The sequence below is a fragment of the Hemibagrus wyckioides genome, unplaced genomic scaffold (assembly GCF_019097595.1).
Source record: "Hemibagrus wyckioides isolate EC202008001 unplaced genomic scaffold, SWU_Hwy_1.0 Contig29, whole genome shotgun sequence".
Lineage (NCBI taxonomy): Eukaryota > Metazoa > Chordata > Actinopteri > Siluriformes > Bagridae > Hemibagrus > Hemibagrus wyckioides.
Window position 1 is genome coordinate 151,541 of NW_026690790.1, and position 72,089 is coordinate 223,629.

Here is a 72,089-nt window from a genome sequence, read left to right on the forward strand (position 1 = left end):
AACATTATTACAGACTTTTGCATAACAGCTGGATAGACTTTTATTTGATAATTATGTGCAGTATTCACATTAAAATTTATACTTGATTTGGATTGGTCAGAAGGTGTTCAGCATGGCCCTGATAGCAGTTCAGGTTTCAAATCAAATCTCTCTTTTTTAAGAATGTCCTCTTTCTGATTATTGTTTCTCTAAAAACAGTTAAATCAAAGTATTTGGCAAACTCCAATCATTTAACCCTCCTGTTATCTTCAGGTCAATTTGACCCGTTGTAAAAAGTACTCAAAAATGAGGTATAATTTTATATAAATGAGATTTATAATACCAAATATTTAAAAAAAGTGCAAAATATATGTTAATGTGTTAGAAACAACCTTTATCTGAAAGTACTTCAAGAATTTGATCTAGATGGGATTTTTGTGGAAGATTCGAAAAGTTGGGAAATGAGTTTTTAACAAAGTTTTGGAACTGAAAATATCTAAAAACATGAACGGAAGGGGGAATTTTTGTGTTAGAAAAGCTAGGAAAAATAATATCAATGTAGATATCATTGACAATTGTACAAATAATTGCCGGACAATGGAATTACTGTTAGGAAAACGTGAGATGGCAGTAAGAGGACCACACAGTAGTGCAGCTGGTCAGGATGGTGAGACTGGGGAGCAAGAACCCTCTTCAACACTGACTCAATCTGGGACCCAATCACAGAGTCTGAAATGACTCTGAAACCAGAACAGTGTAGATTGTATATTTGTCGCCCAGTTGTAAAATAAGAAATTTTGAAGGGCAGTTTGGTTTTTAAAGTATTTCCCTGGGGATTCTGGCTGGTCATTTGTTCCAAATAAAAGATGAGATGTGTTGGTTTGAAGTCTTAGATAGAAAGTTTTAGATATAAAAATTGGAACACACTGAAATAAATACAGAAATCTAGGCAAAATGTTCATCTTTACTGAGTTTAAACGACCAGCCAGAGAAATGGGGAGAGCTGACCAGCGAGCAAAATCATTCTGAGATTTTGTGAACTGTACCAGCTCTCCCAATTGTTCAGTATGAATGGCAATTGCTAAGGGTTCAATTACCAATGCAAAAAGCAAAGGTGAAAGCTGGGGGCAGTACGGTGGCCTAGTGGTTAGCACTGTTACCTCACAACAAGAAGATCCTGGATTCACATCCTGGGTTTAAACAGGCAGGGGTCATTCTGTGTGGAGTTTGCATGTTCTCCCTGTGCTAGTGTGGGTTTACTCTGGTTTCCTCCCTACTCTTGGTATTACTTCTGTGTTTTCTTTTGTTTGTGGAGATGTTTGTGTCTTCTGTCTAGGAAGAAGCCTAATTGGTTCCCCCAGTCTACTTGGTGCCATGCCCTGCCTGGTCAGCTGACTCCATGCAACCTATAAGAAGACTCCTTCATCACTTCCTGCCTTCAGCCTTGTGCTCACTTGCTTCACCCTTTTGCTCACTTGAAAGCCCTTTACCCCTTAACTGCTCAGCTGTGTAAATGTGAGTTGCTCTGGATAAAAGTATCTGATAAATCTTGTAAATGTAAATGCTACTGTTTGTTTGCAGTCAAATAAATCTGTAGATGCCCTAGTTAACACGATACTTATGTAGCAGTTCCAATCAGTACAATGAAGTACATCTTGCTTTCTGCTGGACAGGACCTTCTGTCTATGCCCTTAAGGAAAAAGCTCTACCGCTTTCTGAAGAAGTTTGCCTCGCCGGTCTGGACGTGGTGCGCAGTCGTGCCGACAAAAACCTGATCACTCACACATACGGGAGAGGCCTGGTAGAGGTGCCGAAATAGCTCAGTTGGGAGAGCGTTAGACTGAAGATCTAAAGGTCCCTGGTTCAATCCCGGGTTTCGGCAGCTGGAGGCAGTGTAGTCAACCTGCGCAGTTCTGCAACTTATGCCTCAGACTTGAAAACAGCAAAACGTGGAAATGGTGCAGGATAAAGGTCTGAAAGCCCCCTGGTCTGAGACGAGAGCAAAAAAACTAGGATGCTACAGAACTCTTAGGTTCTCGTTGAATGCTTAGCCTGCACCCTTCAGTTTACGTGACCGCATGCCTCAGTACCTGCCTACAAATCATTGAAAGGTAGCCTCCTAGCCTGCACGCCATTAGAAAACCCCTGCTTTTGACAAGGCTCCTTGGAAGCGTTGCCCCCTGACGAGGTGGCCGAGAGGTTAAGGCGATGGACTGCTAATCCTGTAAGCTGTAAGTTCATATGAACAAGCCACCTCAACAGGAGGTGGAGGATATGGACAGCCAATCCACATTTCAACTCTTTGGAGGCGTGGGTTCAAATCCCACCGCTGCCAGGGTGGCCTTTTGTTCTAAATATTCTCCTAGTGCATGTTCCCGCTCAGTGCTTAATTAGTAAATGAATAATTTCCGGAACAAAACTAGCAGTCTCTCGCCGCTGTGACAAAACGGTGGTAGCGCAATTATAAAGATTATAAAGATTCGTTGCTGAATGGTCTCATGTATTATATTATTCTGTTCCATATCCATGCCAATCATGAATTTAAAAAAATAAATTCTCTCTCTCTCTCTCTCTCTCTCTCTCTCTATATATATATATATATATATATATATATATATATATATATATAATGAGTAAAACCATCATGGCTTCTCTATTGTTAGCAAAACATCTTGAGGCACCTCATCCTCCGCAACACACCATTCTCATACGCCGCAACCATTTAAGGGCAGTTGTGGTAAAGAGAACTTTAAATATCTCTTATGAATTTAATATTAATTTCAAATTTCCTAAATGTTGATATTTTGCTTTATGATTTGTTTCATTGTAGACAATCAGCAAGTGTGAAAAAAAGCTTTAGCAAAGGTTAGGGTGACAAATTTCAGGGAAAAATTCTACAGAAACCCAGAACTGCTGGAGGAGTACAGAAGAGGGAGGTTAGGAGAGAGAGAGAGAGGTTAGGTTTGGAGATGTTACAGCAGGTGTAATTAGCAATAAACACCCTACAGTGTTAGGAAATGTACATGAGAGTATACACACACACACACACACACACACACAACCCTTTAGCCACTACTATAACAGGACTTTGGTGCTGGACTGAGTGGACTGTTCATACTGGGGGAAATTCCCGCCACACTAAGGCATGGAGGTCGTGTGATTCTTAAAGTGACAGCAGCCTAATAAATTTGCTGCACAATTTTGTTATAATTTAGTAATTTAATTACATAATAAATAAACAGTTATTTGTTCTTCTGTTAGTAATTTGTTTGTTTTTTTTATTTTCTTTTTTACTTTACTTTTCAATTCATTTCAAAGACTAAAATTAAGCTCTACCCCACCCCACAACTTCAGGCCCAGTATAGAACACACACACACACACACACACACTCACACACACACACACACACACACACACACAGAGTAAGCATCAATTCTATACTATATGATGATGTATACATAAAATGTTTTTCCCCCATGTTATGAGACTAATTTAATGTAATGCTTTCTTTCCGCTTCCAGGAATCAAAAACGAAAACAAACTGGAAAAATAAAGAAAACTGAAGAGCTGACTAAGAAGCAACATGAAAAGAAAAAAAGACAGTGGTCAGTTATTTTTTAGTGCCATGGTAAAATGCTTCATGTTTTTTAGGTAAACGTTGAAATGTTGTCCTGTTTATTCCTGTTTTAATGTTTTTCTTATACAAGGTATAAGAAAAAGTATACAAGGCTCAGTATAAATCTCAGACTAGTATACTTATTATCATTACCCAAATAATTAACCTCATTACTGAAACCTATATATCATTACTGAAACTCATGATTATTAGATGTTAATTTAATTAATAGAGATATAGTACTTTGATGTTAAATGCATGTGCAGAATCTTAAAATGATGTTCTCTCAGGTTTGTCACGTCATTCTGAAAAAATGTCAGGTTTCTTCAAAATATAAAGAAAAAATGTTTGTAAATTGTGGACGGTGTTGCAGTAATGAGAGAAATCAGTCAAAATTTAAAAAACTGTTAAATTAAAAATAAATATTATTTCAGAACTTGAAGTAACTGTGCATGACTATTAATAATCCATTTTTAAAACTGTGAAAATGTATTTGCTTTTCTATCAGTGTTAATGTTTTCACAGTGTTGCAGTAATGAGATTTTTTAGGACTTTTGGAAATTATGTTCAAAAAGGTGTTAAATGGTAAGTAAAAGTTTTTAAATTAATGTTCACAAACACTCCAGACTTTGTTGCTAATGTCTAAAAAAAAAAAGTTAATTTAAGCATTTTTAAAATTTTCATGTTTGAAATTTTTAAAACCAAGATTTCGTGAGAATCACCCAGATATGTGTGTAAATGTTTGTAGAGGAAGTGCTGGAGTATGCTGTAAAAACATCGATTTTAAAGTACTATCCGCTGTCGTCTGCACTCTGCATGCTAATCTTTGTTTTAAAATTGTTCTTCTGATGTCTGAAGGTCCAGAGAGTGCTGAGGGTAAACCCATGGGCTTGGAATCGAAGTACAAGTGGGTTTTTAGAACAGAATGCACTCTTTATATGAGGTGTCTGCTAAGACCTATATTTTGTAAAGGTGTATGATGTATTCTGTGTGTGTGTGTGTGTGTGTGTGTGTGTGTGTGTGTGTGTGCATGATGTATTCTGTGTGTGTGTGTGTGTTAGGCACCTGTTGGAGCTGTTAAGGAGGACAGCGGTTCATGAGTGAGAGTAACTCTTTGCATATCATCGGTCCATGTGGATCTGTTAAAACCATGGTACGAAGATGTCTGTGTGCTACTTCTGTTAGGTTAGGATACACACATGTACTTTACACTAAGCTGTTGTGTGTGTGTGTGTGTGTGTGTGTGTGTAGCTGCTACGTTGTGCTCTGAGAGAGCTGCTGGACTTGCAGGAGGTGAAGATGAATGTCCTGCAGGTTCACCTGAGCAGTGAGTGTTGTGTAAAAGAGCGTGTGTTTAAAAGAGGCTGCTGGTTTAAGTCACGGCTCCGTTCATGGCCGCGTGTCTCGTGCAGGTCTGCTGCAGATGGACGACCGGATCGCTCTGAGAGAGATCACACGCCAGCTTCAACTGGAGAACGTCGTAGGAGACAAAGTGTTGGTGAGTGTGTTCCAGTATTCCTGGAATTCTCGAGTCGTGTATACAGCTGGGACGTTACAGGAGCGGCAACATCACATGATTCAAAAGAAGTGAATGTGAGAGAAACTTGGGAGTGATATTACTGTAACTGATAACCCAGTCTGTCTGTCTGTCAGCCTGCCTGCCTACCTACCTGTCTGTCTGTCTTCTTGCCTGCCTGTCTGTCTGTGCACCTGTCTGTCTGTCTGTCTGTCTGCCTACCTACCTACCTACCTGTCTTTCTTCCTGTCTGTCTTCCTGCCTGCCTACCTGTTTGTCTGTCTGTCTTCCTGTCTGCCTGTCTGTGCACCTGCCTGTCTGTCTTTCTGTCTGTCTTCCTGCCTGCCTTCCTGTCTGTCTGCCTGCCTGTCTTCTTGTCTGTCTGCCTGTCTGCCTACCTGTCTGTCTTTCTGTCTGTCTGCCCACCTGTCTGTCTGCCTGTCTGCCTACCTGTCTGTCTTTCTGTCTGTCTGCCCACCTGTCTGTCTATCTTCCTGCCTGTCTGTCTGTCTGCCATTACCTGTTTGCCTGTCTTCCTGCCTGTCTTCCTTCCTTTCTTTCTTCCTGCCTGTCTGCCTTCTTGCCTGCCTGTCTTCCTGCCTGCCTACCTGCCTGTCTGCCTTCTTGCCTGCCTGTCTTCCTGCCTGCCTACCTGCCTGTCTGTCTTCTTCCCTGCCTGCCTGTCTGTGCACCTGTCTGTCTGCCTGCCTACCTACCTACCTGTTTGTCTGTCTTCTTGCCTGCCTGCCTGTCTGTGCACCTGTCTGTCTGCCTGCCTGCCTGCCTACCTGTCTGTCTGTCTTCCTTCTTGGCTGTCTTCCTTTCTGTCTGTCTTCCTGCCTGCCTACCTGTTTGTCTGTCTGTCTTCCTGTCTGCCTGTCTGTGCACCTGCCTGTCTAACTGTTTTTCTGTCTGTCTTCCTGCCTGCCTGCCTGTCTGTCTGCCCACCTGTCTGTCTATCTTCCCTCCTGTCTGCCTTCTTGCCTGCCTGTCTTCCTGTTTGCCTACCTGTCTGTCTGTCTGTCTTCCTACCTGTCTGCCTGTCTGTCTGACTACCTGGCTGTCTGTATGCCTACCTATCTGTCTGTTTCTCTGTTTGTCTGCCTGCCTCCCTCTCTGCCTACCTGCCTGCCCACATGCCTGCCTATCTGACTGCCCGTCTATCTGCCTGTCTACATGTCTGTCTTCCTCCCTGTCTGTCTGTCTGCAGGTGATAAAAGCAGCAGTCAGCCAGTGTTCTTCATCCTGGAAGAGTTTGATCTGTTTGCTCATCATAAGAACCAGACGCTGCTGTACAACCTGCTGGATGTTTCTCAGTCTGCTCAGGCTCCTGTAGCTGTGGTGGGACTCACCTGCAGACTAGTATGTACACACACACACACACACACACACACTTAATATACCTGTCACCAAAAAACGCCGCATGTTTATAAAATCTCTGTATTTTTTTCCTGTTTGTTTATTCCAGGACGTTCTTGAGCTCTTGGAAAAGTGTGTGAAGTCTCGTTTTTCCCACAGACAGAGTCACCTGTTGAGTTCTCTGACTTTCCGTCAGTATCGAGACGCCTTTCGGTCTGAGCTCACGCTGCAGGATGACTTCCCCGACAGCAAGTTCTCTCAAGAGTGGAACCTCTGCGTCTCGGTACGACACACCGCATCACGAACCTGAACTGAAGTGTTACACTGCTCACATGTGAACATACACACTGCTGGAGGAAGCTCACGTGTTTTCCTCGATTGTACATAGCACGTGTTCTCTCTCCTCGTCTTCCTCACCACTGATGATGATGATGATGATGAGGGAGTAATTATAATGATCCAATTCTAACCATGACAACCATGATTTGACCAAGCATGACCAATTAGAGTAAAATAAAAATATCTAATGGCTTAATATATATATATATATATATATATATATATATATATATATATATATATATATATATATATATATATATATATATATATACAGGTGCAAAGTTGATTTATTTCAGTAATTCAATTCAACAAGTGAAACTGCTGTATTATATAGAGCCATTACACACAGACTGATATATCTCAAGTGTTTATTTCTTTTAATTTGGACGATTATGGCTTACAGCTAATGAAAACCCAAACTTCAGTATCTCAGAAAATTTAAATATTGTGAAAAAGTTCAATATTGGAGACTCATGGTGTCGCACTCTAATCAGCTAATTAACTTAAAATACCTGCAAAGGTTTCCTGAGCCTTTAAATGTCTCTCAGTCTGGTCCAGTAGGCTACACAGTCATGGGGAAGACTGCTGACTTGACAGACATCCAGAAGACGGTCATTGAGACCCTGCACATGGAGGGTAAGACACAAAAGGTCATTGCTGAAGAAGCTGGATGTTCACAGAGTGCTGTGTCCAAGCACGTTAATGAAATTTTAATGGAAAGAAAGTGTGATAGAAAAGGTGCAGAAACAACAGGGATAACCGCAGCCTTGAGAGGATTGTGAAACGAAGCCCCTTCAAGAATCTGGGGGAGATTCACAAGGAGTGGACTGCAGCTGGAGTCAGTCGCATTCCTTGTGTCAAGCCAGTCCTGAACCAGAGACGATATCAGAGGTGTCTTACCTGGGCTAAGGACAAAAAGGACTGGACTGTTGCTCTGTGGGCCAAAGTCCTCTTTTCAGATGAAAAATAAATTTTCCATTTCATTTGGAAATCAAGATCCCAGAGTTTGAAGGAAGAGAGGAGGGGCAAAAAATCCAAAGTTGCTTGAGGTCCAGTGTAAAGTTTGGGGAGTGGTTTGGGGAGCCGTATCATCTGCTGGTGTTGGTCCACTGTGTTTTATCAGGTCCACAGTCATCTACCAGGAGGTTTTAGAGCACTTCATGCTTCATTCTGCTGACCAGCTTTATGGAGATGCTGATTTCATTTTCCAGCAGGACTTGGCACCTGCCCACACTGCCAAAAGTACTAATATCTGGTTTAAGGACCATGGTGTCCATGTGCTTGATTGGCCAGCAAACCCTGTGAAATCCCATAGAAATCCCATAGAGAATCAGTGGGATACTGTGAAGAGGAAGATGCGAGACACCAGACCCAACAACGCAGAAGAGCTGAAGGACGCTATCAGAGTAACCTGGGCTTCCATAACACCTCAGCAGTGCCACAGACTGACCGTCTCCATGCCACGCCGCATTGCTGCAGTAATTCATGCAAAGGGAACTCCGACCAAGTATTGAGTGCTGTACATGTTCATACTTTTCAGTAGTCCAACATTTCTGTGTTGAAAATCATTTTTTTAATTAGCTTTTTATTGGTGTAATATTCTAGTTTTCTGAATTTTGGGTTTTCATTAGATGCAAGCCATAATCATCAAAATTAAAAAAAATTAAACACTTAAAATATATAAAAAATATATCAGTCTGTGTGTAATGAATCTATATACTATAGAGTTTCACTTGTTGAATTGAATTACTGAAATAAAGCAACTTTTCGATGATAGTCTAATTTATTCAGATACACCTGTGTATATATGGTGGGGGGGGGGAACAAAATCTCTGCTGCCCTCTAGTGGACAACTCTGAACATAACCATGACGACCACGATTTGACCAAGCAGGAGTAAAATAAAAATATATAAAGGCTAAAAATATACATTATAGAAATATAACATACATATAATAATAAAAATGCTTTTTATTACAAAAGTACAGCTTTTGTATAAATATATAATGACTGCCCGATGCCTGTGGGTCATTATACACAGAATCGAACTGAGCAATTATTTTCTTTACCCGTGTCATGAAAACTGAAGGACATTATAGTATGGGTTTTTAAACTGTGGTCAGCCCTGAATAGGGGACAATGTCATTTATTTGTTGCTGCTGTTTCTTCTTCTTCTGGTGTCCTTATCCATGAGAGACAGAGAGAGAGAAAGAGAGAGACTTTGACTTTTACAATCCTTTTATTTACACATAAGTCACATAATATGTGGTAAAATCAGGGTGACTCAGTAATTCAATAAATACATTTTAAAATATTTCAATAAATTAAGTTAAGACACATCAGTGAATGGTGGATTTAGTTTAGCTCTGGTGCAAAGCAGGGTTTCTCTTCTGCTACAGAGCACAGAGCATTAGCATGACACCACACTGTCTCAAACATCTTCACATCATTCATCTTTCTGTAGAAATTAAAATCAATTAAAATTCTTGATTTAACAAGTCTGAGGAAAATTCTCTTTGCATCAGTCTGTGTTTTTTGCAAACACGGGTATATCGCCATTTTTGCCTGACCAAATATAAAATTGATCATTTGAAACTGTTCCTCCTGACGTACTTAAAACATACTGAGAGAGAGACAGAGAAAAAGATCTTTATGTGGTGGGTATGAGAACCCTGATTTGGCTGATGTGATAATTATAGCATCATTACAAATAATACAGTCTATCTGTGTAAACTGTGTGTGACGGATAAAAAGTGCAGCTTTGTTCCAGAGCTACAGTATCCTATAGTAATGTTGTAAATGCTTGATTCTGATTGGTCAGATTCATTCGTTAATAAAAAGGGTGTGGCTGGTGATATGTTGAAGCTTTTCATGAGGAAATGTGTAATATATTTGGAAGGAGTCTCCAGTTTTAGTGTTTTTCTAATAAGGTTTGTTTGTGTTATTTTCAGTAACAGGATACGTTTTAGATTTTGGTCTAAAACTTTAAGAGCAAAAAATCAAGAGTTTGGTGAGATCATGATCCTTTATAACTGGAATAATGTGGATAATTTGCTTCGGTGATGTTCCACGATATTGGATGCAACTCAACAACAAAAGATGTTCATTAATTAGTAAAACATTCTACACCAATTACCCATAACATCATGACCACCTGCCTAATATTGTTTTGGTCATCCTTTTGCTGCCAAAACAGCCCTGACCCGTCAAGGCATGGACTCTACTAGATCCCTGAAGGTGTGCTGTGGTATCTGGCACCAAGATGTTAGCAGCAGATCCTTTAAAGGAGAAGTTCACTTCCAGAACAAAAATCTACTGATAATTTCCTCACCCCCTGGTCATCCAAGATGTTCATGTCTTTCTTTCTTCATTAAAGAAATGATGTTTTTTTAAGAAAACATTTCAGATTTTTCTCCATATAGTGACCTTCAATGGTGTCCTGGAGTTTGACCTTCCAAAATGCAGTTTAAATGCAGCTTGAAAGAGTAGTGTTTACGTTAGGTTAATATCTATGCATTGAAAATATAGTCAGTGAATGTTTTTTGGGGATTAATTGCAGCTCAGCCTCTTTCCTGTAAAGGCCTTTACAGTGTTTCTATATTAATATTAAAAGCCATTTTGAATTGGATTCATTATTGGGGTTTGGAACTTAACTGTTTAATGTTAACTGCTTACATGATGTCATGAGGTCATGTGACCAATTGGCATCATGTAGAATTCTGAATTCTGTTCTGAACATCACCTGACGACGTACATAGCAACCGTCCTCAGACCACCTTTAGCTATCGACAGAGAAACAGTGCCCCTTGTGTAACAGCGATTTTACACCATTTAGCAGCGGTTTCACTGAGTTTAGCAGCATTTTACAGCGTTTAGCAGCATTTCACCACTTTTAACTGTTTTATACAATGGCTGCACTGTTTGTGAAAGATCTTCACCCTGAAGTATCAGAGGTGATACTTTCTAATAGATTTAGACCTGCAGGACATGTCCACATTTGCAGGGACAGGAAGACCGGCTCTCTTCTCGGATACGCGTACGTCAACTTTCGCTATCGAGATGACGGTAAAACAAACCTTTTCTTTTTTCTACACTGTTTCTTACCTGTTTTTGCAGCAGATTTAAGGCTACATGTGTAACTTCTGTAGTATTTTATAGTTTTACTATATGGATATGGTCATGTTTTAAATGGTACTAAAAAGATATGAAAAGATATTTGGATGAGTTATATATAGACTATAATAGACTTTAATTAAAAATGAATGGTTTATTTCTGTTCCCTCAGCTGAGAGAGCCATTGACATGTTCAATTTTGAACTCCTCCTGGGGAGACCCATGCGTGTCATGTGGTCTAACTGGGAACCCACCGCCAAGCCCATCAAGGGAGGGAACATATTCATCAGGAACCTTGATTGGTCCATTGACTGCACCTCCCTGTTTGACACTTTCTCTGTGTTCGGGAGGATCGTGTCATGCAAGGTTCGAGCTTTGAGCTGTTATATATGAATATATATATATATGAATAGCTGAATATCTGAGTTTCATGATTAGTGTGTTGTTGTGTGTTGACACGCTGTGTTTCTCCTGCAGGTTGTGGAATCAAAAGGTTATGGGTACGTTCAGTACGAGTCAGCGGAGGCGGCGGAACGGCTGAACGGAAAACTCCTGAACGACCGCCAAGTGTAAGTCACATGTAAATTAGTGTCTTTTTACCAGCCAGGGTTCAAATGTCAGGATTTTTTACATTCCTTTTTAAACTAATTGCATTGAACTCTTTATATTGTCGAAACAGAGATTTGTTTGGTCTTATGAGGGTATTTCAGTCAACATCTGGTGGTAATTTTGCTGTCGAGGACATAACTTTTAACAGCAGGGTTTAGATTCTAAGTGCAGCTTCTCTGTTGTGTTACAGCACCATCGAGTACTTCAGGTCTTGGGAGGAGCCCAAGGTGGAGGTGTGCAGGGCCGAGGAGCCCAAGGTGGAGGCGCGCAGGGCCGAGGAGCCCAAGGTGGAGGCACACAAGGCTGAGGAGCCCAAGGTCGAGGCACACAAATTTATCAAGAAGATTGACCACACCATCCACAGAAAGTGCCTGCGTAGAGCCCCACCATTACTGTACAATGTACCACCAAAACTGCGCCAACCAGTGCTGCCTCCCTGGTTCGAAAGGAGCACCCTTGAGACACCTTGCACAAAGGACACTGTCCAAAGCACCAAGGCATCTGCCTCAGAGGACATCAGCCAGATTGTCTACACTGCTGCCTCACAGATGGTCCAAGCCGCTGGATCCCCTGCCCCAGTAAACAATGTGGAAGCTGTTGAAACTGCTGGCCCAGAGAACTCTGAGGAATCTGTTGAGACAGCTGCCTCAGAGGGATCTGTGGAAGCAGTGAAGACAGTGGCCTCAGATGACAGGGTGGAAGCAGTAGAAGCAACTGCACCAGTGGAAGCTACTGAGACAGCTGCCCCAGAGGAAACTCTGGAAGCTGTCTCAGAAATCAGAGTTCCGGCTCCACTTCAGGTCCAAAACACAACAAAAAGCACACACACACAACAATAACAATATTCTGCATGCTTAATATTACATGCTAAAGATGTATGAAGGATTATGGTACTAATCTAATTGTGTGATTATTATATTGTGTAGTATTATTATTATTATTATTATTATTATTATTATTATTATTATTAATTATTATTATTTTAATAATAATAATAATAATAATAATATCCTGTGATCCCAGGATGTACCTAAATTTCCACCACCCCAGCAGAGGCTGACGATCTATATGTTAGAGTCAGCAGATTTAGATGGCCAGATCACGATGGCCTGTGAAGTTCACACACACACACACATCCGGCTAGTATACACTCCTGCTCTCCAGCTTAGCATTTTATTCCACTTTTATCATCACATGTCCACTGAAAACATCTACAAACTCCTGCTTTCAACTGCATTTGTTTTTAGTACTTGATATCAGTTCATAGAGAGTCTGAGCCCCACCACCCATGCTACCTGATCAGATGCCTCTGTTTCTGTTCTCTCTCGCTCTTTCACACACCTCACACACTTTCTCTCTCTCTTTGCAGATGATTACTTGCTTCCACTGGTAGCAGAAATCCATTTCTAGATTTCTAAAATTTCAAGATCATGAACATGATTAGTGATCCCGAGCATTTGCAAGCCAAGGTAAGTGTACACACACACACACACACACACACACAGTCAAGAAATATACATTCAAGCAACATGGCAAGTGTTTCATATCAGATTCGTAAATATCTTTAACATGTTAGCTTTGGTCATTTGGAAAACAAAGCCCCACCTATCAGGAACAGCTGGACAGTTCCCTGCCAGGCCCAGAGAGGGCGCTGGCAGGTGAACCTTGGAAGCCTGCTTCTTTTGTGTGTCTTTTGTTACGCCCTTCCTATTGTTCCTATCCTGATTGTGTCACCTGTATCCCATTAGCCCTAATGTCTACCCCTATAAATAGGGATCCTTGTGTTTGTGTCCTTGTCCATGATTGTTATCTGTACCGTGGTTTCTGTTGGGGTTTTGTTGAGGTTCCATGTCCAAGCTAAGGTCCAGGTTTTGTTTTTGTTTTGTTTAGTTAACCATGCCATGTCTAGTATTAATATTATCTAATATTAATACCTTTATTGTAATTCACTTCATTATTCACTAACATTGTTGTGTCGCTTACACTGTCATTAGTGTAAATATTAGAGGTGATTGTCATTTTTTTTCATTAAATTTTCAAAATCAACTTTGTGTATATTTATTTATTTCCAAGAACATTTAAATCTACTACTATAATCTAATAAATCTTATAATCTAATAAAAATAAAATAAAAATATACTAGTGGGGATAGATGGAAAGGGGGACAGACAGACAGATACTAGTGAGTATAGATGGTGACATAATGAAGTTAGTGCCTCCACAGGAGCAGTCTGACACTTTCACGGTTGGCAAAAGGCAAGCTGTCAAGAACAAAGACAACAAATCACCTAAATTTATTGTAACTGCAGGTATAAATGAACTGCAACACTCAGGGTTTCATAAGATCATACCTTGTTCATGGGTACTATAGCCATCCTCACTTCTGATGCTGTGAGTGGATGGAGAAATGGCTTTGAAAAACCCATCAATCTCACTATTCCTATTGTGGAGAGGCTGTTTTTTGTGATGCAGGACATCACAGTATCCACAGAACCACTCATCAGGAAGACACTCTCTGCACCTACGGAGGAAATCCAAAATTAAGTAATGAATTTGTTGTTAACTGAAAGACTTTAAGTTTTTGTTTTATCGGCATCATAGTCAACAACAAATCCGAAATGTCCCCACACCACAGATTTGACTAATATCTCCTGCCATTAGCACTTCTTAAGCCAGCATTTTCAGAAGCTCTACACAAAGTATTATTTACAGTCATGACATACCGAGTCTTTCCATTGTATTTACTATTAATTCACAAGTATGACCCTTGCTGAGTTTGTTCTCGATTCTGCTCTGTGGTTTTGTGTCCTTGTACCGTTTCTGCACTGACTGTCTTTGCTAAATTTTTTGATTACTCTGCCTGTTTATTTTGACTCAGATTTTTGCCTACTGATGTGGATTTAATAAACTACCACTTATGGATTCTACACCTTCTGCCTGTAGGAGTTCATCACAATTAGATAGATAGACACAGTTTTCCACACGTTCAGACAAAGCTTTCATGTCGAAACATGGGTGCAGATTCCATAGAAAGAAATTACATATTTTTGTGTCTTCATTGGTAGGAGTTTAAAATTCAATTCAACTTTTTTCTGCAAAAAAGCAGAAAAACATCACAAATTTTGACATTTGACATTTTTGGCCACAACAATCACAAAAAAACTTTGTGAAGGCCTGAAAGAACTGAATATTTAAGTGACATGTAAGTTGACATCTGTAAACAGGATGCATTTGACCATAGGGTCAGATTTTGGACAAGCCTGACCTCAGTAGACGTGTTATTTAATAAAGTAACAATAATGACCAATATTTCATTTCAAATTGTTTATTTCATTTATTCAGCAAATGAGTTTATGCTAAGATTTAAAGCTGAAGATGATCGAGTTTTTGTTATTAAGATTGTTTTAGATTTCTGACAAAACTAGCATGCTACTGGTCAATTAGAGAAATTATTCTCAGATTTTTAAAGACATCATTTGAAGAATATTTCCTGAAGCCTTAGCAATCCTGAGCAGCAGGTAAGTAAAACATTGCCAGTGAGATTGTGTCTGGATGAAGCAGAGCAGTTAATGCTAGAATCCCTGCAACAGCAGGAGCTTTGTTCTTTATGTAACTTACATTTACATCTTGATCCTCTTAATAGAAAGAAGTTTTCACTCTGTGGTGTTAATTTGTTGTTGTCTTTTTGAAAATTTTCCTCACAGACTTTCTTTCATGAATATAAACCCCCATTAATTCCTATTATTACTATTCTATATTTAAGGTATAATTAATACCTTAAATATTTTTATTTAGATTTTTTTCTAATCTAACTTTTTAGAATGTTAGATTTATTAGATTATAAGATTCAAACACTCTTAAGTCATAAATAAATAAATGTACACAAAAGGTTCTTTTTAAATTTTAATTAAAATGCCAATCATAATATGAAATTATTATTGGAGGGTGTGGGGCTTATTCATTCCTTTTTCCTGATCGTTTTTATTGTTTTTTTTCTTAATCTTGCTGATGTTTTTGCATGATTGCAAAATATCATCTTCAGGGTTTCCTAAAAGAGAAGTGCAGGAGAAAATGACGTCTGTCCACAGCTGGATGTTGCACTTCCACATCAGATCCGGATGGGGCTCCAACTTCTGGCTTGGTGTCTGTATCACAGACGTTATTTCATCTGTTCTCCCTGATCACAGGTGGTGTTGCTGTCTATCTAGCAATAGCCTCTTGTGGAAATTTGGGGCAGAAGTGTAATGCCTACCTCAGGAACGAAGTTCTTCATTAGGCAGGGAGGCAACATGGGCTGGCAGAGTTTCTGAGGAATATAAAACTGCATCCTCTGCATTCTCTGACAAGCAAGGAAACCATGACCTCATTCACGGAGCCGAACCCCCTAGAGCGGCCGTTCTCTATCATCACCTTTGTTTTTGATTATTCCAAACTGCACAAAGAACAAGCGCGGACCCTCATAACCCAGGTTCTCATCCACGTTCTTAACGTAGAGATTCAGACCCTGGAGCAGAAGAGGCAGAGTTAGCATTCCTTTTGTGTGTGTGTGTACACATGTGTTTACCTGCTCAGTCTTCTGACTGAGCCCAGTCTGCCTCTCTACACTTGTCTGCCCTTATCCCACATCCAGCTTCTTGTGCACCTCTGCCTCACGATGCTTAAAGGATTTGAAGTGCTCTATGGTGCTGTAACACAACAAATGTTGCTCTTAGAGTCTTTATCTAAACCCTGCTGTTAGAATGACATCTTTGCCAGCAAAATTACACCAGGAATTTGACTGAAACGCTCTCATAAAATCAAACAGAACCCTCTGTTTCAACAGTATATGGAGTTCAATAAACATCAAATGCAATTAGTTAAAGCACAAAAAAACCTGACACTTTAACCCTGGCTGGTAAAAACATACAATTTTACACATGGCTTACACTTTGCAGTTGTTTAACAGTTTTTCATTTAGCTGCTTGATGGCCATCTCCGCTGCCTCCATCTACTCATCCTGGGTGTCGTCCAGCACAGTGCCATGCGTGTGTCCATCTAGTGAGATAAAAATCACTGAAAAGAAGTTGGACTACTGGTCGGAAGGTTGTGAGTTCAAATCCCAGGTCCATGAAGCTGCTACTCATGAACCCCTGAGCAAGGCCCTTAACCCTCAATTTCTCAGTTGTCTAAAATGAGATAAAATGTTGCTCTGGATAAGGGCATCTGCCAAATGCCAGAAATGTAAATGAAAATATCTGAAACCTCCCTCTTCTCTCCTCACAATAATCTCGTGTCACAATATTCAAAACTCATGTCACTAAGACCTATCGTAAACATCCATCCATCCATTTTCTAAACCTGCTTTATTATTAATTGGGGTCACGGGGATCTGCTGGAGCCTATCTTAGCACACATTGAAAGGCAGGGGTAGACCCTGGACAGGTCACCAGTCCATCACAGGGCCACATATAGACAGACAACCACACACACTCACACCTACTGTATGAGGATTTAAGAATTACCTAATTACTCCTATTTAGAATTACCAGTCAGCCTATTGTACATGTGATTAGACTGTCATTGGTCTAGGAGTATGATTCTCGCTTCATTGCGAGAGGTCCCAGGCTCAGATCCCAGATGAGCCCCCAATTTCATGTTACACCCCATCTAGGGAAAAGGCGAAACAAGAAAGAGTCGATGACACAGGACAGTGTGGAAAAAAGGCATTAAAGTGGCATTTTAATGAAAACCTAGGGGTTTAGAGTACTACGGGGGAGTGTAGCTTCGGAAGCCGGCAAGGCCAAAATAACAAACAAAAACCCACAACCGTCCAGGATCTAAATACCCTGCTTCACAAAACAAAAATAAATATAAAAGACAAGTTCCTTCCCTAACTCCCTATCCAAAACAATCAATGAAGGATCCAATAAAGAAAATGGCATAAGTCTCCCTACATCCCCAAAATCCCTTGTAGAACTATGTACAGTATTAAGAACAATTTTACAACAGGGAAATCCAGAGTCAAGGCCTGAAAACAGGCAGCAGGCCGTACTATAAAGAGTTGAGCTAAGTACATTAGCAAACAGTCGGTTCCTTACCCTCAAACATTCAAACAAACACACGCTGTCTTAGCATATACCTAGATAGCTATTAGACAAGGCAGGGCAAATACAGAAAGGCAGCACAGGACAGAGCAAACACAGCAAGTGAGCACAAGGCTGAAGAGAGGAAGTGATGAAGGAGACTTCTTATAGGTTGCATGGACACTGGGGGAACCAATTAGGCTTCTTCCTAGACAGAAGACACAAACAACTTCCCAAACAAAAGAAAACACAGAAGTAATACCAAACAGGACATTATTGGGAGGAAACCAGAGTAAACCCACACAAGCACAGGGAGAACATACAAACTCCACACAGAATGACCCCTGGATCTTCTTGTAGTGAGAAAACAGTGCTAACCACTAGGCCACCGTACTGCCCCCAGTGTAATTTTAAAAACTTTTTTTAGTGTTTTTTTTACTTTAATTTGAGACTTGAGTACATTTTGGATGGATTCCTCTTTTAGTAAAGATTTTCACATTGACTATAATTTTTAAAGTCTACTTTAAATTATAGTTTTTTAAACTTTTTTTTTTAACTATACTTTTTTTTAAAAAAATACGTTCTGACCACATCCTACATATTCCTCAGACTTTACCACTGTATCTGCTGATGCTGATTGGACACTGCAAGGCTCCCAGGCTGAGACCCGCCCAAAGTGACATCATCACCCAGGGTCACGTTTGGCACATGTGTCTGCTGTTGAGACACGGTGCCATTATGCAGGTGCAGCCTGTAGATCTCCCAGTGCTACTGTAAATACACAAAGAACATCAACTGTCAAAATACACTCGTTGTGTGTAGTACCCTATACTACAAATGGGTAGGGTTTCTCTTTGCTCTCAAAACAGCCTTCCATGGTAGATTCTGTTCCATGTTGATGTGACTGCATCATGTAATTCCTGCAGGTCCTTCAGGTGCATGCTGTGAATCTCCTGTTCTACTACATCCAAGTCCACATTCTACTGGATTCAGATCTGGTGACTAAAGACCAATAAAGAACCCTGAACTCATTGCCATGCTCATGAAACCAGTTTGAGACAACTTTAACTTTCTGAGGCTGTGGCATTTAAGCAGCCCAGCAGGCCCAATGTGCCATAAAAACATTTCCCACACCGTTGCACCACCTCCACCAGCCTGGACTGTTTTAAATAGTAGATTATAGAAATGATTTTAAACCTCTCTTTTCTCTCTCTTGAAGTGAACATGATTGCATGTAGCCAGTTCACCTGATTGCATGTTTTGGGGAGCAGGGAGGAGGAAGAAACTGAAACAAACATGATCATGTAGATCATGTAGAATGGGATTACATTTTTTTATGTGCTACAGAAATTTGGTTTTGGCAACACATTCATTTCCTGGATTAAAATTTTATATTCCTTCCCAGTCTCCTCAGTTTGGACAAATGGAGTATCTTCCTCTTATTTCCCCTTGAAACGCGGCACAAGACAGGGCTGCCCACTTTCACCTTTGCTTTTTGCATTGGTAATTGAACCCTTAGCAATTGCCATTCATACTGAACAATTGGGAGAGCTGGTACAGTTCACAAAATCTCAGAATGATTTTGCTCGCTGGTCAGCTCTCCCCATTTCTCTGGCTGGTCGTTTAAACTCAGTAAAGATGAACATTTTGCCTAGATTTCTGTATTTATTTCAGTGTGTTCCAATTTTTATATCTAATACTTTCTTTAAGACTTTAAAACAACACATCTCATCTTTTATTTGGAACAAATGACCAGCCAGAATCCGCGGGGAAATACTTTTAAAACCAAATTGCTATCTCAAAACTAATTTCCCAACTTTTCGAATCTTCCACAAAAAATCCCATCTAGATCAAATTCTTGAAGTACCTTTAGATAAAGTTTGTTTCCAACACATTAACATATATTTTGCACTTAAAAAAAAAAGTACTTGAGTACTTTTTACAGCGGATCAAATTGACCCGAAGATAACAGGAGGGTTAAATGATTGGAGTTTTTAGAGAAACAATAATCAGAAAGAAGACATTCTTAAAAAAGAGAGATTTGATTTGAAACCTGAACTGCTATCAGGGCCATGCTGAACACCTTCTGACCAATCCAAATCAAGTATAAATTTTAATGTCAATACTGCACATAATTATCAAATAAAAGTCTATCCAGCTGTTATGCAAAAGTCTGTAATAATGTTTCTCTTAAGCTTTTTAATTAAAATCCATATTTTGGTGTAATTTATACACATTGATTTGTCCATCATGACTTTTGGAGGCTTTATTATGTCCATTTTATAATGAAACAGCAAAAGACTTTGAAAATCATCTGTCATTTTCTGATCATGATAAATATCAACACAACTAGACTGAAATATACAGGAAAAATATCTACTGGTTTCCTGTCAGGGTTGTGACTTTTTCTGGCCACTAGAGACCCCCACTGCCTTTTTGTTGGTTTCCAGTCTCTGTCATTATGTCTAATAGGTGTCACCTGTGCTTTGTTTAGGTTTGTGTATTTAAGTACAGAGTAATGAGAGTGTTTCTGCATGAGTGTGTGATGCAGAGAGCAGTATGGCATCCTTGGCTTTTGGCTGCATGTAGACCTACAGTAGGGTCTGATTGGTTTTCTTTAAAACAATTCTCCAAAGAAGAGTTGACCAAATTTTCTCTACAGTGATGTGAAAGACTCCTTGCCAGTTATCATTTATGCTCGATTGCAGTTGTTGCTGCTGAAGGTGGCATAGCCAGTTATTAGTGTGGGGGAAATTACTTTTTTACATAGGCAAACCAGGCAGGTTTGGACAGCTTTTTTCCCTTAAGACATGATATAATTTAAAAACTGCATTTTGTATTTACTTGGGTTATCCTTGTATAAAAAATAATTGGCTTGATGAGCTGAATCATTTAAGTGTGACATGTGGAAAAAAAAATCAGGAAGGAGCAAATTTTGGTTCATTGTGACCACCTGCTGAAACAGCCCTGACCCGTCATCCACTGACACCTTTCTATCAGAACCAGCATTAACTTCAGCAAGGTGAGCAACAGTAGCTCGTCTTTAGGATCAGATCAGATGGGCCAGCCTTCGCTCCTCATGTGAATCAATGAGCCTTGGCTGCCCATGACCCTGTCAGTTCCCCACTGTTCCTTCCTTGGACCACTTTAGATACTGACCACTGCAGACCTGGAACACCCCACAAGAGCTGCGATTTTGGAGATTCTCTGATCCAGTCGTTTAGCTGTCACAATTTGGCCCTTGTCAAGTTGCCCAAATGTCTACACTCGCCCATTTTTCTGCATCTAACACATCAACTTTGAGTACAAAATGTTCACTTACTGTCTAATATATATCCCACCCACAAAGAGGTGCCATGATGACAAGATAATCAGTTCAGATAATTATTCACTTCATCTGTCATATATATATATATATATATATATATAAATTACATACATATAGGTATCTAGAGGAGACCACACCTCTATGGAGCAGGGCTGCAGGGCAGATTTGGCAGCAAAAGGGAGACCAACACAATATTAGGCAAGTGGTCATAATGTTATGGCATATATCAGTTTATGTATATATATATATATATATATATATATATATATATATATATATATATATATACTTTACTATTCAAAACCCATACAATATGTGTGCATGTGTAAAAATAAAAACAAGAAAAAAAGCTCAGACATTTAGAAACAGACCTTTTTTATTTATATATCTATTCGTCAGTATGAGTGAGGGGAATCACGGAGGTCTGCGCATGCGCTTGTCACGCTGCAGCGTCACGTGATCTAGTTTCTGTGGAGTGTTTACTTTTAAATCCTAAAGTGTTGCGGTTCTGAAGGTCGCAAGATTTGGATTATCTTTTGGCATTTTTGCTTCACACCTTTCGGATTTCTCTTTACTCCACTACTGGATTTGACTCCTACACCGACTCTACAGCGCAGCGATGATGAACTTCGGGGGAGGAGCCGAGCCTCAGCACCAGGATGTGGATCCCGAGCCCGGATGGAGCGGACTGTACGACCCCTGGAACGGTGAGTTACTGAGTTTCCTCTTTTTCACTTAAGTATAAAGTCTTTTAAACACCGCCTTATTACAAAAAACCGCAATCAGGAATATCGTTTTATATGATTAGATGGTTTGAGAAATTCTGTTCGGCTAATCTTTATGTGGCTAATCGCTTTACGGACATGATCAGTATGCTAAAGCTAGCGGACAAAGCGGCAGACTCCAGTGAAACGAGCAGGGAAGAAGAAAACAGTGTTCATGTTTTCAGATATGTTAACATCAGCTTTTCATAAAAGTCCCAATGTTTACTTAACGTTTGCTAAAGTTTACTAAGTCAAGCCGAGGAGAGTTAGCAAAGATTAGCTAGACGGCTAGTTAGCATGTAGCTAAGTAATTGTTTTTCAGTGTTCATAGTTTGTTTTTTTGATGGAGTGAATAGAATGAGTTAAAATGCTTATAATAACATGAAGTAACATATTATTTTAAGGATTTTTCATTGTCCGTGTTTGTCGAGTTGTTAAAGCGGAGAGAGAAAGGGGCTGTGAGGAAAGGCAGCTAGCTGAACAAAACCAATCGGTACAAATAAATGGAGCTAGTGTGGCAATGTAGAGTGCAGCTTAGGCAAAAATATCAAGCTGTTTGTTTCAGTTCTGTTCAGCAAGGCTTTGTTTCTAGCTGTCGTGAATAAAATAGTTAGGAGTAGTGTAATTTATGATAAAGGGCGAATTTTTGAGAGGAGACACGATATTTTGAAGCATTGAAATAAATGCCCAGTGTGACTAACAGTGAAGCCGTGATACTGGAAGAGCCCTGTATAACACCTATAAATGCAGCTTAAATGTAAATACTGAGTTTTTAATGCACTTTTACAGGAAGATTACAGTAATATAACTTGTGTAAATACTTCTTGTTTTGATAGTGAGGCTTTGCTGCTTTATAAAACATACACAGTGCTATTAAAATGAAGGTTTCTGCTTTCTTTTATGAGATGTTAATAGATGTGTTGCATTGTCTGTTCATCTTCTTTGACACAGGGAGTCGGAGGGAGACGTTTGTGTTTCCGCAAGATGAGCTCAACTACAACAGAGAGCTCAGCGATTACGAGGACGATGACAGCCGGCCTGCTCAGCAGAATGAAGCTGGAGATGGTGGTGAATATGAGGTTTCGACGAGGAACCCGTCCATTGATAGAAGTCCATCCCCACCGATGAGAGGCCTCTCTCCTATATGGACCCCATCCCCTGTGAGGACCCCATCCCCTGTGAGGACCCCATCCCCTGTCAGGACCCCATCCCCTGTCAGGAGCCCACCCCCTGTGAGGAGCCCATCCCATCTCACGACCCCATCCCCTGTGAGAAATCCATCCCTTGTCAGGACCCCACCCCCTGTGAGGAGCCCATCCCGTGTCAGGACCCCACCCCCTGTGAGGAGCCCACCCCCTCTGAGGAGACCATCCCCTGTGAGGAGACCATCCCCTGTCAGGAGCCCACCCCCTGTCAGGAGCCCACCCCCTGTGAGGAGCCCATCCCCTGTGAGGACCCCACCCCCTGTGAGGAGACCATCCCCTGTCAGGACCCCATCCCCTGTGAGGAGACCATCCCCTGTGAGGAGTCCATCCCCTGTGAGGAGTCCATCCCTTGTCAGGACCTTACCCTTGACAAGATATCATTTGCTGCCTTATTATGAAATCAGCCTCAACAACATTGTGGATGATAGGGGCTATGTTCCTGCCACAATGATGACTCCTTTCCGACGCCGGGGCATAAGGAGGAGGCGGGACGAAGAGGATGGCTATCAAGAAGCCCCTCTGAGTAGACGGCAGCGTGTGGAACCTGATGGGGATGTGGATTTCATCGGGAGGGATGTCCTAGTCCCCAGTAGGTTTGTAAGGTTTTATGTGAGTGAGATGTAACTTTAAAAAGCTCAGTCTTCACCTCATATTCATCACCTCGTATTCATGATGTAAGGTATGTATCTGTGGTAAGTATGTGTGGTAAGTATTTCACCCCTAGATTTCAGCATTAGTCTTATCCCTAGTATAATCTATAAATGTAAACCATTTTAATGATATAACTGTGGCATCATTGAAGTAGTCATGGCATCTAGTTAAAATAAAATGTCTGCTGGTTTTTGTATTTTTCATATGTATTTTGATTTTGTTAAATGTTTAGAATTTTTAGATTAATAATGTTGTTTTTTATTGTTCTGTTGTTAATTTGTTGTTAAATTATGCATTGCTGTAAATATGTAAATATTACATTTTTAAGATTAAGATTTTTTTTTAAGTTATACAAATGTAGTGTACTCCCACCCCCCAAACCCCCCTCTCTTCCCCTTCTAAACCCCCTAAACACCCCCACCAGCAAGTTTAGAGATTATTAAGATATTTATACCACAGCGATTTGTTTTTGTTTTATTTATTAAACATTAATGTTAAATAAGCATTTCATAAAAAATTGTCACAACACTTTATTAAACGATAATCAGTTTTTAAATTCATTCATAGTCTCTGATTATGTCTGGCATACACGTCCCTGTGAATGCACTTTTATTATGGAAATAATTAATATTAATCTTAACATATAATAAATGCTGCTAAAATAATGCTAAGTAAGGAATCGTACTAAAATATTTTAAAATTATGCACACCTTATTTCAATTACATTCGGGCATTTCGTTGTGGTATAAAACATATTATCTGTAATAAGTTTATAGTTCATCATTGCTTGTAAATAGTTCTAAATAGTTAATAAATTATTTATTTGTTCAATACTCTTGTCTCAAGTGTCTTCTTTTTTTTTTTTTTATAACACGTCATAAGCATTTCTCATTTATTTCTCATATAATTACACTGTAGAAATTCTCCATCAGCTGGAACCTTGGTGTTCAGAAGTAATTACACTGTTTTTCTCTCACAAGCAAATACTTTCTAGCCAACAGTCTAAACCTGTTAAATCTGTATAACTAATGATCTGGTGTTGTTGTAATGTCAAATAAACTGATAACAAGTGAAGCACAAGATATGATTTTAATTGTACATGTTCAAGTTAATTCACAAAGGTGATCAAGTGATTAGTTCATAGATGAGACTTAGGAACTAACGCACCATGAGGAAGAAACTTCAGAGTTCAAAGCAGCATCAGCTCTAAATATGGAGGAAAAGCTGTCAGAGAGATTCTGTGGTCAGATAGACACCAGGGTTTGGATAACAAGTTTGCATTTCCTTACAACTTTTAATAATTATCCACAACACTTCTTTTTTTCTTTCACACAGATTTTGTTTTACATTATGCGTTATTTTTATTTTAGATTATGCATTATTAAAAACAAACTGGTCCATCTGTGGTGAAAAACACTGGTAGCTGTGGTTGCTAGAACTTTCCAAAAATGATTGTTACTGTTTATATATATATATACAGTATATCACTCATGGGATCAATAAAATCTATCTATCTATCTATCTATCTATCTATCTATCTATCTATCTATCTATCTATCTATCTATCTATATAGTTTCTATTCTATTGTATCATTATTCTTTTATTATTATAAAAGTTCAATAAACAGGTTCAGCAAAAGAAAAAAAAAACAGAAAATGACTGAAATAAAGGAATGAAAGTTACATAGTGTTATTGGAATCTCCTTCAGTATATGTTAAACATTCTCCTTACAGAAAGTTTCAGCATTACAGTAGTTCTATGTATTCAGTATTTCTTTACATCACTGCATTTAAAAAGTATAAATTTTAATGTCAATACTGCACATAATTCTCAAATAAAAGTCTATCCAGCTGTTATGCAGAAGTCTGTAATAATGTTTCTCTTAAGCGTTTTAATATTTTGGTGTGATTTATACACATGGGTTTGTACATCATGACTATTGGACGCTTTATTATGTCCATTCTATGATGAAACAGCAAAAGAGTTTGAAAATCATTTGTCATTTTCTGATCATGATAAATATCAACACAACTAGACTGAAATATACAGGTAAGATATCTACTGGTTTCCTGTCAGGGTTGTGGACTGTTTTCTGGCCACTAGAGACCCCCACTGCCTTTTTGTTGGTTTCCAGTCTGTCATTATGTCTAATAGGTGTCACCTGTGCTTTGTTTAGGTTTGTGTATTTAAGTCACGTGCTTGATTCACAAGTAAGGGATGAATAATTATTTCAATTAATGGCTCTATAATTTATCGCTTGTTATAATACTACTTCAAAACAGATCAAATAAATAAATAAATAATACAATGCAGATATTATATTTCTCTGATCCACCAGTGTGTCTCCACATCCTTATTTGACAAGAAAAAAGGCCATTATATATTTACACCACACTGTCTGGGAGCCAAAGTCAAAACATTGCATGCAAAGGACTGGCTTACATGGAAATCTGGTGACCAGCTAGAAGGGAAGATGCTTCCCTTCTTCATAATCTTCATGAATGTGTCCTTTGAGTGGTACAAATCATGGACTGGCTGCGTTCATATTCTATTCAGTTCAATTCAATTCATTTTTTTTGTATAGCACTTTTAACAATGAACATTGTCTCAAAGCAGATTTACAGAACATAAGAAACAAAAAACATAGTGTAAAAAGTCCTAGATGTTAGACAAAATCATCCCTAGTGAGTAAGACTGTGGAGACATGTGGCAAGGAAAAACTCCCTTAGATGGTATGAGGAAGAAACCTTGGGAGGAACCAGACTCTAAAGGGAACCCATCCTCATTTGAATGACACCGGAGAGTGTGATTATAAATTATTCTAATCACCGAAGAGTGTGATATGAACAATGTCCTTTCTGCAGTTATGTACAGTCTACAGTGTGATGTAGAATGTTAGTGTGTGTATTAATTAGGAGGTTGTCGTCGTCCTCAAAGTCCACATAGGGCTGGCAGCGTTGCTTTGATATACCCAAATCCTCACGAAGCAGAATCCAGCTGAGGTTGGTCCATCTCTGGATGCCTCAGGATCCTCGCAGGGTTGGCCTCTGTCTACTGGAGCTGGCACAATCTCCAGATGCCTCGGGATGGGTAAAAAAAGGAACAGGTGGAAAGGAATTAGCATTCGTAATATTAGCAGGACTAGATGATAATGTGCATTTGATCAGATGTACTGGAGTACAAGGTTATTGGGTGTGTTATGTGTATGCCAGGCTAAAGAGATATGTCTTTAATCTACTTTTAAATTGGGAGAATGTGTCTGAGCCCCAAACACTGTCAGGAAGACTACTCCAAAATTTGGGAGCTGAATACGAAAATGCTCTACCTTCTTTTGTAGATTTTAATATTCTGGGAACTACCAGAAGTCCAGAGTTTTGTGATCTTGAAGAGCGTGGTGGATTGTAGCGTGTCAGAAGACTGGTTAGATACGTGGGAGCTAAACCATTTAGAGCCTTGTATGTAAGTAGTGCTAGTTTGTAATCAATTCTAGACTTAACAGGTAGCCAGTGCAGGGATAATAATATTGGGGTTTTATGATCATATTTTCTTGATCTGGTAAGAACTCTGGCAGCTGCATTCTTCAAACTTGTTTATTGAAGATGCAGGACAACCACCTAGTAATGCATTACAATAGTCCAGTCTGGAGGTCATGAATGCATGAACTAGCTTTTCTGCATCAGATACAGATAAAATGTTCCTAAGCTTGACAATATTTCTAAGGTGGAAGGCTGTTTTAGTAATAGTGGAAATATGATTTCAAAGGACAAGTTGCTGTCTAATATTACGCCCAGGTCTCTCACTGCTGAGCTAGCCATAACAGTACATCCTTCTAAATGCAAGCTAAATTCTAATGGAGGGTAATGTAACTTCAAACAGGCTTCTTCAAGGTGAATTGTTTTATTATGGTTTGACATAATAGGCTTGCTTAGTCATATCCATGGTCTCTGCTATTTGTGTCCCTAAATTAGTGTTAGAGTGAATGAGTACAAAGGTTACTGTGAAGACAGAAGAGAGAAAGGAGAAATGTGAAAAGAACTCCACACAAATCTCATGCTTACTCTCCCCATCTGGGAAGCATCCAATCTTGAATGGGAAAAAACATGTATTGTGGAGCTGCATCTGTAATATGTATATAAAATGGGACATTGATATATTGTAGAAAGTATTCAAAACCGTTCGTTTCCTTGTTTTTTAATAGGTTACACACTTATTCTGAAATTAAATAAATTCTCCAAAAAACACCATAACAAAAAGTATAGTTTTTCACATACTGTATGAGTGTAACTTATAAGTATATGTTTTGTAACTGTTTCACGTTTCTCTTCATTCCTCCTCCCAGTCCCTGCTATGTACAAACATCCCACTGTGTTATTAGGGGTTACAACCGGCCAGATGATGAGCAGTGCCTTGTTTCCTCCAGAGGTATGAATATCAGTACCTATAAATGTCATCTACACCTCTATTAGTTCATTAGTAGCTGCTGAGAATATGCTCCTTGTAAGGTTGTGACTGAAATGTTGTGCAGTCTGTGTCTTATTATTTTGCATGTTTATATTTGCAGCCTGGCTAGCTAAGCATTTAACTCACTGGTTCGTGTGAGTTTTCCTTCACATCAGGACAATTGTATATAAAGACAAATAGGGTTATGACCAACTGATCCATTTTAATTTTTATAGACCTAAATGCAAAATGTTTACTATTTTTTTAAACTGGTTGCCTACAAGCTATATGGTTGATATGAGGTGTGATATGATGTGTTGTGTGAGTGACTTTCCTGTTCCCAGTATCTTAAACTCTGAAGGTGAATAAAGTGTTGTTGTTGTTGCTTGTAGATTGAACTAAATGTAAAAGAAGACATGATAGAAGACTGGTGATAAACCAAGCTAAACATGTGGTGCTAAAAATATAGCTTAGGTACATGTGATTTCCACTGATCACACTTGAGATTTTTCTAAAACATCATTAACAGTCATAGCAAAAACACGTCATAGCTTGTAGTCCTAAGAGGCAAGATTCTGCTGAGGCACAGATCTGAGTATTTTCATCATCTTTGAAGGTCCCTGTGACTTAAATACACAAACCTAAACAAAGCACAGGGGACACCTATTAGACATAATGACAGAGACTGGACACCAACAAAAAGGCAGTGGGGGCCTCTAGTGGCCAGAAAACAGTCCACAACCCTGACAGGAAACCAGTAGATATCAGTTTATATTCCTTTTTCATCATAAAATGGACATAATAAAGCGTCCAAAAGTCATGATGGACAAATCAATGTGTATAAATTACACCACAATATGGATTTTAATTAAAACGCTTAAGAGAAACATTATTACAGACTTTTGCATAACAGCTGGATAGACTTTTATTTGATAATTATGTGCAGTATTGACATTAAAATTTATACTTGATTTGGATTGGTCAGAAGGTGTTCAGCATGGTCCTGATAGCAGTTCAGGTTTCAAATCAAATCTCTCTTTTTTAAGAATGTCTTCTTTCTGATTATTGTTTCTCTAAAAACAGTTAAATCAAAGTATATGGCAAACTCCAATCATTTAACCCTCCTGTTATCTTTGGGTCAATTTGACCCGCTGTAAAAAGTACTCAAAAATGAGGTATAATTTTATATAAATGAGATTTATAATACCAAATATTAAAAAAAAAAAGTGCAAAATATATGTTAATGTGTTGGAAACAACCTTTATCTGAAAGTACTTCAAGAATTTGATCTAGATGGGATTTTTGTGGAAGATCCGAAAAGTTGGGAAATGAGTTTTTAACAAAGTTTTGGAACTGAAAATATCTAAAAACATGAATGGAAGGGGGAATTTTTGTGTTAGAAAAGCTAGGAAAAATATTATCAATGTAGATATCACTGACAACTGTAGAAATAATTGCTGGACAATGGAATTACTGTTAGGAAAACGTGAGATGGCAGTAAGAGGACCACACAGTAGTGCAGCTGGTCAGGATGGTGAGACTGGGGAGCATGAACCCTCTTCAATACTGACTCAATCTGGGACCCAATCACAGAGTCCGAAATGACTCTGAAACCAGAACAGTGTAGATTGTATATTTGTCGCCCAGTTGTAAAATAAGAAATTTTGAAGGGCAGTTTGGTTTTTAAAGTATTTCCCTGGGGATTCTGGCTGGTCATTTGTTCCAAATAAAAGATGAGATGTGTTGGTTTGAAGTCTTAAAGAAAGTTTTAGATATAAAAATTGGAACACACTGAAATAAATACAGAAATCTAGGCAAAATGTTCATCTTTACTGAGTTTAAACAACCAGCCAGAGAAATGGGGAGAGCTGACCAGCGAGCAAAATCATTCTGAGATTTTGTGAACTGTACCAGCTCTCCCAATTGTTCAGTATGAATGGCAATTGCTAAGGGTTCAATTACCAATGCAAAAAGCAAAGGTGAAAGCTGGGGGCAGTACGGTGGCCTAGTGGTTAGCACTGTTACCTCACAACAAGAAGATCCTGGATTCACATCCTGGGTTTAAACAGGCAGGGGTCATTCTGTGTGGAGTTTGCATGTTCTCCCTGTGCTAGTGTGGGTTTACTCTGGTTTCCTCCCTACTCTTGGTATTACGTCTGTGTTTTCTTTTGTTTGTGGAGATGTTTGTGTCTTCTGTCTAGGAAGAAGCCTAATTGGTTCCCCCAGTCTACTTGGTGCCACGCCCTGCCTGGTCAGCTGACTCCATGCAACCTATAAGAAGACTCCTTCATCACTTCCTGCCTTCAGCCTTGTGCTCACTTGCTTCACCCTTTTGCTCACTTGAAAGCCCTTTACCCCTTAACTGCTCAGCTGTGTAAATGTGAGTTGCTCTGGATAAGAGTATCTGATAAATCTTGTAAATGTAAATGCTACTGTTTGTTTGCAGTCAAATAAATCTGTAGATGCCCTAGTTAACACGATACTTATGTAGCAGTTCCAATCAGTACAATGAAGTACATCTTGCTTTCTGCTGGACAGGACCACACTCTAACCTCTGTCATGCGTGGCCTTAAAGGGTAATTAGTGTGAGGTTGGGGCTGTGGGATGGCCCAGTTGGCAGTAAGACTGTTTTGATGCTCCCTAGGAACGTGCACAGGTCCTGTTTGGACCTAAGAGGGCATTGATATATTCTGTATCTCGGCACGCTCTGTCTTGGGCTGACTGCGGCCCTTGGCTGAGGGTGTGTCACCATTTGTTCATGACCTCATCTTATTACCGTGATATTCTTTGTTTTGTCCTAGAAGTTCTTTCTGTTCTGTTTGGACAACATGTGCTGAACACAGACACTCAGTGACAGTCTTCTGTATCTTAGATAGGCCTTGTCGTAGTAAACTCGCAAAATTGCCAGTGAACACGTCAACCACCACGTCTGATTCTGCTGACGTCTTTTGTTTACCTATAGATAATAATGAAGATTATACCTTTCTTCTGTATAAATACTCCCTGTTCATCTCATTAAATTTCGAAGAGTTCTGCTATTTAATCACTGTTTCTGCATAGTTCTTTAGCATCTCTTCCCTGAATTTAGCGCGACTCAGGAATTTTCTCAGAGTGAACACAAAAATTCTAAAACTAGGTTTCCATGTTCTCCTTGTATTTTGTTAATCATGTTCTATTTGTCCCGTGTCTTGTGTTGGTTTCGTTTGATTCATGTTAATAAAGCAACGCTTTAATTGTTCAGCATGTGGGTCTGTTACACTGTGTGCAGGAGTTCACGACTATCACAGAGATCTGGGTTTGGTCCCCGCTTCCAGTGAAGTCTCCCGATTATTACACACAAACTTAGTTAAATGAATGTGATTTCTATTTCTATGCTCTGTTGCAATCAAATGCACAGGCTGTGAACACACTGTGCATTGTACACTGTCTGTGCATATGACATGACATTCATCCTGTGAATCACATTTATACCTGTGCACTGTTATACATGATCACACTGTAACACACACTGCACTGTTATACATGATCACACTGTAACACACACTGCACTGTTATACATGATCACACTGTAACACACACTGCACTGTTATACATGATCACACTGTAACACACACTGCACTGTTATACATGATCACACTGTAACACACACTGCACTGTTATACATGATCACACTGTAACACACACTGCACTGTTATACATGATCACACTGTAACACACACTGCACTGTTATACATGATCACACTGTAACACACACTGCACTGTTATACATGATCACACTGTAACACACTGCACTGTTATACATGATCACACTGTAACACACACTGCACTGTTATACATGATCACACTGTAACACACACTGCACTGTTATACATGATCACACTGTAACACACTGCACTGTTATACATGATCACACTGTAACACACACTGCACTGTTATACATGATCACACTGTAACACACTGCACTGTTATACATGATCACACTGTAACACAAACTGCACTGTTATACATGATCACACTGTAACACACACTGCACTGTTATACATGATCACACTGTAACACACTGCACTGTTATACATGATCACACTAACACACACTGCACTGTTATACATGATCACACTGTAACACACACTGCACTGTTATACATGATCACACTGTAACACACACTGCACTGTTATACATGATCACACTGTAACACACACTGCACTGTTATACATGATCACACTAACACACACTGCACTGTTATACATGATCACACTGTAACACACACTGCACTGTTATACATGATCACACTGTAACACACACTGCACTGTTATACATGATCACACTAACACACACTGCACTGTTATACATGATCACACTGTAACACACACTGCACTGTTATACATGATCACACTAACACACACTGCACTGTTATACATGATCACACTGTAACACACACTGCACTGTTATACATGATCACACTGTAACACACTGCACTGTTATACATGATCACACTGTAACACACACTGCACTGTTATACATGATCACACTGTAACACACTGCACTGTTATACATGATCACACTGTAACACACACTGCACTGTTATACATGATCACACTGTAACACACACTGCACTGTTATACATGATCACACTGTAACACACTGCACTGTTATACATGATCACACTGTAACACACTGCACTGTTATACATGATCACACTAACACACACTGCACTGTTATACATGATCACACTAACACACACTGCACTGTTATACATGATCACACTAACACACACTGCACTGTTATACATGATCACACTGTAACACACACTGCACTGTTATACATGATCACACTAACACACACTGCACTGTTATACATGATCACACTAACACACTGCACTGTTATACATGATCACACTGTAACACACACTGCACTGTTATACATGATCACACTGTAACACACTGCACTGTTATACATGATCACACTGTAACACACACTGCACTGTTATACATGATCACACTAACACACACTGCACTGTTATACATGATCAAACTAACACACACTGCACTGTTATACATGATCACACTGTAACACACACTGCACTGTTATACATGATCACACTGTAACACACTGCACTGTTATACATGATCACACTGTGACACACACTGCACTGTTATACATGATCACACTGTAACACACACTGCACTGTTATACATGATCACACTGTAACACACACTGCACTGTTATACATGATCACACTGTAACACACACTGCACTGTTATACATGATCACACTGTAACACACACTGCACTGTTATACATGATCACACTGTAACACACACTGCACTGTTATACATGATCACACTGTAACACACTGCACTGTTATACATGATCACACTGTAACACACACTGCACTGTTATACATGATCACACTGTAACACACACTGCACTGTTATACATGATCACACTAACACACACTGCACTGTTATACATGATCACACTGTAACACACACTGCACTGTTATACATGATCACACTGTAACACACACTGCACTGTTATACATGATCACACTAACACACACTGCACTGTTATACATGATCACACTAACACACTGCACTGTTATACATGATCACACTGTAACACACACTGCACTGTTATACATGATCACACTGTAACACACTGCACTGTTATACATGATCACACTGTGACACACACTGCACTGTTATACATGATCACACTAACACACACTGCACTGTTATACATGATCACACTGTAACACACTGCACTGTTATACATGATCACACTGTAACACACACTGCACTGTTATACATGATCACACTGTAACACACACTGCACTGTTATACATGATCACACTAACACACACTGCACTGTTATACATGATCACACTGTAACACACACTGCACTGTTATACATGATCACACTGTAACACACTGCACTGTTATACATGATCACACTGTGACACACACTGCACTGTTATACATGATCACACTGTAACACACACTGCACTGTTATACATGATCACACTGTAACACACTGCACTGTTATACATGATCACACTGTAACACACACTGCACTGTTATACATGATCACACTAACACACACTGCACTGTTATACATGATCACACTGTAACACACACTGCACTGTTATACATGATCACACTAACACACACTGCACTGTTATACATGATCACACTAACACACACTGCACTGTTATACATGATCACACTGTAACACACTGCACTGTTATACATGATCACACTGTAACACACACTGCACTGTTATACATGATCACACTGTAACACACACTGCACTGTTATACATGATCACACTGTAACACACACTGCACTGTTATACATGATCACACTGTAACACACACTGCACTGTTATACATGATAACACTGTAACACACACTGCACTGTTATACATGATCACACTGTAACACACACTGCACTGTTATACATGATCACACTAACACACACTGCACTGTTATACATGATCACACTGTAACACACACTGCACTGTTATACATGATCACACTAACACACACTGCACTGTTATACATGATCACACTGTAACACACACTGCACTGTTATACATGATCACACTAACACACACTGCACTGTTATACATGATCACACTAACACACACTGCACTGTTATACATGATCACACTGTAACACACTGCACTGTTATACATGATCACACTGTAACACACTGCACTGTTATACATGATCACACTGTAACACACACTGCACTGTTATACATGATCACACTGTAACACACACTGCACTGTTATACATGATCACACTGTGACACACACTGCACTGTTATACATGATCACACTGTAACACACACTGCACTGTTATACATGATCACACTGTGACACACACTGCACTGTTATACATGATCACACTGTAACACACACTGCACTGTTATACATGATCACACTGTGACACACACTGCACTGTTATACATGATCACACTGTAACACACTGCACTGTTATACATGATCACACTGTAACACACTGCACTGTTATACATGATCACACTGTAACACACACTGCACTGTTATACATGATCACACTGTAACACACACTGCACTGTTATACATGATCACACTGTAACACACACTGCACTGTTATACATGATCACACTGTAACACACTGCACTGTTATACATGATCACACTGTAACACACACTGCACTGTTATACATGATCACACTGTAACACACTGCACTGTTATACATGATCACACTGTAACACACACTGCACTGTTATACATGATCACACTGTAACACACTGCACTGTTATACATGATCACACTGTAACACACACTGCACTGTTATACATGATCACACTGTAACACACTGCACTGTTATACATGATCACACTGTAACACACACTGCACTGTTATACATGATCACACTGTAACACACACTGCACTGTTATACATGATCACACTGTAACACACACTGCACTGTTATACATGATCACACTGTAACACACACTGCACTGTTATACATGATCACACTAACACACACTGCACTGTTATACATGATCACACTAACACACTGCACTGTTATACATGATCACACTGTAACACACACTGCACTGTTATACATGATCACACTGTAACACACACTGCACTGTTATACATGATCACACTGTGACACACACTGCACTGTTATACATGATCACACTGTAACACACTGCACTGTTATACATGATCACACTGTAACACACTGCACTGTTATACATGATCACACTGTAACACACACTGCACTGTTATACATGATCACACTGTAACACACACTGCACTGTTATACATGATCACACTGTAACACACTGCACTGTTATACATGATCACACTGTAACACACACTGCACTGTTATACATGATCACACTAACACACACTGCACTGTTATACATGATCACACTAACACACACTGCACTGTTATACATGATCACACTAACACACACTGCACTGTTATACATGATCACACTGTAACACACACTGCACTGTTATACATGATCACACTGTAACACACTGCACTGTTATACATGATCACACTGTAACACACTGCACTGTTATACATGATCACACTGTAACACACACTGCACTGTTATACATGATCACACTGTAACACACACTGCACTGTTATACATGATCACACTGTAACACACACTGCACTGTTATACATGATCACACTGTAACACACACTGCACTGTTATACATGATCACACTAACACACACTGCACTGTTATACATGATCACACTGTAACACACACTGCACTGTTATACATGATCACACTAACACACACTGCACTGTTATACATGATCACACTGTAACACACACTGCACTGTTATACATGATCACACTGTAACACACTGCACTGTTATACATGATCACACTGTAACACACTGCACTGTTATACATGATCACACTGTAACACACACTGCACTGTTATACATGATCACACTGTAACACACACTGCACTGTTATACATGATCACACTGTGACACACACTGCACTGTTATACATGATCACACTGTAACACACACTGCACTGTTATACATGATCACACTGTAACACACTGCACTGTTATACATGATCACACTGTAACACTGCACTGTTATACATGATCACACTAACACACACTGCACTGTTATACATGATCACACTGTAACACACTGCACTGTTATACATGATCACACTGTAACACACTGCACTGTTATACATGATCACACTGTAACACACACTGCACTGTTATACATGATCACACTGTAACACACACTGCACTGTTATACATGATCACACTGTAACACACACTGCACTGTTATACATGATCACACTGTAACACACTGCACTGTTATACATGATCACACTGTAACACACACTGCACTGTTATACATGATCACACTGTAACACACACTGCACTGTTATACATGATCACACTGTAACATACACTGCACTGTTATACATGATCACACTGTAACACACACTGCACTGTTATACATGATCACACTGTAACACACACTGCACTGTTATACATGATCACACTGTAACACACTGCACTGTTATACATGATCACACTGTAACACACACTGCACTGTTATACATGATCACACTAACACACACTGCACTGTTATACATGATCACACTGTAACACACACTGCACTGTTATACATGATCACACTGTAACACACTGCACTGTTATACATGATCACACTGTAACACACACTGCACTGTTATACATGATCACACTGTAACACACTGCACTGTTATACATGATCACACTGTGACACACACTGCACTGTTATACATGATCACACTGACACACACTGCACTGTTATACATGATCACACTGTAACACACACTGCACTGTTATACATGATCACACTGTAACACACACTGCACTGTTATACATGATCACACTGTGACACACACTGCACTGTTATACATGATCACACTGTAACACACACTGCACTGTTATACATGATCACACTGTAACACACACTGCACTGTTATACATGATCACACTGTAACACACACTGCACTGTTATACATGATCACACTGTAACACACACTGCACTGTTATACATGATCACACTGTAACACACACTGCACTGTTATACATGATCACACTGTAACACACACTGCACTGTTATACATGATCACACTGTGACACACACTGCACTGTTATACATGATCACACTGTAACACACACTGCACTGTTATACATGATCACACTGTAACACACACTGCACTGTTATACATGATCACACTGTAACACACACTGCACTGTTATACATGATCACACTGTAACACACACTGCACTGTTATACATGATCACACTGTAACACACACTGCACTGTTATACATGATCACACTGTAACACACACTGCACTGTTATACATGATCACACTGTAACACACACTGCACTGTTATACATGATCACACTGTAACACACACTGCACTGTTATACATGATCACACTGTAACACACACTGCACTGTTATACATGATCACACTGTAACACACACTGCACTGTTATACATGATCACACTGTAACACACACTGCACTGTTATACATGATCACACTGTAACACACACTGCACTGTTATACATGATCACACTAACACACACTGCACTGTTATACATGATCACACTGTAACACACACTGCACTGTTATACATGATCACACTGTAACACACTGCACTGTTATACATGATCACACTGTAACACACTGCACTGTTATACATGATCACACTGTAACACACACTGCACTGTTATACATGATCACACTGTAACACACTGCACTGTTATACATGATCACACTGTAACACACACTGCACTGTTATACATGATCACACTAACACACACTGCACTGTTATACATGATCACACTGTAACACACACTGCACTGTTATACATGATCACACTGTAACACACACTGCACTGTTATACATGATCACACTGTAACACACTGCACTGTTATACATGATCACACTGTAACACACACTGCACTGTTATACATGATCACACTGTAACACACTGCACTGTTATACATGATCACACTAACACACACTGCACTGTTATACATGATCACACTGTAACACACACTGCACTGTTATACATGATCACACTGTAACACACACTGCACTGTTATACATGATCACACTGTAACACACTGCACTGTTATACATGATCACACTGTAACACACACTGCACTGTTATACATGATCACACTGTAACACACACTGCACTGTTATACATGATCACACTGTAACACACTGCACTGTTATACATGATCACACTGTAACACACACTGCACTGTTATACATGATCACACTGTAACACACTGCACTGTTATACATGATCACACTGTAACACACTGCACTGTTATACATGATCACACTGTAACACACACTGCACTGTTATACATGATCACACTGTAACACACACTGCACTGTTATACATGATCACACTGTAACACACACTGCACTGTTATACATGATCACACTGTAACACACACTGCACTGTTATACATGATCACACTGTAACACACACTGCACTGTTATACGTGATCACACTGTAACACACACTGCACTGTTATACGTGATCACACTGTAACACACACTGCACTGTTATACATGATCACACTGTAACACACTGCACTGTTATACATGATCACACTGTAACACACACTGCACTGTTATACATGATCACACTGTAACACACACTGCACTGTTATACATGATCACACTGTAACACACTGCACTGTTATACATGATCACACTGTAACACACACTGCACTGTTATACATGATCACACTGTAACACACTGCACTGTTATACATGATCACACTGTAACACACACTGCACTGTTATACATGATCACACTGTGACACACACTGCACTGTTATACATGATCACACTGTGACACACACTGCACTGTTATACATGATCACACTGTAACACACTGCACTGTTATACATGATCACACTGTAACACACACTGCACTGTTATACATGATCACACTGTGACACACTGCACTGTTATACATGATAACACTGTAACACACACTGCACTGTTATACATGATCACACTAACACACACTGCACTGTTATACATGATCACACTGTGACACACACTGCACTGTTATACATGATCACACTGTGACACACACTGCACTGTTATACATGATAACACTGTAACACACACTGCACTGTTATACATGATCACACTAACACACACTGCACTGTTATACATGATCACACTGTAACACACACTGCACTGTTATACATGATCACACTAACACACACTGCACTGTTATACATGATCACACTGTGACACACACTGCACTGTTATACATGATAACACTGTAACACACACTGCACTGTTATACATGATCACACTGTAACACACACTGCACTGTTATACATGATCACACTAACACACACTGCACTGTTATACATGATCACACTGTGAAACACACTGCACTGTTATACATGATAACACTGTAACACACACTGCACTGTTATACATGATCACACTGTAACACACACTGCACTGTTATACATGATCACACTGTGACACACACTGCACTGTTATACATGATCACACTGTAACACACACTGCACTGTTATACATGATCACACTGTAACACACACTGCACTGTTATACATGATCACACTGTAACACACACTGCACTGTTATACATGATCACACTGTGACACACACTGCACTGTAATACATGATCACACTGTAACACACACTGCACTGTTATACATGATCACACTAACACACACTGCACTGTTATACATGATCACACTGTAACACACACTGCACTGTTATACATGATCACACTGTAACACACACTGCACTGTTATACATGATCACACTAACACACACTGCACTGTTATACATGATCACACTGTAACACACACTGCACTGTTATACATGATCACACTGTAACACACACTGCACTGTTATACATGATCACACTGTAACACACTGCACTGTTATACATGATCACACTGTAACACACACTGCACTGTTATACATGATCACACTGTAACACACACTGCACTGTTATACATGATCACACTGTGACACACACTGCACTGTTATACATGATCACACTGTAACACACACTGCACTGTTATACATGATCACACTGTGACACACACTGCACTGTTATACATGATCACACTGTAACACACACTGCACTGTTATACATCATCACACTGTAACACACTGCACTGTTATACATGATCACACTGTAACACACACTGCACTGTTATACATGATCACACTGTGACACACACTGCACTGTTATACATGATCACACTGTAACACACACTGCACTGTTATACATGATCACACTGTGACACACACTGCACTGTTATACATGATCACACTGTGACACACACTGCACTGTTATACATGATAACACTAACACACACTGCACTGTTATACATGATCACACTGTAACACACACTGCACTGTTATACATGATCACACTAACACACACTGCACTGTTATACATGATCACACTGTGAAACACACTGCACTGTTATACATGATAACACTGTAACACACACTGCACTGTTATACATGATCACACTGTAACACACACTGCACTGTTATACATGATCACACTGTGACACACACTGCACTGTTATACATGATCACACTGTAACACACACTGCACTGTTATACATGATCACACTGTAACACACACTGCACTGTTATACATGATCACACTGTAACACACACTGCACTGTTATACATGATCACACTGTGACACACACTGCACTGTAATACATGATCACACTGTAACACACACTGCACTGTTATACATGATCACACTAACACACACTGCACTGTTATACATGATCACACTGTAACACACACTGCACTGTTATACATGATCACACTGTAACACACACTGCACTGTTATACATGATCACACTAACACACACTGCACTGTTATACATGATCACACTGTAACACACACTGCACTGTTATACATGATCACACTGTAACACACACTGCACTGTTATACATGATCACACTGTAACACACTGCACTGTTATACATGATCACACTGTAACACACACTGCACTGTTATACATGATCACACTGTAACACACACTGCACTGTTATACATGATCACACTGTGACACACACTGCACTGTTATACATGATCACACTGTAACACACACTGCACTGTTATACATGATCACACTGTAACACACACTGCACTGTTATACATGATCACACTGTGACACACACTGCACTGTTATACATGATCACACTGTAACACACACTGCACTGTTATACATCATCACACTGTAACACACTGCACTGTTATACATGATCACACTGTAACACACACTGCACTGTTATACATGATCACACTGTGACACACACTGCACTGTTATACATGATCACACTGTAACACACACTGCACTGTTATACATGATCACACTGTGACACACACTGCACTGTTATACATGATCACACTGTGACACACACTGCACTGTTATACATGATAACACTGTGACACACACTGCACTGTTATACATGATCACACTAACACACACTGCACTGTTATACATGATCACACTGTAACACACACTGCACTGTTATACATGATCACACTGTAACACACACTGCACTGTTATACATGATCACACTAACACACACTGCACTGTTATACATGATCACACACTAACACACACTGCACTGTTATACATGATCACACTGTGACACACACTGCACTGTTATACATGATCACACTGTAACACACACTGCACTGTTATACATGATCACACTGTAACACACACTGCACTGTTATACATGATCACACTAACACACACTGCACTGTTATACATGATCACACACTAACACACACTGCACTGTTATACATGATCACACTGTAACACACACTGCACTGTTATACATGATCACACTAACACACACTGCACTGTTATACATGATCACACTAACACACACTGCACTGTTATACATGATCACACTGTAACACACACTGCACTGTTATACATGATCACACTGTAACACACACTGCACTGTTATACATGATCACACTAACACACACTGCACTGTTATACATGATCACACTGTAACACACACTGCACTGTTATACATGATCACACTGTAACACACTGCACTGTTATACATGATCACACTGTAACACACACTGCACTGTTATACATGATCACACTGTAACACACACTGCACTGTTATACATGATCACACTGTAACACACTGCACTGTTATACATGATCACACTGTAACACACTGCACTGTTATACATGATCACACTGTAACACACACTGCACTGTTATACATGATCACACTGTAACACACTGCACTGTTATACATGATCACACTGTAACACACACTGCACTGTTATACATGATCACACTGTAACACACTGCACTGTTATACATGATCACACTAACACACACTGCACTGTTATACATGATCACACTGTAACACACACTGCACTGTTATACATGATCACACTGTAACACACTGCACTGTTATACATGATCACACTAACACACACTGCACTGTTATACATGATCACACTGTAACACACACTGCACTGTTATACATGATCACACTGTAACACACTGCACTGTTATACATGATCACACTGTAACACACACTGCACTGTTATACATGATCACACTGTAACACACTGCACTGTTATACATGATCACACTGTAACACACTGCACTGTTATACATGATCACACTGTAACACACTGCACTGTTATACATGATCACACTGTAACACACACTGCACTGTTATACATGATCACACTGTAACACACACTGCACTGTTATACGTGATCACACTGTAACACACACTGCACTGTTATACGTGATCACACTGTAACACACACTGCACTGTTATACATGATCACACTGTAACACACTGCACTGTTATACATGATCACACTAACACACACTGCACTGTTATACATGATCACACTGTAACACACACTGCACTGTTATACATGATCACACTGTAACACACTGCACTGTTATACATGATCACACTGTAACACACACTGCACTGTTATACATGATCACACTGTAACACACTGCACTGTTATACATGATCACACTGTAACACACACTGCACTGTTATACATGATCACACTGTAACACACTGCACTGTTATACATGATCACACTGTAACACACACTGCACTGTTATACATGATCACACTGACACACACTGCACTGTTATACATGATCACACTATAACACACACTGCACTGTTATACATGATCACACTGTGACACACACTGCACTGTTATACATGATCACACTGTGACACACACTGCACTGTTATACATGATAACACTGTGACACACACTGCACTGTTATACATGATCACACTGTAACACACACTGCACTGTTATACATGATCACACTAACACACACTGCACTGTTATACATGATCACACTGTAACACACACTGCACTGTTATACATGATCACACTGTAACACACACTGCACTGTTATACATGATCACACTGTGACACACACTGCACTGTTATACATGATCACACTGTAACACACACTGCACTGTTATACATGATCACACTAACACACACTGCACTGTTATACATGATCACACTAACACACACTGCACTGTTATACATGATCACACTGTAACACACACTGCACTGTTATACATGATCACACTGTGACACACACTGCACTGTTATACATGATCACACTGTAACACACACTGCACTGTTATACATGATCACACTAACACACACTGCACTGTTATACATGATCACACTGTAACACACACTGCACTGTTATACATGATCACACTGTAACACACTGCACTGTTATACATGATCACACTGTAACACAAACTGCACTGTTATACATGATCACACTGTAACACACACTGCACTGTTATACATGATCACACTGTAACACACACTGCACTGTTATACGTGATCACACTGTAACACACACTGCACTGTTATACGTGATCACACTGTAACACACACTGCACTGTTATACGTGATCACACTGTAACACACTGCACTGTTATACATGATCACACTAACACACACTGCACTGTTATACATGATCACACTGTAACACACACTGCACTGTTATACATGATCACACTGTAACACACTGCACTGTTATACATGATCACACTGTAACACACACTGCACTGTTATACATGATCACACTGTGACACACACTGCACTGTTATACATGATCACACTGTGACACACACTGCACTGTTATACATGATCACACTGTAACACACTGCACTGTTATACATGATCACACTGTAACACACACTGCACTGTTATACATGATCACACTGTGACACACACTGCACTGTTATACATGATCACACTATAACACACACTGCACTGTTATACATGATCACACTGTGACACACACTGCACTGTTATACATGATCACACTGTGACACACACTGCACTGTTATACATGATCACACTAACACACACTGCACTGTTATACATGATCACACTGTAACACACACTGCACTGTTATACATGATCACACTGTAACACACACTGCACTGTTATACATGATCACACTAACACACACTGCACTGTTATACATGATCACACTGTAACACACACTGCACTGTTATACATGATCACACTAACACACACTGCACTGTTATACATGATCACACTGTAACACACACTGCACTGTTATACATGATCACACTGTAACACACACTGCACTGTTATACATGATCACACTGTGACACACACTGCACTGTTATACATGATCACACTGTAACACACACTGCACTGTTATACATGATCACACTAACACACACTGCACTGTTATACATGATCACACTAACACACACTGCACTGTTATACATGATCACACTGTAACACACACTGCACTGTTATACATGATCACACTGTGACACACACTGCACTGTTATACATGATCACACTGTAACACACACTGCACTGTTATACATGATCACACTAACACACACTGCACTGTTATACATGATCACACTGTAACACACACTGCACTGTTATACATGATCACACTGTAACACACACTGCACTGTTATACATGATCACACTGTAACACACACTGCACTGTTATACATGATCACACTGTAACACACACTGCACTGTTATACATGATCACACTGTAACACACACTGCACTGTTATACATGATCACACTGTAACACACACTGCACTGTTATACATGATCACACTGTAACACACACTGCACTGTTATACATGATCACACTGTAACACACACTGCACTGTTATACATGATCACACTGTAACACACACTGCACTGTTATACATGATCACACTGTAACACACACTGCACTGTTATACATGATCACACTGTAACACACACTGCACTGTTATACATGATCACACTGTAACACACTGCACTGTTATACATGATCACACTGTAACACACACTGCACTGTTATACATGATCACACTGTAACACACACTGCACTGTTATACATGATCACACTGTAACACACACTGCACTGTTATACATGATCACACTAACACACACTGCACTGTTATACATGATCACACTGACACACACTGCACTGTTATACATGATCACACTGTAACACACACTGCACTGTTATACATGATCACACTGTAACACACACTGCACTGTTATACATGATCACACTAACACACACTGCACTGTTATACATGATCACACTGTAACACACACTGCACTGTTATACATGATCACACTGTAACACACACTGCACTGTTATACATGATCACACTGTAACACACACTGCACTGTTATACATGATCACACTGTAACACACACTGCACTGTTATACATGATCACACTGTAACACACACTGCACTGTTATACATGATCACACTGTGACACACACTGCACTGTTATACATGATCACACTGTAACACACACTGCACTGTTATACATGATCACACTGTGACACACACTGCACTGTTATACATGATCACACTGTAACACACACTGCACTGTTATACATGATCACACTGTAACACTGCACTGTTATACATGATCACACTGTAATATACTGTGCCATGTCTACTGTGTATACTCTATAATAATGTATCATATGTCATCACCATACTGTTTATCCAAGTATATGTTTAGATTGCAATTTAGACTGTACAGGCTGATTACAGACTATATATAGAAGTATTTAAATTTGTACATTACATATTCTACTGCAATGTCTGGAGCTGTACTCAAGAATTTCACTCACTTCTACATGTGTGGATGGTGATGTGACAATAAAGTGATTTGATCTGATCTGAGTTAAAACTACAGACAGCTGTTTACAGACACCAAACTCCTGAAATATCACCTGTGTGCTGTTTATTTTGTGGGCATGTACTCCAATAATACAGCATAAATATTTTAGTTTGTAGTGTTTCAATTAGAACTCCATCACCATATCATACAAAAATAATAATAAACATAATTTATTTAGAGTAAGCGCTCTGTGTGCTGCCATTGTCCAGTATAAAGTCCACTATGATTAACTCATGTTAATAATAAGAATATGAACAATAAAATAATTACAACACAGGACAGCTGTTCTAACTGTTAGATAAGCTTTATTTCAACTCCACTGATCAAAATGTTTGCTTACAGTTGCCTTTTAGTCCTACTGCCAACACGATTTTTCCATTTTCAGACAGTTCACATTTATCTATGACAAGAAGCAAGATATGCCACAAATGATCTAAAAGCACACCATCAGACTGAGCTTTGTCCAGCAACTTCCATGTACATTAGTGTCTTAAAAATCAATTTTAGCCACAGCAGTATGTCAGAGCTTGAGATGCATTTCCTCAAAACACCTGGAATCAGTTATAAATGTTGCCTGCACAGACAAAACAAGGACATTTTAAGACACATTGAGGCCATTTCTGTCATAAATGAACACACTTAAATTAATACACTAGCCTTCAAAATAAGGGATGTACAAAACAGAAAAGAAATATATAAAAGGTGGACACTTTATAGCCTTGCTAAGGCCATAATAAAATATATAGTGGGGTCCAAATGTCTGAGACCACTAGTAAAAATGCTTCTTTTTTGCATTTTTTTTCTAATTTAATACATTAATTTGTATTACACATTTATATTATTTGACAACAATTTGAAGTCAAATCTTTGAAATTTATGCAAGATGCCTTTCTGAGTTTCTAGCATTTAGCATGTTGCCTTTTTTGCTTTAAATGAGTGTGTGCATGTGAGCTGCATGGACACCACAAGTTTATGCAAAACCTTACAAGTCATTTTAGATCAAATGCATCAGTGTGTCACTTGAACACATGCTTCAGTAAAAAAGATCAGACATGAGGAAAATCTGACCTTTAAATAGACACCTAGAAAGAGTATAGAATCTTAAATTAACTACTGTTTACTTTCTATATTTTAAATAGGAAAAAATGCAGTTGAAGAAAAATCCCAGATTATTAATGTGGTCCCAGAATTTGTTGTTTTACCCGAGTTGGTTTCTTCAAGTCTTTTGTTTTGCGGTGATTGAATGAATCTGACATTTGACAAATTCAGACTTTCAGCATGTGAAATGTTAATAAAAAAACCTGTGAGGGTGGACTAATGCAAATTTTGTTTGTCCAAAATTAAGAGATGACTAGAGCACAAGCCTCCATTCAAGAATATTGAGGATTAATATTATTATAAATATTATATATATTATAAAATTGTCGTCTAGATACTTGTCATGAAAACCAGTCGGGAGTTTGTGAGAATGATGTCTAATGTCACGCGCTTTGGTGCCTTTTTGTAACATTGCTAATGAATAAATGGCATATTTCATACGCCAATCGCGTTAGTAGCTAATCGCTAATGCTAATCGCTAGCTTGGTCTGTGCCATTACTAAGCCTGTGATTGGCACAAATAATTGATAAGTGGTATTGGAAAAAGAAGCCGTACGAGATATTGGGCTACTTTTCTTGCCGAAAGCCCGGTGAGTGTATAGCATGTTCACCTTTAGCTCGTAGCTGTGGCTAATATGCTAACAAGAAATGACACCACACTTGATATTGTTGTCTAGATACTTGTCATGAAAACCAGTCGGGAGTTTGTGAGAATGATGTCTAATGTCACGCGCTTTGATGCCTTTTTGTAACATTGCTAATGAATAAATGACATATTCTACGCGCCAATCGCGTTAGCTCTAGCAGCTAATGCTAATCGCTAATGCCAATAGCTAGCTTGGTCCTGCTGACTGAAACTTTCTGTTGGTGTTGACTTGTTAGTTCAATTATTATCTTGATGTGTGGTTTGCGGGCATTCCAGTTTCGGGGTGAAGCTAAATATATATATTTTTCTTTTTTTACTTTTGGGTATTGATGGACGGACAAGCAGAGAGTCGAGCTGCTTCTTCTTCTTCTTGTTTAATGGCGAATAACTCCTTAGGATCATTATCGCCACCTACTGTACTGGATGTGAAGTAAGTTGACATAGGTGATGAGTCTGAAATTTGAGAAGGGGATATTTTGGTGGATGTTCCGTTTTCCTTCCAATCTATGGCGCACTCAGTTCACATGCTCATGCTAGCGCTGCGTGTTTAGCTCCTCTAACACTCACAATTAGCTCTTCATGCCCCAGATTAGGTAGAATACATATATATAGGTAGGTAGATAGGTAGAATATATATATATAGTGCTTAATTTGTAATTGAATAATTTCCGGAACAAAACCAGCAGTCTCTCACCGCTGTGACCGACACCAACCACACAACTTAAGTTTTCCCGGAACATGACGTCACTAAACTGTGGTAGCGCAATTATAAACATTAACTTCTTCTTTCGGCTTTACCCTTCAGGGGTCGCCACAGCGAATCATCTCTCTCCACCTATCCCTATCTTCTGCATCCTCAACACTTACACCCACTAGCTTCATATCCTCATTTATTACATCCATATACCTCCTCTTTGGCCTTCCTCTTTTCCTCCTGCCTGGCAGCTCCATGTCCAACATTCTCCTACCAATATACTCACTCTCCCTCCTCTGGACATGTCCAAACCATCTTAACCTGGCCTCTCTAACTTTGTCCCCCAAACGTCCAACATGAGCTGTCCCTCTGATGTACTCATTCCTAATCCTGTCCAACTTTGTCACTCCCAAAGAGCATGAAGCCATACTGCTGCTCACAAATTTCCACTACCTTCCTTAACCTAGCTTCCACTACTCTTTCCCATAGATCCTTGTATGGTTCATCAACTTTATCCCCCTATAGTTGCTGCAACTCTGCACATCGCCCTTATTCTTAAAGATCGGCACTAATACCCTTCTCCATTCCTCAGGCATCTTCTCACTCTCTAAAACCCTGTTAAACAACAGTAACAAAGTTAAAATTCCACTGCCGCCTCTCCTAGACACTTCCAGACCTCCACCGGGATGTCGTCAGGACCAACTGCCTTTCCACTTTTCATCCTCTTCAAAGCATTCCTGACTTCATCCTTTCTAATCTTATCTACTTTCTGTTCCAGAGTTCACCCCTTCAACTCTTTGTTCCCTCTCATTTTCCTCATTCCATCTCCTCCGTACACTCTCCTCACTTGTGAGCACCTTTCCATCTCTATCCTTAATAACTCTAACTTGCTGCACATCCTCCCCATCTCGAATCCTCTGCCTAGCTATCCTGTACAAGTCCTTCTCTCCATCTCTAGTGTCTAACCTAGTGTACAACTCGTCATACGCCTTCTGCTTGGCCTTAAACACCTCCCTCTTCACTTTGCGCTGTAACTCCTTGTATTCCTGTCTATTCTCTTCAGTCCTGTCCATGTCCCACTTCTTCTTGGCTAACCTCTTCCTCTGAATACTATCCTGAACTTCCTCATTCCACCACCAAGTCTCCTTATCTTCCTTCCTCCTTCCAGATGACACACCCAGCACCTTTCTTCCTGTCTCCCTGATCACTTCTGCTGTAGTTTCCCAGTCATCTGGCAGCACTACCTGACCACCCAGAGCCTGCCTCAACTTCTGTCTAAATTCCTCACAACATTCCTCCTTTTTCAGCTTCCACCACTTGGTTTTCTTCTCTGTCTCTATCTTTGACCTCTTCTTACAGACCTTCAAAGTCGTCCTACACACCACCATCCTATGCTGTCTGGCTACACTCTCTCCCACTACCACTTTACAGTCACTAATCTCTTTCAGATTGCCTCTTCTACATAGGATGTAGTCTACCTGTGTGCTCCTACCTCCACTCTTGTAAGTCACTCTATGCTCCTCCCTCTTCTGAAAATAAGTGTTAACCACAGCCATGTCCATCCTCCTAGCAAAGTCCACTACCATCTGTCCTCCAAGGTTCCTTTCCTTAACTCCAAACTTGCCCATCACCTCCTCATCACCTGTGTTCCCCTCACCAACATGTCCATTAAAATCTGCTCCTATCACCACTCTCTCACCCGTGGGAATAGTCTCTATCACCTCATCTAATTCACTCCAGAATCTCTCTTTCTCCTCTAACTCACAACCTACCTGTGGGGCATAACCACTAACAACATTCAGCATCACCCCTTCAATCTCTAACTTCAGACTCATCACCCTGTCTGACACTCTCTTCACCTCCAGAACATTCCTCACAAACTCCTCCTTCAGGATCACACCTACCCCATTTCTCTTACTATCCATACCATAATAAAATCCTGCTCCTATACTACGAGCCTTGCTACCCTTCCACCTGGTCTCCTGTACACACAGTATATCCACCTTCCTTCTGTCCATCATATCAGCCAGATCTCTACCTTTCCCTGTCATAGTGCCAACATTCAGAGTTCCTATTCTCAGTCCTACACTCTTACCTTTCCTCTTCTCTCTCTGTCTGCACACTCTCCTCCCTCCTCTACTTCTTCGACCAACAGTAGCCCAATTTCCACCAGCACCCTGTAGGTCAATGGCGCTGATGGCGGTCGTTGTTAACCTGGTTTTACACTAAATCATACTTTGCCTTGTGATTCTCCAGCTAGAGCGCTAACAGACTTTAGCCAATTTTTACCGATTTAAATGACACTGTAATAGTTGGACTAATCATATCTACAGCTTATCATATTCTCAAGCTCTAGAGAACCTGTCTATTTGTTGTAATTATTACAAAATTAATTGGTAAATATAATATAAATATAATGTTTAGCCTAATGTTAGTTAAGCTGCTAGCGAACTTGGCTGTTGGTTTAAATGACACTAAAATCCTGAACCGAGTTGATGAGCTTGAACAAGGAGAATTTCATTTATTTCTACAATATAATATTCATTATTAAAAAGTGAAAAATTAAAAAGTGACTTTTAACAACCCTGACTACTGGTTTTACACTAAATCATGTTTAGACTACTGATTAATCAGCTCTCCTAAAGAGCTTGGTTACAGGTGTATGTTATCTACCTATAGAACTTCACTAATCATTTTATTTACACAATATCATAGTGAGTATAAAGCTAGTTAGCTTGATGAACTCAGTTTTAATAATTACACAGTATAATATTTGTATAGATTTGGGTGGTGGACAGGGGCAGGAGGTTTTAGAGAGTTACATCTCTTCTTTCTTAGCTGCCATCTTTCAGAAAGAGGGGTGACTGACATCGGCCTGAAGGTGCCCGCTCTCCGTGAGGCATTCGCTGTGAGTAAAACCTTTCTTCAGCTGCTGTTATTGCGCAGGTAAAGTCCACTCTTCTTTAATGTATATTGTGTGCTGTCTTATATTCAGACTCTGCTTGCCAGCATCCACAACCAGGACTTCTTGTTCGTGGTGGGAAAAAGGATTGTCATGCGACTGGCAGCAGCTAACAACCAGGTGACTTCAGAATGATGAAAGACTGTTTGATTTTTGTGATGAAAATCCTTTCAGTTACTCAGTCATAGCCAAAGTTAGTTACAGAGATTTTTTTGTTTGTTTGAACAGGATGTAGTTGGTGTGCTGTTGGCCTACGAGGCCCTGATTCGATTCCTGAGGACGTCTTCCAATCAGGAATCGATTAAAGCAGAGCTCAGCTCCTGTGTAAGCTAACAAACGCCTGTGTGAAATGGCAGATGTTTAAACATAACCAATTTTGCTAATAAAGAAAACAGGAGTCCAATATGTAAAGCTAATTTATTTTTGTAATTTTTCTGCTCTGTGCAGGATCACCACTACAACTTCCTGGATGTTTTTTATGAGCTGATTCTCTTCGGCTGCTTTATAAATGGCTCAAAACCTCAGCCAGTAAGTGTCTTATCAGGAGATTTCTAGGCAATGTTTGAGTTTCAGAACATGGTCTATTTGATCCCCTTTTCCTTTTTTCCATATTTTTAAAACCTGATAAGACATGGCATTAATGAAGCTTGTCTTTCTTTCCAAAAGTTTAAGGGAGGATTCTTGGAGCGCCTGCTTGCGCTCTTCAGCATGTGGGACGTGGACGTGTGGGAGCCTGCAGCAGAGCTGTACTTCACAGTGCTTATTGTAAGTGTTGAATATCTTCTGATGCCACGATACACAAATTCTCGGGATTGTATCTTAAACTCAGTGACACTATGTTGGATGTGTGTGTCATTTGTCAATAGGATTACCTTACAGAGCTTGTTGAAGTACTGTTCACTCAGCCTCTGGAGCTGACCAGTGACCCAGCAGCCTTAGCCACCACAGTTCAGCGACTCCTCAAGCTGCACGTCCAGCTGATGATGGACATTTTGGAGGAGCTCTGAGCAATGTCTTTCCCCTTACCCACTTCATCTTTTCTTCCACTTCATTTCATGTTCTTTTCTCTCACTTCTTTTTCCTACATTGCTCAGACTCCACATGTAAGTATGAATTAATTTTATTTCTATTTTTGATTAAATTAATATTTTAAAAATCTCTTCTCCTTTTTTACAGGTTTGTACAGTGAACCCCAGGACCTGAAGAAGGGCTTAGCCCTTAAGATCATTCTTCCCTTATTAATCTATCCCTTTTTAATCAGTCCCTCTGTTCCTATCCCTCTCCCCCTATTCCCATAAGTTATTATTATAGATAATATATAGATAAATAGAATTGTTTATGAATAAACTTATTTGTATAATGATTATATACTTTACCATTTTATGATATTACCTTCATCTCGATTTATCACTTCAATGTGGAGATCCTTTCTTTTCTGCCATTGTGTTTCTGTCTTTCTGTTATATACGTAATGTCATATACACATATGCTATAATGTTATTTGTTATTTTTCCACGTTTTAGTAAACCATTTAAAAGTTGTGAAATTCTTTAAAAATGATCTGTATATGAGTGAAACATTCTGTTTGTGTTTAAAGGAAAATTTTATACATATACTGATGACTAAAAATAATCAGAATGAGGCTCTAATAGGAACAAATATAAATATTTATTTAAGTAATCATAGTAATGTAAATAATAGGATAAAGCCTTCAACCCTCCCTCTGCTTAGTGCCAAGCTGTTCCCCACCCCTTCTACATGAGGTATCATGCTGACCAGAGTAGGGGTCAGTCTACTGATCATGATTTTTGACTCAGTGGTAAACACAAGTCTCTTTCTGTTCCCATCCTTTCCTGTCTTCTCCACAGCCATGTAAGTTAAATGCTCTATCTCTCTCTCACTCTCCCTCATTGCCAAAGCAGAAAAATATATACTACAAAGTATAATTCATCACCTGCTACATTAATCACACAAAATACATTGAAATGTGAATTAAATTAAATTAAATTATAGGTTTGTGTGATTTTGTGTTCAAAATGTTTGACATTGATTTTCACAGATCTAATTGGTACTGCAGCCGCACCCTCATTGCCTGACACCCCAACTTCCTGGCCTGCCCTTTAGATACACCTCTACTGTTTAGTTTGTGTAATACTTTATAATCTGTGTAATACTCTGTAATCTGTACAGATTGATTAGTTGGCATGTCATGCTAAGGAGGAGTCTTCATCTTACAGTGCAGTCCAAACCCTGAATAAATAAAACCAGGGGCAACAATCACTTCTGTATTATGTGGAAGAAACTCTTACTCAGATCATAAAAAGGAAATGTTTGTGACATGTAATCCATGTAAGTATCCATGTTTAACGTAATGGATATTCTCCAGCCAGCAGTTACTGCTCATTGAAATTAAAACAGAATCCGGAGTGGGTGGAATAATCAACCCATTTGCTCATATTTCTTAAACCACATCCATAACCAAACCAATAATTCCATCTAAAACTCTATCTATCCATCTATCTATCCATCCATCCATCTATCTATCCATCTATCCATCCATCTATCTATCCATCTATCTATCTTATTCCTTAGAATTCACCTCATCTAAAGGCAAAAGAAAAGTAATTCCCAAATGAATTGTGTATCTGTAAAAAGGTATAAGTCTTTCCTTTCCCTTTCTATACATCTTATACTAAATTAACTCAAAAGCTCTCAGATAAACACTTTTTCACTTTCTGCAATTTTCATTACAGCAGGTCTGAGGTCTTGAGGAACCATCCCACCCCCGTACCACAGTGTTGCTGTAATTATAAAAAATCTAATAATGTTTTCTATTACATTTTCTTCACTTTCAAGGGCATTTGCTCACAGCAAATGTATCCCCAAATCAAACTTAAATATAGTGCTTGGCTTCAACAGCTTTACTTTTGGCAGCAGAACGTCCAGCTGAACGATGATGGTCCATTTAACAAGCATACCTGAATGCAACATGTCTTCTAGTCTTTCAGCAGGAACTGAATTGTTAACTTTAGTAGTTGTGAATGTTGCAACCTTAAAATATACAAGCCTGACATTAAAATAAATAATGAGTTCATTAAAATAAAAGTAAAAAATGATCAGGCAGTTACAGAACCATATGTGTTTAACCCTCAGACAGATATAATGGACTCATTACATTGAGAAGGATACCAAAGAGCTGTACCACTCCCTCACTCATGCTGTTTAGGAGCCAAGGGAAGCACCAATTCTGTTTTTGGTGCTAGCCATGGACCTGATGCAGCAAACCCTTTTTGCTTTAGAAAGAGCTGAGTCCGGACTAAAATATGTTGTAGAGCTCCAAATCATGTCCCTGGTCTCCAGGGTGACACTATATGAGCTGACACAAAGTCATACTTGCAAGACCCAAAGGTTAAGGATGAAGTCCTGTTAGAGAAAGTGACTGAACACAGTAAAACACACAAGCATGATACACTGATGGACAAGGTGGACCAAGGCATCAAAGCTATATCTATCTATATCTATCTCTCATCTATCTCTCTCTCTCTCTCTCATTATATATATATATATATATGATATGCTATGGTGCTATGTGGTAAGGTGCTATGTGGTATAGAAGTGTACTATAGTGTTATATAGTATAGTGTAGTATAGTGTGGTAAAGTATAGCATAGAATATTATATCGTAATATAGTGCAGTATCTATTTTATTTTATTTTATTCATATTTTATATTTATAAACAAGATCTGCTATGAACCCTCTGGTTTTGGTAGAAGTAAATGTTGCTGAGACAAAAGTGTTCAGCAATGATAGATTAAAATGCTTAAAAAAAACGATTAAAAAAGTTTTCATCATTATTATTTAAGTATAGTTTAGTGTTATATTGTATTGTAGTGTAGCAGTGAAGTATAGTATACTTTAATACAGTATAATAGTGGGTGTAGTATGGAATAGTGTAGTATGGTATTTTGACATAGTGTTCTAGTATATTTCTGAAATATTTATTATGCGTTAAAAGTCATTGTATATTTCTTTTATTGCTAAATTGATCTTAATTCATTTTATTTTGGCTTTGTGTATATGTTTGATTGGGGGACTACAGTAATGCTGATAAAGAAACCGCCTGCTGTAACACAAAAATTCCCTTATGGGATCAATAAAGTCCGTCCGTCCGTCTATCCATCCATCCATCTATACTCACACGAGTATCTGTCTGTCTATCCATCTATCCTCACTAGTATCTGTCCGTCTATCCGTCTATCCTCACTAGTATATTTTTATTTTATTTTTATTAGATTATAAGATTTATTAGATGATTATAGTAGTAGATTTAAATGTTCTTGGAAATAAATAAACATACACAAAGTTGATTTTGAAAATTTAATGAAAATACAAATGAGGTAAAATAAAATCAGGTCTAATATTATTTACAATAATGTCAGTGTAAGTGATTATTATTTACAATAATGTCAGTGAATAATGAAGTGAATTACAATAAAGGTTTAATATTAAGAATAAGAATAAGAATAATACGAATAAGAATTAAAAATATAATAATAACAATAATATAACAATATAACAATAAGAAGAGGAATAAAAAAATAACAATAATAGTAATAATAAAAAGAAGAAGAAGAATGATGGGGTTTATAAATTCTTCCTCTTATTCTTCTTCTTTCTCTTCTTGTTTCCATCTCTAAAAGTCCTCTTGAGGACAGAAGTCAGAAATTCATTTTATTTCCTGTGTTCACTGTGATGTGATGTAATGATCCATTTAAATATGAATCAATATCAGAAACATAATCATACACTATCTTTAACATGTAATATTTAGCATGCAGAATATTGTTATTGTTGTGTGTGTTTGCTTTTTGTTGTGTTTCGGACCTGAAGTGGAGCTGGAACTCTGATTTCTGAGATACTTGTGTCAACAGCTGTGTCCTTACGGACAGCTGTCTCCACGGCTTCCAGAGTTTCCTCTGGGGCAGCTGTCTCAGTAGCTTCCACCCTGTCATCTGAGGCCGTTGTCTCCATTGCTTCCACATGTCCCTCTGAGACCGGTGTCTCCACTACTTCCACAGTTTCCACCGAGGAAGCTGTCTCCACAGCTTCCACAGTTCCCTCTGAGGCAGCTGTCTTCACAGCTTCCTCAGAGTCCTCTGGGCCAGCTGTTTGAACAGCTTCCACATTGTCTACTGGGGCAGGGGACTCGGCGGGACGGACATTCTGTGAGGCAGCAGTGTTGACAATGTCCTCTGAAGCAGATGCCTCGGCGGTTTGGACAGTGTCCTTTGCACAAGGTGTCTCAACAGCCGGGGTGCTCCTTTCAAACCAGGGAGGCAGCACTGGTTGGAGCAGTTTTGGTGGTACATTGTGCAGTGTTGCACAATGCTCGGTGCTCTCTGCAGGCACTTTCTGTGGATGGTGTGGCCAATCTTCTTGATAAATTTTCTATTGCCCTGGTGTTGGGAACTGGGGCGTGCCTCCACTTTGGGCTCCTCTGCCTTGCGTGCCTCCACCTTGGGCTCCTCGGCCCTGCGCACCTCCACCTTGCGCTCCTCCCAAGACCTGAAGTACTCGATGGTGCTGTAACACAACAGAGAAGCTGCACTTAGAATCTAAACCCTGCTGTTAAAAGTTATGTCCTCAGCAGCGGAATTACCACCTGATGTTGACTGAAATACCCTCATAAGACCAAACATATCTCTGTTTCGACAATATAAAGAGTTCAATGCAATTAGTTTAAAAAGGAATGTAAAAAATCCTGATATTTGAACCCTGGCTGGTAAAAAGACACTAATTTACACGTGACTTACACTTGCCGGTCGTTCAGGAGTTTTCCGTTCAGCCGTTCGATGGCCAGCGCCGCCGCCTCCGCTGACTCGTACTGAACGTACCCGAAACCTTTTGATTCCACAACCTTCAGGAGAAACACAGCGTGTCAACACACAACAACACACTAATCATGAAACTCAGATATTCAGCTATTCAGATATATATATTCATAGATAACAGCTCAAAGCTCGAACCTTGCATGACACGATCCTCCTGAACACAGAGAAAGTGTCAAACAGGGAGGTGCAGTCAATGGACCAATCAAGGTTCCTGATGAATATGTTCCCTCCCTTGATGGGCTTGGCGGTGGGTTCCCAGTTTGACCACATGACACGCATGGGTCTCTCCAGGAGGAGTTCAAAATTGAACATGTCAATGGCTCTCTCAGCTGAGGGAACAGAAATAAACCATTCATTTTTAATTAAAGTCTATTATAGTCTATATATAACTCATCCAAATATCTTTTCATATCTTTTTAGTACCATTTAAAACATGACCATATCCATATAGTAAAACTATAAAATACTACAGAAGTTACACATGTAGCCTTAAATCTGCTGCAAAAACAGGTAAGAAACAGTGTAGAAAAAAGAAAAGGTTTGTTTTACCGTCATCTCGATAGCGAAAGTTGATGTACGCGTATCCGAGAGGAGAGCCGGTCTTCCTGTCCCTGCAAATGTGGACAGATTGGACGTGTCCTGCAGGTCTAAATCTATTAGAAAGTATCACCTCTGATACTTCAGGGTGAAGATCTTTCACAAACAGTGCAGCCATTGTATAAAACAGTTAAAAGTGGTGAAATGCTGCTAAACGCTGTAAAATACTGCTAAATGGTGTAAAATCGCTGCTACACAAGGGTCACTGTTTCTCTGTCAATAGCTAAAGGTGGTCTGAGGATGGTTGCTATGTACGTCGTCAGGTGATGTTCAGAACAGAATTCGGAATTCTACATGATGCCAGTTGGTCACATGACCTCATGACATCATGTAAGCAGTTAACATTAAACAGTTAAGTTCCAAACCCCAATAATGAATCCAATTCAAAATGGCTTTTAATATTAATATAGAAACACTTTATAGGCCTGGACAGGAAAGAGGCTGAGCTGCAATTAATCCCCAAAAAACATTCACTGACTACATTTTCAATGCATAGATATTAACCTAACATAAACACTACTCTTTCAAGCTGCATTTAAACTTTTGCATTTAATATACATACATACATATATATATATATATAGAGAGAGAGAGAGAGAGAGAGAGAGAGAGATTTATTTTATTTTTTTAAATTCATGATTGGCATGGATATGGAACAGGATAATACATGAGACCATTCAGCAACGAATCTTTATAATCTTTATAATTGTGCTACCACCGTTTTGTCACAGCGGCGAGAGACTGCTGGTTTTGTTCCGGAAATTATTCATTTACTAATTAAGCACTGAGCGGGAACATGCACTAGGAGAATATTAAGAACAAAAGGCCACCCTGGCAGCGGTGGGATTTGAACCCACGCCTCCAAAGACTTGAAATGTGGATTGGCTGTCCATATCCTCCACCTCCTGTTGAAGTGGCTTGTTCATATGAACTTACAGCATGTGTGTCCAACCAGCATGGGAATGCAGCCCAAGGTTGTGAAACACTTATGCCGAGTTCACACTGCACGATTTTCAAAGTAGTCGGATCACTGTTGTTTTCACGCTGCACGACTGTCTGGGGGAACATTCAGTTGCTGCTGTGTGGCGCATAGCAGTAAAGAGGAAGCACACGCACGACGAGGGTGGGACTCGACCCCACGCGTGCAGAGCACAACGGATTAGCAGTCCATCGCCTTAACCTCTCAGCCACCTCATCGGGTGGTAGCGCTTCCAAGGAGCCTTGTCAAAAGCAGGGGTTTTCTAATGGCATGCAGGCTAGGAGGCTACCTTTCAATGATTTGTAGGCAGGTATTGAGGCATGCGGTCACGTAAACTGAAGGGTGCAGGCTAAGCGTTCAACAAGAACCTAAGAGTTCTGTAGCATACTAGTTTTTTGCTCTCGCCTCAGACCAGGGGGCTTTCAGATCTTTATCCTGCACTATTTCCACGTTTTGCTGTTTTCAAGTCTGAGGCATAAGTTGCAGAACTGTGCTGGTGGACTACACTGCCTCCAGCTGCCGAAACCCGGGATCGAACCTGGGATCTTCAGTCTAACGCTCTCCCAACTGAGCTATTTCGGCACCTCTGCCAGGGCTCTCCTGTATGTGTGAGTGAGCAGGCAACGTGAACAGGTATACAGAGCACTGATTAAATACAGTATATATTTATGACTCAGGTTTAGGATCTAGATGATAATATGTGTGGATGGGAGTATTCTACCTAATCTGGGGCATGAAGAGCTAATTGTGAGTGTTAGAGGAGCTAAACACGCAGCGCTAGCATGAGCATGTGAACTGAGTGCGCCATAGATTGGAAGGAAAACGGAACATCCACCAAAATATCCCCTTCTCAAATTTCAGACTCATCACCTATGTAAACTTACTTCACATCCAGTACAGTAGGTGGCGATAATGATCCTAAGGAGTTATTCACCATTAAACAAGAAGCAGCTCGACTCTCTGCTTGTCCGTCCATCAGTACCCAAAAGTAAAAAAAAGAAAAATATATATATTTAGCTGCACCCCGAAACTGGAATGCCCGCAAACCACACATCAAGATAATAATTGAACTAACAAGTCAACACCAACAGAAAGTTTCAGTCAACAGGACCAAGCTAGCGATTGGCATTAGCGATTAGCATTAGCTGCTAGAGCTAACGCGATTGGCGCATAGAATATGTCATTTATTCATTAGCAATGTTACAAAAAGGCACCAAAGCGCGTGACATTAGACATCATTCTCACAAACTCCCGACTGGTTTTCATGACAAGTATCTAGACAACAATATCAAGTGTGGTGTCATTTCTTGTTAGCATATTAGCCACAGCTACGAGCTAAAGGTGAACATGCTATACACTCACCGGGCTTTCGGCAAGAAAAGTAGCCCAATATCTCGTACGGCTTCCAATAAGTTGTGGTTAATTCATTTTAATTCACAACCAATTATTTTTCCAATACCACTTATCAATTATTTGTACCAATCACAGGCTTAGTAATGGCACAGACCAAGCTAGCGATTAGCATTAGAGATTAGCTGCTAACGCGATTGGCGCATAAAATATGCTATTTATTCATTAGCAATGTTACAAAAAGGCACCAAAGCGCGTGACATTAGACATCATTCTCACAAACTCCCGACTGGTTTTCATGACAAGTATCTAGACAACAATTTTATAATATATATAATAATTATAATAATATTAATCCTCAATATTCTTGAATGGAGGCTTGTGCTCTAGTCATCTCTTAATTTTGCAAATTTCTCAAAATTTGCATTAGTCCACCCTCACAGGTTTTTTTTAACATTTCACATGCTGAAAGTCTGAATTTGTCAAATGTCAGATTCATTCAATCACCGCAAAACAAAAGACTTGAAGAAACCAACTCGAGTAAAACAACAAATTCTGTGACCACATGAATAATCTGGGATTTTTCTTCAACTGCATTTTTTCCTATTTAAAATATAGAAAGTAAACAGTAGTTAATTTAAGATTCTGTACTCTTTCTAGGTGTCTATTTAAAGGTCAGATTTTCCTCATGTCTGATCTTTTTTACTGAAGCATGTGTTCAAGTGACACACTGATGCATTTGATCTAAAATGACTTGTAAGGTTTTGCATAAACTTGTGGTGTCCATGCAGCTCACATGCACACACTCATTTAAAGCAAAAAAGGCAACATGCTAAATGCTAGAAACTCAGAAAGCATAAATTTCAAAGATTTGACTTCAAGTTGTTGTCAAATAATATAATCTGTAAAACAAATTAATGTATTAAATAAAAAAAATGGCATTTGGACCCCACTATATATATTATGGCTTTAGCAAGGCTATAAAGTGACCACCTTTTATATATTTCTTTTCTGTTTTGTACATCCCTTATTTTGAAGGCTAGTGTATTAATTTAAGTGTGTTCATTTTTGACAGAAATGGCCTCAATGTGTCTTAAAATGTCCTTGTTTTGTCTGTGCAGGCGACATTTATAACTGATTCCAGGTGTTTTGAGGAAATGCATCTCAAGCTCTGACATACTGCTGTGGCTAAAATTGATTTTTAAGACACTAATGTACATGGAAGTTGCTGGACAAAGCTCAGTCTGATGGTGTGCTTTTAGATCATTTGTGGCATATCTTGCTTCTTGTCATAGATAAATGTGAACTGTCTGAAAATGGAAAAATCGTGTTGGCAGTAGGACTAAAAGGCAACTGTAAGCAAACATTTTGATCAGTGGAGTTGAAATAAAGCTTATCTAACAGTTAGAACAGCTGTCCTGTGTTGTAATTATTTTATTGTTCATATTCTTATTATTAACATGAGTTAATCATAGTGGACTTTATACTGGACAATGGCAGCACACAGAGCGCTTACTCTAAATAAATTATGTTTATTAATATTTTTGTATGATATGGTGATGGAGTTCTAATTGAAACACTACAAACTAAAATATTTATGCTGTATTATTGGAGTACATGCCCACAAAATAAACAGCACACAGGTGATATTTCAGGAGTTTGGTGTCTGTAAACAGCTGTCTGTAGTTTTAACTCAGATCAGATCAAATCACTTTATTGTCACATCACAATCCACACATGTAGAAGTGAGTGAAATTCTTGAGTACAGCTCCAGACATTGCAGTAGAATATGTAATGTACAAATTTAAATACTTCTATATATAGTCTGTAATCAGCCTGTACAGTCTAAATTGCAATCTAAACATATACTTGGATAAACAGTATGGTAATGACATATGATACATTATTATAGAGTATACACAGTAGACATGGCACAGTATATTACAGTGTGATCATGTATAACAGTGCAGTGTGTGTTACAGTGTGATCATGTATAACAGTGCAGTGTGTTACAGTGTGATCATGTATAACAGTGCAGTGTGTGTTACAGTGTGATCATGTATAACAGTGCAGTGTGTGTTAGTGTGATCATGTATAACAGTGCAGTGTGTGTTACAGTGTGATCATGTATAACAGTGCAGTGTGTGTTACAGTGTGATCATGTATAACAGTGCAGTGTGTGTTACAGTGTGATCATGTATAACAGTGCAGTGTGTTACAGTGTGATCATGTATAACAGTGCAGTGTGTTACAGTGTGATCATGTATAACAGTGCAGTGTGTGTTACAGTGTGATCATGTATAACAGTGCAGTGTGTGTTACAGTGTGATCATGTATAACAGTGCAGTGTGTGTTACAGTGTGATCATGTATAACTGTGCAGTGTGTGTTAGTGTGATCATGTATAACAGTGCAGTGTGTGTTACAGTGTGATCATGTATAACAGTGCAGTGTGTGTTACAGTGTGATCATGTATAACAGTGCAGTGTGTTACAGTGTGATCATGTATAACAGTGCAGTGTGTGTTACAGTGTGATCATGTATAACAGTGCAGTGTGTGTTACAGTGTGATCATGTATAACAGTGCAGTGTGTGTTAGTGTGATCATGTATAACAGTGCAGTGTGTGTGTTACAGTGTGATCATGTATAACAGTGCAGTGTGTGTTACAGTGTGATCATGTATAACAGTGCAGTGTGTGTTAGTGTGATCATGTATAACAGTGCAGTGTGTGTTACAGTGTGATCATGTATAACAGTGCAGTGTGTTACAGTGTGATCATGTATAACAGTGCAGTGTGTGTTACAGTGTGATCATGTATAACAGTGCAGTGTGTGTTACAGTGTGATCATGTATAACAGTGCAGTGTGTGTTACAGTGTGATCATGTATAACAGTGCAGTGTGTGTTACAGTGTGATCATGTATAACAGTGCAGTGTGTGTTACAGTGTGATCATGTATAACAGTGCACAGGTATAAATGTGATTCACAGGATGAATGTCATGTCATATGCACAGACAGTGTACAATGCACAGTGTGTTCACAGCCTGTGCATATGATTGCAACAGAGCATAGAAATAGAAATCACATTCATTTAACTAAGTTTGTGTGTAATAATCGGGAGACTTCACTGGAAGCGGGGACCAAACCCAGATCTCTGTGGTAGTCGTGAACTCCTGCACACAGTGTAACAGACCCACATGCTGAACAATTAAAGCGTTGCTTTATTAACATGAATCAAACGAAACCAACACAAGACACGGGACAAATAGAACATGATTAACAAAATACAAGGAGAACATGGAAACCTAGTTTTAGAATTTTTGTGTTCACTCTGAGAAAATTCCTGAGTCGCGCTAAATTCAGGGAAGAGATGCTAAAGAACTACGCAGAGACAGTGATTAAATAGCAGAACTCTTCGAAATTTAATGAGATGAACAGGGAGTATTTATACAGAAGAAAGGTATAATCTTCATTATTATCTATAGGTAAACAAAAGACGTTAGCAGAATCAGACGTGGTGGTTGACGTGTTCACTGGCAATTTTGCGAGTTTACTACGACAAGGCCTATCTAAGATACAGAAGACTGTCACTGAGTGTCTGTGTTCAGCACATGTTGTCCAAACAGAACAGAAAGAACTTCTAGGACAAAACAAAGAATATCATGGTATTAAGATGAGGTCATGAACAAATGGTGACACACCCTCAGCCAAGGGCCACAGTCAGCCCAAGACAGAGCGTGCCGAGATACAGAATATATCAATGCCCTCTTAGGTCCAAACAGGACCTGTGCACGTTCCTAGGGAGCATCAAAACAGTCTTACTGCCAACTGGGCCATCCCACAGCCCCAACCTCACACTAATTACCCTTTAAGGCCACGCATGACAGAGGTTAGAGTGTGGTCCTGTCCAGCAGAAAGCAAGATGTACTTCATTGTACTGATTGGAACTGCTACATACGTATCGTGTTAACTAGGGCATCTACAGGTTTATTTGACTGCAAACAAACAGTAGCATTTACATTTACAAGATTTATCAGATACTTTTATCCACAGCAACTCACATTTACACAGCTGAGCAGTTAAGGGGTAAAGGGCTTTCAAGTGAGCAAAAGGGTGAAGCAAGTGAGCACAAGGCTGAAGGCAGGAAGTGATGAAGGAGTCTTCTTATAGGTTGCATGGAGTCAGCTGACCAGGCAGGGCGTGGCACCAAGTAGACTGGGGGAACCGATTAGGCTTCTTCCTAGACAGAAGACACAAACATCTCCCTAAACAAAAGAAAACACAGACGTAATACCAAGAGTAGGGAGGAAACCAGAGTAAACCCACACAAGCACAGGGAGAACATGCAAACTCCACACAGAATGACCCCTGCCTGTTTAAACCCAGGATGTGAATCCAGGATCTTCTTGTTGTGAGGTAACAGTGCTAACCACTAGGCCACCGTACTGCCCCCAGCTTTCACCTTTGCTTTTTGCATTGGTAATTGAACCCTTAGCAATTGCCATTCATACTGAACAATTGGGAGAGCTGGTACAGTTCACAAAATCTCAGAATGATTTTGCTCGCTGGTCAGCTCTCCCCATTTCTCTGGCTGGTCGTTTAAACTCAGTAAAGATGAACATTTTGCCTAGATTTCTGTATTTATTTCAGTGTGTTCCAATTTTTATATCTAAAACTTTCTTTAAGACTTCAAACCAACACATCTCATCTTTTATTTGGAACAAATGACCAGCCCAGAATCAGAAACTGGGCGACAAATATACAATCTACACTGTTCTGGTTTCAGAGTCATTTCGGACTCTGTGATTGGGTCCCAGATTGAGTCAGTGTTGAAGAGGGTTCTTGCTCCCCTGTCTCACCATCCTGACCAGCTGCACTACTGTGTGGTCCTCTTACTGCCATCTCACGTTTTCCTAACAGTAATTCCATTGTCCAGCAATTATTTCTACAGTTGTCAATGATATCTACATTGATAATATTTTTCCTAGCTTTTCTAACACAAAAATTCCCCCTTCCATTCATGTTTTTAGATATTTTCAGTTCCAAAACTTTGTTAAAAACTCATTTCCCAACTTTTCGGATCTTCCACAAAAATCCCATCTAGATCAAATTCTTGAAGTACTTTCAGATAAAGGTTGTTTCCAACACATTAACATATATTTTGCACTTTTTTTTAATATTTGGTATTATAAATCTCATTTATATAAAATTATACCTCATTTTTGAGTACTTTTTACAGCGGGTCAAATTGACCCAAAGATAACAGGAGGGTTAAATGATTGGAGTTTGCCAAATACTTTGATTTAACTGTTTTTAGAGAAACAATAATCAGAAAGAAGACATTCTTAAAAAAGAGAGATTTGATTTGAAACCTGAACTGCTATCAGGACCATGCTGAACACCTTCTGACCAATCCAAATCAAGTATAAATTTTAATGTCAATACTGCACATAATTATCAAATAAAAGTCTATCCAGCTGTTATGCAAAAATCTGTAATAATGTTTCTCTTAAGCGTTTTAATTAAAATCCATATTGTGGTGTAATTTATACACATTGATTTGTCCATCATGACTTTTGGAGGCTTTATTATGTCCATTTTATGATGAAAAATGAATATAAACTGATATCTACTGGTTTCCTGTCAGGGTTGTGGACTGCTTTCTGGCCACTAGAGACCCCCACTGCCTTTTTGTTGGTGTCCAGTCTGTCATTATGTCTAATAGGTGTCCCCTGTGCTTTGTTTAGGTTTGTGTATTTAAGTCACAGGGACCTTCAAAGATGATGAAAATACTCAGATCTGTGCCTCAGCAGAATCTTGCCTCTTAGGTCTACAAGCTATGACGTGTTTTTGCTATGACTGTTAATGATGTTTTAGAAAAATCTCAAGTGTGATCAGTGGAAATCAAATGTACCTAAGCTATATTTTTAGCACCACATGTTTAGCTTGGTTTATCACCAGTCTTCTATCATGTCTTCTTTTACATTTAGTTCAATCTACAAGCAACAACAACACTTTATTCACCTTCAGAGTTTAAGATACTGGGAACAGGAAAGTCACTCACACAATACATCATTTCACACCTCATATCAACCATATAGCTTGTAGGCAACCAGTTTAAAAAAATAGTAAACATTTTGCATTTAGGTCTATAAAAATTAAAATGGATCAGTTGGTCATAACCCTATTTGTCTTTATATACAATTCTCCTGATGTGAAGGAAAACTCACACGAACCAGTGAGTTAAATGCTTAGCTAGCCAGGCTGCAAATATAAACATGCAAAATAATAAGACACAGACCGCACAACATTTCAGTCACAACCTTACAAGGAGCATATTCTCAGCAGCTACTAATGAACTAATAGAGGTGTAGATGACATTTATAGGTACTGATATTCATACCTCTGGAGGAAACAAGGCACTGCTCATCATCTGGCCGGTTGTAACCCCTAATAACACAGTGGGATGTTTGTACATAGCAGGGACTGGGAGGAGGAATGAAGAGAAACGTGAAACAGTTACAAAACATATACTTATAAGTTACACTCATACAGTATGTGAAAAACTATACTTTTTTGTTATGGTGTTTTTTGGAGAATTTATTTAATTTCAGAATAAGGGAGTAACCTATTAAAAAACAAGGAAACGAACGGTTTTGAATACTTTCTACAATATATCAATGTCCCATTTTATATACATATTACAGATGCAGCTCCACAATACATGTTTTTGCCCATTCAAGATCGGATGCTTCCCAGATGGGGAGAGTAAGCATGAGATTTGTGTGGAGTTCTTTTCACATTTCTCCTCTCTCTCTTCTGTCTTCACAGTAACCTTTGTACTCATTCACTCTAACACTAATTTAGGGACACAAATAGCAGAGACCATGGATATGACTAAGCAAGCCTATTATGTCAAACCATAATAAAACAACTCACCTTGAAGAAGCCTGTTTGAAGTTACATTACCCTCCATTAGAATTTAGCTTGCATTTAGAAGGATGTACTGTTATGGCAAGCTCAGCAGTGAAAGACCTGGGTGTAATATTAGACAGCAACTTGTCCTTTGAAATCATATTTCCACTATTACTAAAACAGCCTTCCACCTTAGAAATATTGTCAAGCTTAGGAACATTTTGTCTGTATCTGATGCAGAAAAGCTAGTTCATGCATTCATGACCTCCAGACTGGACTATTGTAATGCATTACTAGGTGGTTGTCCTGCATCTTCAATAAACAAGTTTGAAGAATGCAGCTGCCAGAGTTCTTACCAGATCAAGAAAATATGATCATAAAACCCCAATATTATTATCCCTGCACTGGCTACCTGTTAAGTCTAGAATTGATTACAAACTAGCACTACTTACATACAAGGCTCTAAATGGTTTAGCTCCCACATATCTAACCAGTCTTCTGACACGCTACAATCCACCACGCTCTTCAAGATCACAAAACTCTGGACTTCTGGTAGTTCCCAGAATATTAAAGTCTACAAAAGAAGGTAGAGCGTTTTCGTATTCAGCTCCCAAATTTTGGAGTAGTCTTCCTGACAGTGTTTGGGGCTCAGACACATTCTCCCAATTTAAAAGTAGATTAAAGACATATCTCTTTAGCCTGGCATACACATAACACACCCAATAACCTTGTACTCCAGTACATCTGATCAAATGCACATTATCATCTAGTCCTGCTAATATTACGAATGCTAATTCCTTTCCACCTGTTCCTTTTTTTACCCATCCCGAGGCATCTGGAGATTGTGCCAGCTCCAGTAGACAGAGGCCAACCCTGCGAGGATCCTGAACCTCAGCTGGATTCTGCTTCGTGAGGATTTGGGTATATCAAAGCAATGCTGCCAGCCCTATGTGGACTTTGAGGACGACAACAACCTCCTAATTAATACACACACTAACATTCTACATCACACTGTAGACTGTACATAACTGCAGAAAGGACATTGTTCATATCACACTCTTCGGTGATTAGAATAATTTATAATCACACTCTCCGGTGTCACCCAAATGAGGATGGGTTCCCTTTAGATTCTGGTTCCTCCCAAGGTTTCTTCCTCATACCATCTAAGGGAGTTTTTCCTTGCCACATGTCTCCACAGTCTTACTCACTAGGGATGATTTTGTCTAACATCTAGGACTTTTTACACTATGTTTTTTGTTTCTTATGTTCTATAAATCTGCTTTGAGACAATGTTCATTGTTAAAAGTGCTATACAAAAAAAATGAATTGAATTGAACTGAATAGAATATGAACACAGCCAGTCCATGATTTGTACCACTCAAAGGACACATTCATGAAGATTATGAAGAAGGGAAGCATCTTCCCTTCTAGCTGGTCACCAGATTTCCATGTAAGCCAGTCCTTTGCATGCAATGTTTTGACTTTGGCTCTCAGACAGTGTGGTGTAAATATATAATGGCCTTTTTTCTTGTCAAATAAGGATGTGGAGACACACTGGTGGATCAGAGAAATATAATATCTGCATTGTATTATTTATTTATTTATTTGATCTGTTTTGAAGTAGTATTATAACAAGCGATAAATTATAGAGCCATTAATTGAAATAATTATTCATCCCTTACTTGTGAATCAAGCACGTGACTTAAATACACAAACCTAAACAAAGCACAGGTGACACCTATTAGACATAATGACAGACTGGAAACCAACAAAAAGGCAGTGGGGGTCTCTAGTGGCCAGAAAACAGTCCACAACCCTGACAGGAAACTAGTAGATATTTTTCCTGTATATTTCAGTCTAGTTGTGTTGATATTTAACATGATCAGAAAATGACAGATGATTTTCAAAGTCTTTTGCTGTTTCATTATAAAATGGACATAATAAAGCCTCCAAAAGTCATGATGGACAAATCAATGTGTATAAATTACACCAAAATATGGATTTTAATTAAAACGCTTAAGAGAAACATTATTACAGACTTTTGCATAACAGCTGGATAGACTTTTATTTGATAATTATATGCAGTATTGACATTAAAATTTATACTTGATTTGGATTGGTCAGAAGGTGTTCAGCATGGTCCTGATAACAGTTCAGGTTTCAAATCAAATCTCTCTTTTTTAAGAATGACCTCTGTCTGATTATTGTTTCTCCAATCTCCAAAAACTCCAATCATTTAACCCTCCTGTTATCTTCGGGTCAATTTGATCCACTGTAAAAAGTACTCAAGTACTTTTTTTTTTAAGTGCAAAATATATGTTAATGTGTTGGAAACAACCTTTATCTAAAGGTACTTCAAGAATTTGATCTAGATGGGATTTTTTGTGGAAGATTCGAAAAGTTGGGAAATTAGTTTTTAACAAAGTTTTGGAACTGAAAATATCTAAAAGCATGAACGGAAAGGGGAATTTTTGTGTTAGAAAAGCTAGGAAAAATATTATCAATGTAGATATAATGAACAACTGTACAAATAATTGCCGGACAATGGAATTACTGTTAGGAAAACATGAGATGGCAATTTGGTTTTAAAAGTATTTCCCCGCAGATTCTGGCTGGTCATTTGTTCCAAATATAAGATGAGAAGTGTTGTTTTAAAGTCTTAAAGAAAGTTTTAGATATAAAAATTGGAACACACTAAAATAAATACAGAAATCTAGGCAAAATGTTCATCTTTACTGAGTTTAAACGATCAGCCAGAGAAATGGGGAGAGCTGACCAGCGAGCAAAATCATTCTGAGATTTTGTGAACTGTACCAGCTCTCCCAATTGTTCAGTATGAATGGCAATTGCTAAGGGTTCAATTACCAATGCAAAAAGCAAAGGTGAAAGTGGGCAGCCCTGTCTTGTGCCACGTTTCAAGGGGAAATAAGAGGAAGATACTCCATTTGTCCAAACTGAGGAGACTGGGAAGGAATATAAAATTTTAATCCAGGAAATGAATGTGTTGCCAAAACCAAATTTCTGTAGCACATAAAAAAATGTAATCCCATTCTACATGATCTACATGATCATGTTTGTGTCAGTTTCTTCCTCCTCCCTGCTCTCCAAAACATGCAATCAGGTGAACTGGCTACATGCAATCATGTTCACTTCAAGAGAGAGAAAAGAGAGGTTTAAAATCATTTCTATAATCTACTATTTAAAACAGTCCAGGCTGGTGGAGGTGGTGCAACGGTGTGGGAAATGTTTTTATGGCACATTGGGCCTGCTGGGCTGCTTAAATGCCACAGCCTCAGAAAGTTATTAGTGTATTAGTGCCGATCTTTAAGAATAAGGGTGACGTGCAGAGTTGCAGCAACTATAGGGGGATAAAGTTGATGAGCCATACAATGAAGCTATGGGAAAGAGTAGTGGAAGCTAGGTTAAGGAAGGTAGTGGAAATTTGTGAGCAGCAGTATGGCTTCATGCCCAGAAAGAGCACAACAGATGCAATTTTTGCTCTGAGAATGTTGATGGAGAAGTATAGGGATGGTCAGAGAGAGTTGCACTGTGTGTTTGTAGACTTGGAGAAAGCGTATGACAGGGTGCCAAGAGAAGAGCTGTGGTACTGTATGAGGAAGTCAGGAGTAGCAGAGAAGTATGTCAGAGTGGTGCAGGACATGTATGAGAGGAGCAGGACAGTGGTGAGGTGTGCTGTAGGGCAGACAGAGGATTTCAAAGTGGAGGTGGGACTGCATCAGGGATCGGCTCTGAGCCCCTTCCTGTTTGCTATGGTGATGGACCAGTTATCAGAGGAGGTCAGACGGAGTCTCCTTGGACAATGATGTTTGCAGATGACATTGTGATCTCTAGTGAGAGCAGGGAGCAGGTGGAGGAAAACCTGGAGAGGTGGAGGTTTGCGCTGGAGAGAAGAGGAATGAAACTTGGTCGTAGTAAGACTGAGTACATGTGTGTGAATGAAAGGGAGGGAAGTGGAACAGTAAGATTACAGGGTGAAGAGGTGAAGAAGGTACAGGAGTTTAGGTACTTGGGGTCAACAGTCCAGAGTAATGGAGAGTGTGGGATAGAGGTAAAGAAGCGAGTGCAGGCAG

The 72,089-nt window shown here is 39.3% G+C and overlaps 1 protein-coding gene, 1 non-coding gene and 1 pseudogene across 2 annotated transcripts; all 3 read left to right on the forward strand.

The window, feature by feature from the left end:
- Positions 1-1,788: 1,788 nt before the first annotated feature.
- On the forward strand, positions 1,789-1,861 carry trnaf-gaa (transfer RNA phenylalanine (anticodon GAA)). The gene has a single exon. It is a non-coding gene; the product is annotated as a tRNA-Phe (tRNA).
- A 1,645-nt stretch (positions 1,862-3,506) lies between these two features.
- Positions 3,507-6,973, forward strand: LOC131350242 (origin recognition complex subunit 4-like; annotated as a pseudogene).
- A 41,476-nt stretch (positions 6,974-48,449) lies between these two features.
- On the forward strand, positions 48,450-53,627 carry LOC131350240 (uncharacterized). Its single transcript, XM_058385436.1, has 8 exons — positions 48,450-48,552; positions 48,954-49,038; positions 52,141-52,210; positions 52,298-52,384; positions 52,493-52,588; positions 52,712-52,792; positions 52,931-53,029; positions 53,131-53,627. The coding sequence occupies exons 2-8, from the start codon at positions 48,986-48,988 to the stop codon at positions 53,269-53,271; spliced, it is 627 nt and encodes a 208-aa protein (XP_058241419.1). The 5' UTR covers positions 48,450-48,552; positions 48,954-48,985; the 3' UTR covers positions 53,272-53,627.
- Positions 53,628-72,089: the final 18,462 nt, after the last annotated feature.

Excerpts from the sequence above, each read along its gene's own strand:
- LOC131350240 (XM_058385436.1), top strand. The coding sequence starts at position 48,986 with ATGGCGAATAACTCCTTAGGATCATTATCGCCACCTACTGTACTGGAT. Across the intron at positions 52,385-52,492 it reads TGGCAGCAGCTAACAACCAG|GATGTAGTTGGTGTGCTGTT; the intron begins GTGACTTCAGAA and ends TTGTTTGAACAG. Across the intron at positions 52,793-52,930 it reads ATGGCTCAAAACCTCAGCCA|TTTAAGGGAGGATTCTTGGA; the intron begins GTAAGTGTCTTA and ends TCTTTCCAAAAG.